At 39.3% G+C, this 72,089-nt stretch overlaps 1 protein-coding gene across 1 annotated transcript; it reads right to left on the bottom strand.

The window, feature by feature from the left end:
• Positions 1–20,356: 20,356 nt before the first annotated feature.
• Positions 20,357–55,895, bottom strand: LOC148999050 (telomerase reverse transcriptase-like). The gene is made up of 4 exons (XM_089141508.1): positions 55,430–55,895; positions 52,017–52,094; positions 22,108–22,173; positions 20,357–21,686 (listed from the first exon to the last, which is right to left on the bottom strand). Exons 1-4 carry the CDS (start codon positions 55,736–55,738, stop codon positions 21,495–21,497), a joined length of 645 nt encoding a protein of 214 aa, XP_088997634.1. The 5' UTR covers positions 55,739–55,895; the 3' UTR covers positions 20,357–21,494.
• Between the last annotated feature and the right edge of the window lie 16,194 nt (positions 55,896–72,089).

Genomic DNA, 72,089 nt, shown 5'->3' with positions numbered 1-72,089 from the left:
TGATGTAGCCCAATTGTTATCGGGAATTCATTACTTTGTCCCCTCACTATTCTAATACTAGTCAGTGAACCATCATACATATCCTTAACTATATCTACTATTTACTTGCAACAATTCTTTTCTCTAGTACTGGCCAAATTAACGCTCGAGGGACTCTATCATAAGCTTTTTCTAGGTCAATAAATACCATATGAAGGTCTTTCCTACATTCTCTATACCTTTCCATAAGTCTCCTAACTAGGTAAATAGCCTCCGTTGTAGATCTTCCTGGCAAAAACCCAAATTGGTTCTTCATAACTGTAGTTAAGTGTCTCAAACGGGTTTCAATTATTCTCTCCCATAATTTCATCGTATGGCTCATCAATTTAATGCCCCTATAGTTATTACAACTTTGAATATCTCCTTTATTTTTGTAAATTGGAACCACAACGCTTCTCCTCCATTCATCTGGCATTTTCCCTGTGCTCATAATCTTATTAAACAACTTAGTCAACCAAACTAGTCCATAGGTTCCTAAGCTCTTCCATACTTCAACTGGGATTTCATTAGGACCTTGTGTCTTGCCAAGTTTCATCCTCCTTAAAGCTTCTTTTACTTCGGACATCGAAATTCTACGAATATAAGTTCAGACATTGGTGCCTTGGTGAAAGGTGTAATCATCCGAATCATAAGTGCTTGAAGAATGCTCATTTAGTAAACTAGAGAAATAGGTTTCCCATCTTTTCTTAATGTCCTCCTCACAAACTAAAACCTTACCATCTCCATTTTTAATACATCTAACATGGTCAAGATCTCTACTCTTCCTATCCCTCATCTTAGCTATCTTATAAATAGATTTTTCCCCTTCCTTCGTGCCCAACTTATTGTATAACTCCTCATACTTCTTTTCCTTTGCTTTTCCCGCAATTTTTTTAGCTTCATTCTATCCAACCTATACCTTTGAAGATCCTCAACATCCTTAGTTCTTTGCCATGTCTTAAAACTAGCTTTTTTATTCTTAATGGTAGCTTGAACCTCACAATCCCACCACCACGTCTCTCTATAAGAATAGAGCTTTCCTTTTGATTCACCTAGGACATCTTTAGCCGCCTTCTTAATACACATAGCCATCTCATTCTACATTGCATTGGTATCCCCTTTAAAATCCCATTTTTCTTGTTTGACTACTTCATTATTGAAGGATTTCAAGCACTCTCCTTTCAAATTCCACCATCTTATTATGGGATAGTTTACCTTGGACCTTTTATGTGTTCTTGGGACTAAGCACATATCCAAGACCACAAGTCTATGTTGTGCAGTTAAGCTTTCCCTCAATATCACCTTGCAATCCTTGCACAACAATCTATCAGTCCTTCTAGTTAGGAAGAAATCTATTTGGCTTCTATGCTGTCCACTTTTGAAGGTAATTAGATGCTCATCTCTCTTTTTAAAGTAAGTATTTATAAGAGATAGATCAAACGCAGTAGCAAAATCTAAAATTGAAATCCCCTCCTCATTCCTTTCTCCAAAACCATATCCTCCATGTACACTCTCATATCCTCTTTGATCTTTTCTAATACGTCCATTTAAATCACCTCCTATGATAATCTTTTCTCCTTGACGAATTCCTTGCATTAATCCATCCATATTTTCCCAAAATTCTAGCTTTAAACTTTCATCTAATCCTACTTGAGGTGCATATGCACAAATTATATTTACGAACTCTTTCTCCATTACAAGCTTGCTAGCAATAATCCTATCACCCGCTCTTTTAACATCCACCACATCATTTTTTAAATCTTTATCCACTATTATACCCCCTCCATTTTTATTTGTTTTGTCCCCAGTATACCAAAGTTTAAAGTCATCCAACTCTTTGGCTTTTTTACCCTTCCATCTAGTCTCTTGAATGCAACCTACATTAATCCTTCTTCTCCTCATAACATCTATCAATTCTAAGCTCTTACCAGTTAAAGATCCTATGTTCCAAGATGCCAATCTAATTCTACGTTTATGGACTAGCTTCTTTACCCGCACTCATCCACGGTGCGGGAACCCTTGCCTACTTATCACCGCATCCGGGGGCCGATGTGACGCGTCGCTTACAGGTGACGCCCTAGCTAACCCTTGCCCACTTATCACTACACCCAGGACATAGTGTAGCGCGTCGCTTCTTTTGTCGGGGAACGCCCTAGCATAGCTTCCATCATATAAGGTCGAATCCATGGAAAAAAGGTTTGGCTAGATTTTTTCCGGTGCCGGCTACCGACCTGATGCACCAACCCTCCTCCTTTACCTTAATCCATAAAAATAATACTCTTAAAAAAATTTCTTGGAATTTTGTCGTGGAATTTTTTCATGCATTTTAATGTATGGGATGATGAGATCCGTAATCCAGTTCTGTGTGGACTTTTTTTTATTCATTTCAGAGTGGACGGAAGTTTTTTCCATCCAGACGGAGTGCCATCTCGTATGAGACAGACATTTGTCTGGTCATAGAGATCAGACGAAAATTTCCGTCTAGTGAAACGGATGTCTGTTTGGGCAGACAGATCCCAGACAGCAATTAGTCTTAAAATCCGTCTGGTGCAGAAGGTGATCCATTTCTCTGGACACCTAGAACCTGACACTCTAAGTGATGTCTACGCATTAAAAGCCTAATAGACTAAGTGGGAGCTATAAGGGTAGAAGTATTCTGTGTGAGCCACCATATAAGCTCTAGCACGAGCATGACTTTGTGTTTTTCTTTTCTGTAAGTTGTAAAGTAGTTTTATTTGGGTCATTTAGTTATTAAATCATGCTTCTAGCACAGAATGACTAGTATAGAAATTCTATGTAGATTTGCACGAGAATTTGATTAGGTGTTTGTTAGCATTTCTTTTGGTTCAAGTGCTTATTTAATAGGTTGATCATATTAGTATGAATTTGTTGTTGCTTGTGTTTTTATGCTAAAAAATTGTGTACTCATCCTTGCTTGCATTGTCTCTAGTTGATATAGTTACAACTAAGAGCATTGTCACTGACCTCACCAAGGGAGATAAGTTGAATGAGAGGAACTGACTTCTGGCACCGAAAGGTGCAATATCTCCTTGAAGAGTAGGATATGTTGGAAACCATAAACCAAGCCATGATCCCACTTGAGGAAGGTACTACTGTACATCATCGTAGGGACCTTGAGACCTAAAATGCTTTAAAGAGGAAAGATAGGGTCCGCTCGAATTACCATCTTGAGCTCTATGAGGGATAACCTGATGCTTCAATTTGAGAAGCACCCCCGACTGCAAAGTCTTTTTGGGAGGCAGCGAAGTTCCAGTTTGGAGGGACTTCCACCAATAGAGGCTACCAGCTCGGATTAACCTTTGATGGTTATTAGATGCACCAGGATCATACCATGAGGCAGCACATAATCACCATGTCCAACATGATAAGCGAGTTGAACGCATATGGGCACCAAAAGACTAATGAGGAGCAAGTCTCCGTAGTTATCAGGTCACTGCCCAAGTCTTAGGAGCACAATAAGATCTTCTTGACTCATGCTAACGATGTCAATACATTAAATCAAGATGCCAAGCCCCTTGAGCTGAAGGAGGACCGGATGATGGATGATGCCCCTCCTACTGAGGTATTTGCTGCTAAGGCAGCACCAGTAATGGTGCAAGCATTAAGTGCAAGAAGGATAAAGCTCAACCTCAACGTTCCAAGCAACGTAATAAGGGTAAGAAGAAACAAGAACGGCCCCAAGCAGATATTTGTGGACCCATGAATGTGCATACTAGGACAGGACAAACATATTTCATCACATTTATAGATGATTATACGCGGTATGGTCATATTTATCTAATTTCTCACAACTCAGAAAAGCTCTAAAATGCTTTAAAAAATTCATGAGCTTAGTTGAGAATCAGTTGGATAAGAGAATTAAAATCTTAGAACAAATAGAAGTTGAGAGTACTCTCCGATATGTTCAAAGAGTTATATGATTAAAAGGGGATATCTAGCCAACTTACTACTCCAGGGACTCCATAGCAAAATAGGGTTGCTGAGAGAAGGAATAGAACAATGCTAGACATAGTGAGATCCATGATGGCGTAAGAAAATCTACCCATCTCTTTTTGGGGAGATGCACTGCTGACTGCAGCCTATACCCTCAATAGAGTTCCAACTAAATCGGTTTCTTCCACACCATATGAGTCGTGGACCAAAAAAAAGCCGGATTTGAGTCACATGCGCACATGGGATTGTGCACCATATGTTCACTCTACCTCTCACCAATATGGGAAGCTTGGACCCAGAGGGAAAAAGTGCATCTTTGTGAGATATTTTGAACACTTAAAGGGTTGTCTTTATTGGGTTAGATGAGTGTGACACGAGAATGGAACTCGAGTCTAAGGACGCGACATTCTTGGAAAATGATTCTCCATCTCTTGTAGGAGTTAACAAATAATAATTGGAATTTTTTGACATACAAGATATTGATATTGTCACTCTAGGGACATAGATTCTGGACAATGAACTTGGGGTTCATCCAGAAGATCCTAGTGCGAGTGGGAGTGCAAATGTGATAGGTCCCTCAAAGAGTGAGCAATCTAACATTCACTTGCTCAGTAGTGAGCGCAGGCTAGTTCCCCGTTCACGTTTCAACATAGAGGATGAAGCCTACACAATAGCTCCTGAAGAGACTAACTGTGAGGCAACTAAGATGACTCTAGTCGATAAGCAAAACCGAAGTGCGAACAAGAAGCTCTTGCAAGAACGAGCTCAAAAGAAATGGCTAAAAGCTATAGAGGAAGAGGTAGAGTCAATGAGAATAAGGACTTGGTTGTATGGTGGGAGATGTTGCGAGATATCTCACTTTTTCAAAGCAAGACGAGATGGAGATAGAAAGTAGAGAGTTGGGATATCTCGCTCGAGATCTCGTTATATCTCGCCATATCTCGCTGCAACTCTCAATTTTCATCCTTTTTTTACGGATTTTGGCTGGATTTTCACTTGTAAGTCCTCTTAGCACATCTACAACATCGAAGGAAGATCAATCATTCTCTACTTGTCTTGAACTTATGATTTAATGACTTATATAGAAATTCTAATGGTTGTATAATTTTATTATTTTATTCTTGAAAATTAAGATTGTGATACTCATATGGATGGAATTTTGATAACATTTAGGTTATTTGATGCATTTGATACACTTGTTTTTCATTTATATACTCAAAGGTTTTATATTACATGTTGTATAACCTTGCATTCCCTAATCCTACAACATTTTGGTTTCACACTATGGGTAGACTTAAAAATCATACTTAAGGTTGTTTTTTGACAAATCCAAGGCCACCAATATGTTCAAAAGGCCTTAAATAGGCAAAATACCAAGTTTCAGCTCAATTAGGATCCTAAAACCCACCGAGATGGGCCACCAAGTTGACGCAAAAAAAATAGCATATTGAGATCTCGTCAAGATGGTCGAGATCTTGGTTTTTTAAGTTAGCAAGATCGAGAGAGAGAGCGAGATCTTCAACCATACTTGGTTGACTTACCATTAGGCCAAAAGGCAATTGGGATCAAATGGGTTCTCAAGATCAAGAGAAAGGCGGATGGATCTATTTAAAGATTCAAGGCACGTTTGGTAGCTAAGGGCTACACCAAAAGAGAGGGCGTTGATTATGATTAAACCTTTTCCCCCTGTGGTTAGGTTTGCCTCCATCCGCCTCATATTAGCCATTGTTGCACAGATGGACTTAGAGCTTTACTAGATGAAAGTAAAAACTGCTTTTCTCAATGGAGAACTTAAGGAAGAGATATATATAGATCAACCTTAAGGCTTTGAAACTAAGGGACTAGAGCACAGAGTGTGCAGGCTCAAAAAGTCGATATATGGCTTAAAGCAAGTATCTAGACAGTGGAATGTGCGCTTCCACCAAACTGTGATGAAAAATGGTTTTTCCATGCTTGAGGAAAACCACTGTGTTTACACCAACAGATCTGATGGTAATTTTGTCATTCTGACATTGTATGTAAATGACATACTCATGGCTAGCAATAGCAAAAAGCTATTGGAAACTCGTTCATCTTTGATATGAAGGACATGGGTGAAGCAAGCCTACGTGCTTAGTGTCAAGATTGTCAAAAATTGGCAAAAGAGATTATTAGGTTTATCTTAAGAGACCAATATTGAGAATGCCTTAAAGAGATACCAAATGCACGACTGCAAACAAATAGATACTCTAGTGGAAAAGGCTCCAGAAGAGAAAACCAAAATGGAAAGAGTTCCATATTCCAGTGTTGTGAGTAGCTTTATGTATGCTATAACGTGTACTAGGCCAGATATTTGTTATACAATGGCTTTGATTAGTCGGTATTAATCAAACCCAAGCATAGAGCACAAGAAAGTAGTGGAGAGGATATTGAGATATCTCGGAGGAACGAATAACTACATGTTGTGTTACCAATGATTAGATTTGCAATTGGTTGGCTATAGCGATGCCGATTAGGTTGGAGACATTGATGAGAGAAAATCAACATCTGGACATATTTTCTTGCAGAATGGCAGGGCCATTTTGTGGTGTAGCAAGAAGCAAACTTGTATAGCACTCTAGACCATGGAAGCAAAGTATGTGGCATGCTCAGTTGTGGTGCAGGAGGCTGTTTGGTTGAGGAGGATCCTACGACATACTGGGTTTGTGTTAACATCCAAAGAGCCTACCTTTATCTTTTGTGATAGTCCAACAGCTCTTAGTTATGTAAGGACCCCAAGTATCATAGGAAGACCAAACATAGACAAGTGAGATATCATTTTGTTAGAGACACTATAGCAAGGAAGAAAGTTATACTTAAGCACATATCTACAAGTCAGATGATAGCTGACCCTTTTACCAAACCTATAGCTAAGGATTTTTTTACTTCTCATGTAAAGTCCTTGGGCTTGCGTAGATTATGACTTATTTATGTACTGAAGTTTTCTTATTACTAAGTAATATGAGTTCATTCCAGCCTTTTTTGCCACTTTCTTTGTGATTTGTGTTCTTCTAAAATAAAACGTAATATGCCAATAGGCATAAGAATGGCTCACTCCCACAAGCATTTGCCTCTAGCACTTTGGTAGCAAGCAGAGATAAGACAGATTGTGACTGATATTATGTAGGTTGATTCATAATCATGTTCTCGCCTTGATTTTGGAATCAAGATGAGATTCTCTATAATGAGAGAGAACCGACATAAATGTTCCCACCATTCATGTTGCCTATAGAAGCCAAGTGTAAGTACTTTATGTGGCGCTGGGGTAGCGACAATAAAGAAACTCTAGTTAGGTACAAGTGGTGTGACTAGACTAAAACCTGTATGGTGTTCGGAGAGACATACGTTCTATTTTGTATAGAATTCTACACCATAGCATGTATATCATACTATGTGTGCTTAGCGACTCACCGGAAATGAGAGGATGGATCCCTACTCCTGTCATTGTGTGAATCCTAGGCATTATGGTCCATTAGTGTCTTTAGTGACTCTTGACAACATCATGAAATGAGGGGTTGATGTTGCTACTTTGGGATGTTACCTATGGTTATGATTGATTCGATCTAACGGGGCATTATCGGGAAAGGAGTCAATCCCAAGTGAAGTGGTGATCCCGAGGCAAAAGGAAGGTTTGATTCAATCGCACCTAAAAGTGTTTGTTGGCACTATCTATATTAGCTATAGTAACAAACATTTAAGGATAAGAAGGTGATCTTGATCATTTTGATCCCAGATACCTTTTGTCTGGTGAGTTTGAATAAACCTAGGACACTATGGTATACTGATGTTTATTTTGATGTGTTTCTTTGAGTGATGCTGCTATCCCGGCCTTCTTGGAAGGTTTCTAGTTTGGGGCTCACGAGTGCAAGTATATCACCGATCACACGACCCATTTACCAAGTATGATTTGTGGATGTTGGTGTCTGGGACGTAAGTGGTCTATGTATCTAGGATACATAATGGAGAGATCGAAATGTGTATATCTAGGATATAAATATGTGTCTGAGACATACTGTGATGGAGAGATCAATACTTGCCCTTGTGCAAGTGGGAGCTGTTGGGAATTTTGAATATGCCTAAAGGCAATTATGGAAGTTCACGTATTAGGTAGTTACAATGTATGAGAATATATTGGTAACCACCATACCACTCTCATATTGAACACTATATTTGTTGGACTCTCTCTCTTTCTTCAAGAAGTGCAAGAACGGAAGAACGAACAAAAGTTTTTTTCTGCTCTCACTCAATCTTGTTTTTTGACCATTGATCCACAACGGTATTTGGGTTGTGGATTGTATTCTCTATCCTCTAGATTAAGAATTTTTCAGTGACGAATTGTGTGGAGGAACACCTACATGGATCCATTTTCTATTTCTGCTGCATTACTATTTGGGATTAGCATATTCAGGTAAGATTCTATTATTTCTCCTTGTAGAATGATGAATCTGAATATCATGCTATCTCCCATGTAGTGAACCAACATATCCTATTGAGGGTACATCAGTTATGAACTTATGACCAACTAAATGATTGCAAAATCACTCACTGCAACTTAACAGTCAAATGCATATTAAGGGTGAGGAAAGCTCATATCTGGCAGCAATTCTCTAGGCATGAAATACACAAACAATGACAGAAAATAGCAATCTTATTATTGACTTCTTGTAGATGAAACCTGAAGTGCATCTAGATCCTCCAGCTCTTGAGATGAAGCCACCTTTTCAGTTTGATGACTAGAACTGGCGTAAGAGCTCTGTGGAAGAATCTCAAAGAGGCAGTCTCTCTCATGATGAATGATCAATTCAGAAGTCAACATATTGTCCTTTGGAGAAGTAAATTGCTTGTGATTTCTACGACGCTGCCAACTAAATGGCCTTGAACGTTTCCTTATCTTTGCAGTAACGCTCTTTGATACATTAAGTTCCTTGTTTGACTTCACAATATCATTTTCCAAAGCTTTACTGTTCATCCCATGTGATTCAGGGTAATTCAGAGAGCTCTGCTTTCTCCAACATCTTCTTCCAAAAGATTTAAAACAGTTCCTATGATTACAAAAATTAGTAAAAGGTAGCTGAACCCAAGCAGCAAGTAACAGTGGAACTATTGGAATGCTAGAAAGAATTAATGCTATCAGATTCCTACGTGTTTTCATCTTGAACTCTCTCAAACTTCTCTGTACGATGTCGCCAAAGAAACAACCTTAAATGCTCTCTCTTCATTGTTTTAATATTCTTGTCGCATGCTTGATATTCTACATTTGATTCAATGGGTTGCTCCGAATGCTTAATGTCATCAGACATACAATTGTCCTCATCATTGACTCTCTTTCGCTTCTTACAGGACCCTGGCGAAATGTAGCAATTCAGTCAGAACTATCAAATTTTCTCAGTTAAAGTGTACAAATTATAGTGTTCTAAGTAAATTGTGAACAATTGCATGTAGGATTCCACCAGAAAATGAGATAGGAATGAGGGTAACAGAGCTGCAATATGCTTCAGTTTTGGGCTTTCATGGAAATACTGCTATATTTGAGTGATCTCTCACTTGGACTGCTTATCCAGAGTGAAAAGTAGGATCATCTGGCCAAATATGGGATGTAGTAGAGGAATCAACTCGTTGCTGTGGCTAAAAAACAATTGCATCTTTTCTCACAGCATTGGTCAGGGAAGCCCCAAAATTCCTTTCTTCTTTTGACACAGCAAATATAACTAACAACAAGACTAGAGAATAAAAATGCTTATTAATGTTTTTATATGGAATAGCTTTAAAACATAAAAGTGAACTGCTCACAAACATAGGCTTGCAAATCAGATTATACAGTGAAGAATACATTCTAATATAGTAAAGAAAATTAGAATAAATAGGATAAAGAAATGCAAAAGACTTAAAAGAAAAAACATGTAACGGATAACTACATCCACAATCCACATATCTTCTTAGATAGTGGAATGCACCAAATTTGCGAACAGAATCATCAATATATCTTCGTGAACTAAAATTATGACAACCAGACTTTCATTTCACAAGCATTGGCTTCTGAAATTTGAGGCATATGGTTTTATGCTCGCTAGAGCACATTAGTTGGCTAGAGCATATCTTTGTTATCCATCAACTAAATCATTAAATCCAAACAATTTACTTCATGCATCTGCCTTACAAACAATATTTTTCTCTTTAAACATAGAAACTTTAAGTAGATTTGGAAAAACAGAACCAGTGACAAATCTACATTAATGCCCTCCAGAACTTGGTAGATTTTCATCTATTTAACGATCCTCTTCAAGAAATTTTACATTTTACACCACAGCATGTGAAGTCAAAGGTTAAAAAAAACTCCTCAATGCTGCAGAACCTTTCCACCTTCACCAATCCTGTTCCACCATTCAATTTTACTGAAGGTCAAGGATCACAATCTTAGTTTCAGGGCCAGTTTTGACTAGCCAAGAAACCAAGATAGGGTCAAACCCTAGAACTTGTCCCCAAAGTTTCAACAAGTTTTGACAAAAGATTTATTGATTTAGGGGGAACCAACGGCTGAAATCACAAAATCCAGCAAAAAATTGGTTTGGGGTCGAAAGACTCGAAACTAAAGGGCAACCCCAAAAACCAAAATTTTGGTGGTTTCGACCGAAACTTGTACCGTGCTCATAAGATAAGGCTCAAATCCCACGATCTTTTTTAGAATCGAAAAGTTATTATAAAACTATTCGAGTTTCAGAATCAATGAGGAAAAACAGAGCTTTAACACCCACACTGCCCACCCAAGAATAAGAGTGGGGAGTCACACTCAATCTTGCTGTCTACTTACTAACAGGCATTGGTTTTGTTAGTTGGGAGTTGGGACTGCATGAGTCCCAGTATAGACGAGAGTAGTTTAGGCTCAATGCTTTTTGAATTTTTTTTCCCTACTATCCCCACTTTAGGTAAGTACATATTAGATGAAGTGGGAGCTCCAATATAATCTCATGCTAAATCAAATCTCCAGAATCTGTAAAGTTGTGTGATGGAAAAACCCGATTTTAGGGTTACGGTTTCTAGAATGATTTCCCTAAAAGAGACGTTTGCCCAGAATCTTCCAAGTTACAGCAAATAAGCCTAAATATTATGGGAAGGTTTGGATGTAGGTGGATTTCTAAGGAATCTATGGAAAGATCCTAGAGATAAATTAGGATTGATATGGGTTGTTTACAAGCTCCCAAGGGATGGTCTGAGATATCTAAAATTAATATGGAAGAAAAGGATCAATAATGAATCTAGAATTATATGGGGAGGCTCCCTTTCCACAATTCAAATGGAATGGGATAATTTTTGGGGAAAGGGAAGAATTAGGGTTTCAAAATAGAATTGAGTTTGAGAAGGGATCTTATTATGGATATGGGTTGGATCTAAGGGAAAAGATCACCTCTATTTCTTTCTTCTTCTTTTTTTTGGGTTTGACTGCAAGGAAGAAGAGAAAGAGAAGGATGGCTGAGAGGGTTAGAGAGGGGAGGGAAGTGCTGTAGGGTAGAAGAAGGGTGAACGAGGGGCTGGGGAAGTCATACGGGGTAGGGGAAGGGATTAGGGGTGTTGTGGGGGCTTGGAAGGCTGCTGCCAAGGTGCGGCAGCAAGGGGAACGGACTGAGGTTCTTCTGCAGAACAGGGGAGGGAGGGGAAGGGCCTTGTGGGGGCTGGGGAAGGTGAGGGACTGGGTGGGGGTTGCTGTGATTGAAGGAAAAGAGGTGGGGAGAGCCTGTGATGGTAGGGGAGTAGGGGAAGGGGCTAGGGTTGCTTTTACTAGGAAAATTCTCAGAGACTTGCTGGAATTTCTGGAAGAAGACAGAGTACTCGAAGAAGAGTGCTAAACAGAGTGCTTTGCTGATCCTTGAAGAAGAAGCTCGCTGTAAATCCGCCATCGCCCCCTCAAACATGAGCCACAGTCCTCAATATTCTTATTCAAATAATCAAACTTAAGAATTACAAAGAAAGAATAGACTATTTATAGGCCACTAAAATACTCTAAACCTAATCAGGGTTCCTTTATAGATTAGGATTCACTTACAATTAATCTCAACCATCAAATTAAATAATAAAAGATCTAACAGAATCTCTCGAGAATAGATTCCCTCTAAGACTTAAATACTAAAGGAAATCTTCTTGTAAATAAAGACTGATAAGAGTCTTATCTTAAAGAAGCTTCCCACGGACTTAAGAACACTCATCTTTGACTTAAATTGGACTCCTAACTGACTAAGACTCTTATGAAAAATAAAAATAAAATTCTGAAAATTAGAAACAGCACCAAAATACCCCTCCAAGAGGGTTAGGCTAGCCCTAGGAGCACCACTTTGGAGTGGCCTTGGGGGTTTTCAGCCCGGGGCAGAATTTTGGTTCACAAGATTGTGATTCCAGACTGTATTTCTCATATAAATTTTCTTTTAACTCCCGGTTTTAATTTATACTTTTCTGGATGGTAGACCTGCCATAGGGAAGTTTCTGTATGAATTTTGGGAAGCATTTAACTTACAGATTTAAGCTGATCCTGGATTTACTAGCATATGAGAATTCTTTCCCGAAACTGAATTGTTCAATGTGCTTCTAGACTCAACTGATTTTCTTCATCAGGGTCGGTAATGGTCAAGAAGGATTGATTCCTAGAAATTCACCTCCATTAAAAAAGGTTGAGTTTGTTGACTTTTCAGAGAAAAGAACTAGACTATAGTGTTTGACTAGGTGGTTAACAAGGGAAGTATTGTTGCAGGTTGTGAGTATATTTTGGTGCTTGCAGGAATATTTTGCAGATCGAAGTGGAGTATAATGGGTATATGACAGATTATGTGGAATTGTTGTTTCAAGCTCTACTCGCTTTGCTTCTTGTCGTTGAAGTATGCCAGTATATGGTGATTTGAAATCATGAACATGGCTGATATGTGATTATGTGGGTCATAGTTATAAGGCAGCAAAGCAACCATGGAATTTGAGGGCTCTCATAAGTGCCATGGTGATTAGGCAACTGCATGGCTTCGCCTTGGACAACAAAGCAGTGTAGTGTACATTTTTTTTTATGTGACACTACAGCACATAAAAATTACATAATTGTATTTCTAAGCTAAACAGGTATAAATGGACCATATTTACGCAAGAAAAAGCAAACACAAGTTCATCTCACCATAATGCAATAGCATTATAGCATAATACCATACTGATTATGATTTATATAAATAGGAAAGTAATAATTGTACCTCTGCGCCATGTCAAATAAGTGCCTTGTGCCTAGGCCCTACAGTCATTCTACAAATGGCCTCAGCCTTCAATTGACTATGTTTTTTTAATCATAAAAAAGTTTTTCACTTGCCGTCCACTTAAGTTGGGGGTGAAACTCTTGATGAGTCCGGATCCTCCACCCACATGGAGAGGAATTAATTCCAATCCACATGGGTGGATGCTTGACAAAGTGTTTTCTTTTCTTTTTTTTTTTTTAAATATGATCCTATTTTGTAGGAAATTAACAAAAATGAATTGTAACCTCATTAACCAACGTAGTCAAGCATCCATTTTTGTTAATGGGGTTTTAATCCATTTTTGTTAATTTCCTAAAAAAGTGGATCCTAATTTTAAAAAAAGACACTAGTCATGCATCCACCCACATGGATTGGAATTAATTCCTCTCCATGTGGGTGGAGATCTAGACTAAATCTTGACTGCCCACTTAAGTGGGAAAAATTATTGGTTGCCTACTTTTAACAAAGGCTAAAATTACCCATTACCCACAGTCAGTTTTAAAGCCAGTTTCTGTTAAGTTTGAATCTGAAATGACGGATTTGCCCTTATGTGTGGTAAATTGACATTATTTGCCCTTCCCTCTCGCTCACAGTGACTCTCTCCGACCCAACCATTAAGTGGGTGAACGGATTCTCCCTACCCATCTTCTTCTTATATCTTGCCAAAAACTGCCCACCCCCTCCCCACCCAGGACCACCACCCCCAACTTCCCCCCTGCCGGAAATCACCCACCTAAAAGAAGAAATAGCTAACATTGATTGCAATCCTCTGCGGGGAAGGAACAATTAGAGGCTGAAATATCAAAGGTAACTCAACAGCCACAAATCCCATAATTCCCTACTAGTGCCCCAATTCCTGAGAGCCACTTCAGAAGGCCACTCAAGAATTCGCAGAGATTAAACTGTTCCGAGATGGAAACCCTAAGTGCTACAAAAGCTTTGGGCGTATCTATCGTCTCCTTTTCTCTTAATCACATTTTCTTCATCTCTCTTCTTCTAAGAAGAGTGAAATTATTATTTGATATCGGAAATCCTTAGATCGAATCAAAGGATTTCTATCATTTAAGGTAAGCCTTCTAAGATCTATGCTTTTTCTTCTGTTCCAGTTCATGGTTTTTGCATTCCTTAGACATTGATCCCCCCCCCCCCGGGGAATGATTTAGATTCTATTTGTTGGGAGAGGGATTTTTAAATCATCAAAATTCAATCACCTATTGATTGGGTGGGAGAGGGACAGTGTGAGGGATGGAAAAATAATGTCAATTTATCACACATAAGGGTAAATCTATCATTTTGGATTCAAACTTAACAAAAAATGACTTTAAAACTAAATGTGGGTAACAGGAAATTTTAGCTTTTGTAAAAAGTGAGCAACCAGTAATTTTTCCCACTTAAGTGGGCAGTCAAGAGTTTCACTTTCACCCCCACCTAAGTGGGAGACAAAGAAAAAACTCATCTTAGAATGATCTCATGCTTCTCTTTTATGATAACAAGGTGAACTGCCAATAAAAAGTCTTCTTGTGGAATTAATTTTGATCATTAAAAAAGAAAAGAAAATCCAAATGCAAAATGTCAAAAAAAGTGAGCCATAAGGCATCAAATAGTGCACATGGCATTGCCTTGACATCCTCTAGACATGCAAAGCATACATTCTTTTTCATACACAAGAGCAAGCCATTGCCTTGGGCACCCTAAATATTAAATCTTGTTTTATGCGAGGAATAATTGTGGAGGGGCTTCTGATCATTGTTTGGATGCTTTGGCTAGAACAGTAATACGCTATGGTTGAAACATGTGTTGTTTGAAGAGTAAAATTGAAGAGTGTTGGAGGAATAGTAACCAAGGGGTTTATGGAGGAATTTCAGGTGATGGAGGGGAGAAGAATGGACAGCTATATCAGTAGCTTAGGAGTGAAATAACCTAAGCTTGACAGTCTCGGCAGCAGCAGCAGCAACATAGGAACAATAAAAGCAGATTTTGAACAAGAGAAAAGGAGCCAATGATAAATGGATTGAGCTTCACAGCAAAGCACCTTCAGCACTAGGGTTTAACAGTCAAACAACAAGGTTATAGACCATAGGTTTTTAGCACACATGGCAAGGACCTAGCCCTTCTTATCATTCACATAAGACAAGAAAACAGTAGCGACAAAGCAAAGCTTCTCGTCAGTGTACCTTTTAGTTTCCTTATTTGAATTAGAATCCTAGTTAGCCACGATCCGAGTCCGAGCTGTTGGAATTGGAATAAGCATTATTCTTTTTATAAACAGAACTGTTTTTAATCCACGGGGGCCAATTTGTCCTATTCATGACCAAGAGGGACTAGATTCGCTTTCGGATAGGCCCTGAAAGGAGAAGGCTGGAATGCAGAGTTAGCCTCATTTTAGAAGTCTTTTAATTTCCTTTATACATGAAGTCATCCTCATAAAGATAAATTGGAAAATATAAATGAGTATATGTTTGTCAAAGAGTGTGTGGCTGGGGTGTGAATGTGAACACTCTTGTTCCCCCAACCCCACAACCACCTCTTACAATTCTTCTTTTCCCTGCATTTCCGAAAATATCCCTCTCAATTTGAATCTCATTAGTGCTAGCACTAGATCGAGAGGTTTCTTAATTGAAGTAGGACTACTCTTAAAACTCCAAGTTTAATTATGGTTTTGTTTTCTTACCTTTTCTATTGTTTGCTTCTATTCTATGTTAGACTAGTTTTGAAATCAATCTAGGATTAGTATTTCTATTCCTACTTGTTTTTGTTTTTCTTTTCCTACTTGTTTTTGTTTTTCTTTTCCTACTCAGAGTAGGACTTAATTAGATTGTAAACCATAAATACCCCATTGGGGCCTATGGATGAAACACAATTCTGTGAATAATGAACTCTCCATAGTTACAACATGGTATCAAAGCTTAAAGCTCAAAAATTCTGCTCAATTCACACCCGAAGGAGTTCTACAAATCTGAATCGCAGCAAGTTTTTGCTCCAAAATCTTCATTGTAAGTCTGGATCTATTCTCCTTACAGCTGCTGCCACCATTCTCAAAGAGCAGAAATTCCTATGCTAGTCGGTTAACCAAGTAAGTAAATTAGATTTTTTTTTTCTTTTTTTTTTTGGGTGGGGGGTGTTGGTTGGATATAGAACCCTAGCCACTGCCTTCATTTGCCTAACTTTGAGGAGAGCAGCAAAGGAATTCGATGAACCTAACTGCTGCTCTCTCTCTCTCTCTCTATCTATCTTCCTTCTTTCCATAACCTTAAAGAACCTAAATTAGTTCTCTGTGAAGTCTGAACCTGTTCTCTCTTATAGCTGAAATTTTTTATTGCAAAATCTTCCTTTTTGGAGGTCTAAAGTTGTGGCAGTTATGAATTTTTTTTTTTTTTCCTGCTGTTTATTTAGCAGTTTTATCCCCTCTTTACAATCTATTGTTAGGACTGTAAGTATCAGTTCAGAATTTTCTTGGATTGTAATTTTCACTTTTTAACAATCTGTTTTGGGCAGTACCTGGACTGCCATTATTAAAAACAGTTCAGATTTTCAAGGGTTGTAATTTTTCCTTTTCGTTGACCTGGTAGGTACCCTAAAAAACTGGTTGTAATTTTTTCCTAATTGTTACCCATATACCATTGGTCTGATTCTGAAACCCTAAAACTAGAAGATGTCTACACCAATCTACTACAATAGCAGAACCTATAACTTCTGTGGCAGAAAATCTTGACAATAATGACTACCAGACCTTTAGTTCTCCTCTTACAATCCAAAATGGATCAAACTACCTGATGTGGTCAAGATCTGCCTACATCACTATCACTGGCCAAGCTTCCAAGGACTTCTAGGACATACTACTGACACTGCTATATGACCAAAAAACCCTGAAACAGCACATGATCGATGGCTTGCACATGACTCTCTGGTAACAGAATTCCTAATTAGATCTAAGAAACCAGAATTAACACTAGAATTTTTTACTGTTGGACACTGCTGCTCAGAAGTCAGAAGACCTATGCTAAAGTTAGATAGGGCCCAAGTCTATAAACTCTATAAACAAGTTCATGAGATAAACAAAAGGAGATGTCACTCTCGCAAAACTAGAACACCCTTAGTGCACTGTGGTGGAAGATTGACCATTATAACACCTTCCAGCTGAACTATGCTGATGATATTATAGTCTACCAAAAACACCATGATTAGACCCGGGTATATGATTTCCTAACTGGACTTAATGTTGGGTATGATCCTATTCGGCTTCAATTCTCAGCCTAGATCCCTTTCCCATTTTAGAGGAATCAAACACCTTTGTAAACACAGAAGATTGTCATTAAGTTGCAATGCTTCCTTCCTCTACACCTAACAGGTCAGTCGTCCAAACTCAGACTGGAAACAGTACATAAGTACCAAAAGAAGATATCAAATGTGACAGTACGATAAACCATAGCATAAAAAAGAAAAATGTCAGAAACTGCACAGGAAGCCCACATACATTGAAGCTAAGAGAAAGGCTGGTCATTAAAAGAATCAGGGGAAGACTCAAGCTAACCAAACTAAAGCTGATTTTGCACCTTCTACTGACACAGACTCCAAGCTCTCGATCAGTTACTACAAGCTGCCCCCACTACCACTACTACTTCTACAACTGCCTTTGCTACTTCAAGTAATCATAAGGACCACTCAGGTACTTCTGTCGTATCCTTTTGTGCTTCGACTGTGTCCAAACCTGTATTATTATTGAGGCTACAGGTCACATGACTGATCCATCCATGTATAAATGCCTCATTGGGGCCTATGAATAAAAGTAATAAACTTACAACAAAAGCCTATCAATCCTAGCACAAATATGATCAGTTTGAAGGTTGGAGCATGAGAATCTGGCATATTTCAAAGGAAGATCAATCAATTCCATCTTCGATATGAACTCCTCAAAAATACTTGAGCTTCTCGTCGTTCTTCACCCAGTTATTTCCATATGAGATCAATAAATTGCAGTGAACCCACTAACTAGGCACCAAAGAAATCCAACGTAAGTCCTTTCTAAAGTACAGTCTACAGTCAACACCACACTTTGAGAAAGGATATTAACCTTCCAAAATTTTGAGACACATCATGCCCCTTATTTCCCAACGAATTTCTTTGAAATTCTTCCAAATGTAAAAAACATTGACTAAGTAATTTTCCTTAGCTAAGAAGGAACAATAATTGTTAAGACCTCTCTAATTAAATATGAGAAACTTAAGATTCAATTCTGGAATAATAAACAAGAATAATAAGCACGATAAATATGGTTACAATGGTGCCAGTCACACCCACAAAATAGGCTGACCAAACCACTCACAAAATATTCAATGTCCTTCCCTCACAATTCCCCCCTATTTATCACCCGACAACCAGTAGTTGGTTACAGCAACTCCTCTCTCCTCGATGTGTTGTGATCCCACCAGGGTCCTAACACTACCAGCCCCTTGACATTCACCCTGTCCTCAAGGAGAAGGAAGATTAGAAACTTAGGCTCTCTTGGTATAGTTTAAATTTATGATTATTTTGACATATAAACATAATTAGATGGATGTTTCTTATTAAACATAAATTCATAAATAGATCAATGGGTTGTTTATGATTTATCACCAAAACTGTTAGTTTTTATTTATGTGGGTACCATTAATGAACATTTGCAGAGTTACTACTTAAGTAGGGGTAAGAAGGTAAAATTTCAAAAAATTAGAATAAAACCTTGTTTTTCTCACTATCTACTCCACATTACTCCCATCTCCACTTTAACAACATTTTTGGAATACCAAAACTAGCCGAAACCAATAGAAGTGAGCCAAAACAAAAACTAAAGTTAGAATATAATTATATATATTTTACAAGATAAACCGAAAATATAACAGATGATACATAATATATTATTCAACCATTGGTATCAAACCTATTTCTTGTTATATAATGTATTATGTCTAGTAGTAACCAAAGGAAAATTGTTTATCATTCATAACCTATTAACATAATTGATTATTCACAAATAGGTCATAAACATACATATAAACTATGCCAAAGACAGCCTTAGTCTTCTTCACATGCTTGTCACCAAGGTTTGAAGTTTCGTTTTTCGACCAACTCGGTGGAAACCTCGGAATTTTCCCACTTCTAGTTTTAGAAATCCAGTGCCTCTTCCAACTATCTTCCCCTCACCAAAGTCAAGTTGCAGAGCCTCCTTGAAGCTTATTGATGAAGACATCAGTGAGCAGTTCCGAGTTTACCAACGACGCTGACGTAGAGATCATCCCATGACAGCATCTATGTGGATGGATGATGAGTTCGGAGGTTATTGGATTGCTAAGATCCTATGGTTCGATGAGAAACACTGCTCATAGGCAGTTATTCATGTTATTTTCCTTAGTCTTAGTGGGTTGGGTAGTAGTTTACTATTGAAATATTTTAATTTCATGTTTAAGTCTTTATGGGCTGGGCCTAGAGTCTATTTTGGCCCAATTTTGAATTATTTTGAGTTTGGGTTATATGTACAACTTAAGTTGGGGTTATTTTGGGAATTAAACATGTAGGGTTGTGAGGGATCAATTTTTTTATTTAAACCTTGTATGGAATTCGTTTTTGGCAATGACTGAATGAATGAATGAATGAATGAAAGAATTAGAAAAGAAGTTCACGCTGCTCCCTGGCGGAACTAGCTCTTCCCCCTCTCTCCAGGTTACCTCTCTTTCCTCCTTTCACCCTTGTTTCCCATTAGAAAAATTCCCCTTGCTCTCCTCTACAAAGACCTACTGTTTTTTTCCTTGAAAAAGAACTAGTTTCTTTCCTGGAAATCTTTTTTCTTCTTCCCCAAACCAAACCCCACGGTTATTCTGTTTTTCTTGCAGAAAAAAATTTTTGTTCTTTTTTTCTTCCCTTTTTCCCTTATTTCCTTTTATTTTCCTACCCTACAGCAGTCTAGGGTTTTTCTTTTGTTAGTCTCCCTTCCCTTCTGTTATTTCGTTTCTTTCTTTCCTTCTCTTTTATCACCTCTAGTACAGCAGTTTTTCTGTGGCTCTCCATTCTAACCCTACTCTCCTTCCTAGGATACAGCATTACTTCAAAATATTTTTTCTCCTTTCCTAGGATTCACCACTACTTCAAAATATTTTTTCTTCCTCTAATTTCTGTTCCTAAATGCTTTCTAACCCCTGTTTTGCAGCCAGGATCAGCAGGTAACATTATCTCTCCCTAAATATTTCTCATTTATTCTTTGGCAGTAGTTTTGTTTTAAAACAAAAATTTCCTAAGACTCCCTTTACATTGTTAATTGTTGAATTCCTTGTTAGAAATCTGATATTGATTAGGACAGCTCTATTTTCTTTAAGTTTCTTAATACCCTTGCATTGAATTTAGTGTTATGGTGCCAAGATCCCCATCCCCTTGTTTCCCTATTGATTTTTGTTTAGTTGTGCTTATCAATAGGACTTATTGTGTTTATTTCTTACTTTAGCTGTCTTACATGCATGATTAATTAGAATTCAACTGCTGCAAATTCCTTTCTTTACTATCCGTCATGAATAGGTGTTTAATTCTAAGAGTCTAGTAGCCCACTTTGTAGGTCCCCTAGTTTCTAGGTTTCTCCTACATCACTTATCAATCGAACTCCAGCCAACTTCTCCGGTAAACCTAATCCAATGTGTCTCCTTCCAAGTTTTGGAGAGTGACACAAAATCAATCATCATACTTGATCTGCTCTGCCCAACTGAAGAATATGTCTCCTATAACCCATTCATGTGCTCTCCCATTACCAGAAAGCGTGGATAATTCAGTCTCCACGTCTCTTCCTTTGGAGCAAGACACACTTTGATGCCAATTTATTAAGACCCCGCTCATCGAATACGAGAAATACTAACATTCAATTATTGGAATAATAAACAAGAATAATAAGCAAGATGAATCTGATTGCAAATGGTGCTAGTCACCCCACAGCATATGGTGCCCTCAGCCAATGGCTGCCCTAAACCACTCACAAAATATTCAATGTCCTTTCCTCATAATTCTTCTCTATTTATAACCCACCAACCAATAGCTGGTCAGGCAAGTCCTTCTCCATCCTCTATGTGTCATGATCCCAAGGCCCTAACAACAATACTTTCTCCAACAAAACACAGAAAAAATTAGTAAGCAACTTATTTTTTTTTGGTAATCAACCATATACCACCATAGAAAGAATTATGTGCATATAACCATATACCACCAATCCAAGAGAAGGCATGAAAAATAATTTCATCCGACATAATTAAGTATGCCAAAGAGATCAGATGATGAATGTTTGATAACTAAACCTGATTTATGTTTTGACGTCTTCATTACAAAATCAATGATTGGAGTACCCGCCACCTGGCAGTAATTGGCACGAGATTGTGGCAAGAATATAGATGCATACTTCAAAATGCGAAACATTATATCATCCCCTATCTGCAAGTTTTACAATTTCAGCTTCAATAACTAACTTGTTTTAGAGAGAGACAGAGAGAGAGAGAGAACAGTGGAACACGGAAGATATAAAAATAAGCACATGAAGGAGAAGCACAACAGATAAGACTGGAATTTTGTATTCTGTTCACATGTCAAATTTCAACCCAAGCAAAAGCTTTGAACTCCAAATGTGGGGAGTGGGCATCTGAACATCCACTAGAGGATACAATCAGCAGGGAGGTTTCATATGATTGAAGGGAGTCTGAAATTTGACGTGTGGCCAATTCACACCATTTACTGGTTACACATGTTGTCAGACCTCTCCAGCAGCAAATATCTCAATGTAAGAGTAAAGATACCATCTATGCCTGCTGGTTTAGAGAAATTTTCAAGCAAATGAATTATAGAACCTGGCAAGTACCCTTTTTTGTAGAAGACACCAGGATGAAGTAGTAAGAAGATCCAGAACAGAGCTTGCACGCTTCCACTGCCAGAAACAGATGAGCATTTTCATTATGCCAGTAGGATACAGTAAAAACAATCAGAACATGCTTTTAATGATGATGGAAAAGTATATTGTAAAGGAAAAAGAAATTACAAACTTGATAGCTACATGGTTAAACCAAAGATCCAAATGCACCACGATACAAAGTGCAACTGTGGACTAATAGCACGTCAGCAGCCTTAAGAGGTCAGAAATTCAGAGATAACAAGAAAGATCGTATTAAGAGCATGAGAAAAACACTGAGGGAAAGGCATAGGCCTTAAGGATATCAATCTAAGCAAAACACAGATATTAATGACCATTTTGTCTTCTTTTTTCTCTTTTTTTTTTTTTTTTGTGTGTGTGTGTGTGTGTGTGTGTGTGTGTGTGTGTGTGTGGGGTAGGGTATTCACATTTCTTTCAACAGGGTTTAAGTGTAACTGGAACAAATTTAGAGTCCAATGATGGTTCTATAACTCCACATGGAGTAAAGAAAACTTATTTTGTTAAAACTTAAAGTCATTAACTTTATCAGCCTACTTGTTTGTTTCCTAGCCTCTAAGATGATCTTGGATGAACAATAGGTCTCCAGTCTTGTTGTCTCCCAAGATCAGTATGTATAAACATTTTCTAATCTAATGTAATTTACTCCTTCTGTTCATAAAAATGAAACAAAAAATTTGTCAGCCCACTATGGGTGAAGCAATGAAGGCAGCTTTGTTTTTTAAAGTTTTTGTTTGTCTTATCAGGTTTGAGAAAGTATAGTTCTAGAACTTCAGATTTCTTTTTTAATTTAGAGGCACATAAATATGTGTCCCCCTGCTCAAATACATGAAGATAAATATCCTCAAAAGGGATATATCCACTCAGTTGGGCTTTGACCCTCTCCTAAGATCTGGTTTGTAGGATTCCAGAAATCTACTTATAGGAACCCTAGTTGAAAATTTGACATTTCTCAGGACTAAGCCATCAGATTGGCCTCAGAGTTTGAAGGCTGTTCAATCCCCAAGGCTGTCCTTCAATAGCAATACCATTATCAACTTCCTCTACATGTCACTGTTGAAGTGTTTCTTGAAGTGCAGTTCATCCTCAATCTTTTTTAACCCCAAACCTGTCTTGTGACAGGCTTATTTGTTGCTTCTTCTTTTTTGTTTCCTTTGGGCTGGGGAAATCAACTTCTTTGCTAGGTGCTGCTAAGGATTGTAATGATTACTTTTAACTATTGCTATCCACTGTGATATATTATTCCTATATTGCTATTAAGTCTGCAAACAGTGGCTGTTTGTAGTGGTGTTCATGATCATATTATGGTTTGAAAACCTGGGTGAGAATCGTGAGATTTTGGGAGGTACCTCGATTTTCATCTAAGTGAATGAGACAAGTGGTGAGAAACAATTAACAAATCTCACTGAGATCTTGGTCATATCTCACATACCTCAGTCATTGCTAGTACTTTTAAGGATTATCTAACAACTAAAACCTTATTGGAAAACGTTAGTACTGGCTTCATTCTCTCAACCACATGTATGTCATTCTTTTTTTCAGGGCTCAAATGATGTCATGACCTATTACATTAATCCAACGTGTCCCATACCACGTGCACTTTACTTAATAAGTGAAGCAGCGAATCAATATATCACATTCCCACAACTGTTCACGATATCTCATGATCATCGTTATCCACATCTACGAATACCCAATGCAATATGATCATAAAAGAAGAATAATGATGTATGATGCATAAACAGCAAACCCCAAAAACCTTAACTACAGCGACACACTTGTAGTGATGATTAAAGTAATTAAGAATTAAAATCCATGGTATATTCTCATAAACATCTTTTGACCTAAACAATCATATAATAAGCTAACCTACCTACATAACATCAAAATAAAGTCTTACAGGGTCAGGTCAAGTCAAGCCACACCCACACATGGTGCCAAATCTGCCACTAACAAGGCTTTGTCCACGGGGGGATGGTCTAGGGAACTGACCCTATCTGGGGTTAAGCGATAAAAACCATGACTAATATGATGGATCCAAACCATTATTTACTCCAAGAGGAGATGGAAAAAAGATAGGTTAGGTCAGGTTAAATCCAATAAGTTTTATCCCCACAACAAGATCCACATATCATGATAAATTTAAAGTGATTGAAAGGAAAGAAACATATACTTAATGGAAACAAGAGGTCTGATGCAATTCCTAGTGTATAAGGCTCCATCTCATAGCTTCTTCTCCTTCTACTTCTTCTCGAAGATTTTTCTCTCTTCCCAAGCCAAAACAATCAAACAAAGGGTTTCAAGCAGAGTTTAAACTATTTATAACCAATAAGGAAGATGTGAAACAAGCTTAAATCCTCATACTTCACATTTCCCAAGTCCATAACAACTTTAAAGACATTGTAAAAGCCAGAGCCTACACTTCCAGTAAATCTAGACCATTTTTACCCAACAAGATGACTAGGACCAAACAATCAGTCCTCTAGTGACCCGCCACGGTCTAGATAGCCCAGAAAATGGTTGGGACAGAAGGGAAAGTGCTGTAGTAATGGGAAATGGGCCCCGTAAGTGGGAGATGTGAAGGAACAAAGTCCAAGAACTAGGGTTTACACTTCAAAGACAACCAAGTTACTACCCATCATCTTCATTGGCTCAACGACGGTCAAGGATAGCTATCCCGATAAACGAATAACAAACCCTAAATTATCTCTAAAATTCCCATGCAGAACAGCTTCTCTTATTTTATCTTCTTGCAAGCTGGACTAGGGGCTCACCAAATATGAAAAATTATCTGCCAAATTACTGTTCACATTACTGTCGTGTGATCGGTAACTTCTGGTTGTGCAGCACCTGCATCCAAGGATCGGAATCTCGGTTTTGAGGTCGGTTTCGACCAGGTCCAAAACCTCAATTCATAAATCTTGGTAGGTGCTTCCCATTCTTCAATGGCTCATACCTTCCTCTTGTCTATCCTTAGTGTTCCACCCCCTACTTTGTGACGCAGAAATATCACCTCTTCTTGAGAAAACGAGCACTTCTCCTTCTTGACATAGTGTTGGTTGTTGTTCTCTAGTGTTTGAAGAACACCCCTTAAATGTTCAGCATGCTACTCTACAGTATTACCATAGATGACAATGTCATCTAAGTATACAACCATCAACTTGTCAAAGCAGGGATGGAAGATCTTGTTCATCAAGGTACTCATGGTTACCTTGTTCAACGCCCTGTAGTCGATGCATAGCCATAGTGGCCCATCATGCTTCCTTTGGAACTAGACTGATGAAGCATGTGGAACCTTAGAAGTTCGTATAAAGCCATCATCAAATAGATCTCTGAGTTGTTTTCTTCACTCCTCCAAATCCTATGGGGACAACCGATAAGGTGCCATAGCAGGTGGTTTGGCACCAAGCTCCAGCTCAAACTCATTGTCCACTTCCCTCTTAGGTGGAAGGCTCTTGGGAAGTTCCAATGGCATAATGTCCTTGGATTCTTCAAGAGACTTCTAATTTGCTTAGGCAACACCTTCGTAGGAGCATCTTCCTTGTCCTCCTGTAGTGCCACCAAATAGATCTCCCCATTCTTTACTCCTTTCTCCACCTACATAGCGGAAAGAAGTTTAGGACTTCCTTAGTTCATTGAACCATGTCATGCATGGTGGGCTTTCCTACATGATGCATACCGTACTAATGAAGGGCATTGGTATCGCCTTGACTTGCCTTGGAACTCCATAGCCAACACCAATTGAAAATCGTCCATAGGAACCATTGACAAGTCTACAATGCCCATCTATGCTCCAATGGTCAGCTTAACTACTTGAGCAACTCCATTAATGGGTCAAGCTTGTGAGTTAACCACCTTAAGCCGTCCTCCTACTTTGGACGCTATTAGTCCAAGTCTCTTTGCCCCCCTATCAAGAAAAAGTTGTGTACCACTTCTATCAACCATAGCCCAGTTGTCTTGCCCAAGGAACGAATTTCGACACAGGGAAAATGCGAGATCTCCAAGTTTCAAACAAAATTTTCGGTCGAAACCAATTACTTATTTTTGAAATTCCAACCCTAGGTTTTGGGCCTTATATGACCTCTATTTCATCTAATTTCTTGCCTCCTACCTATTTAAAGCATAATAAACACAATGGAACTAGTATTTTATTAAAAAAACCATTGAAAATTTATCATTCAAGTATACTAACACATGACTAATTCCAACAAGTACAAACCTGATTGCATGTAGGCAGATAATTATCAGCATACATGAATTGTTTGATAGAATAGTTACATATACAACAAGTCAACAAAATGAGATGACCAACTAGATCAAGTGATGGTGTCTCACATATATTAAGTTGAAGCTTATATATCATATATACATAAATATTTTTTCAAAATATATAATTTAAAAAATAGTTATTAAAATCAAAAAATAAAAATAAAAGTAACAAATAATAAAAATAAAAATAAAAGCTTAAGAACACACAATCAAAGATCATAGTCCTAGACTAAACATATATTAATTTCAAGGCAATATAAGATAATTTAAGGCATAAAGCTATAAACAAAACAAAAATTAAAAAAATGGGAAGTTAAGAGCTATTGGGTATGGCTCATGCTTCACATTCTATTTCTGCCAAAGTTTCCTTTGTAGCTATCGTGGCTTAAGAGATGTTTGGAGGCAAAAGCTGAGCAAAAGAAGTTTTTGACAGCAAAGAAGTCGTGGAAATTAAATGAAAATGGGATAGAAATCAACAAAAACCCAGGAAAAAACAAGTTGGATGTCGAACCTTGCAAAATTGCGGTTGAAACCTATGAAATGGTTTAAGTCTGCAAATTTTGGTCGAAACGTATGGTTTCAACAAAATATCTCAAGTTTCGTTTCGATGTGAAAAAATGTAGGCACTTCAACCAGAATTTAGTCCATGGTCTTGCCATGGACACACACTTCCGCATACATTAGACTCTTTTGTGAGGTAGCAGCCTTGACCTCCATTGGTATAGCCTTAATGGCACCTAGTTGTTGTAAGGACCCCATGTGCACCTCATCTGCACCCTTTAAGCAATGCATTGAGAGCCCTCCTCTAAGGGCAATCCCTAGCCCAATGTCAACCATCAAAAAGGAAGCACCTGTCCTTGGGTGTGAATTTGTTTTTGTTGTTCTGTTAAGGCTTGCCTTCCTGACTTGAAGAGGCCTTGCTCATGCTCTCCTTGGAGTGATTGGTCTTGGATCCTCCCCCCCCCCCCGCCTTTGCCGACGTGCCCCATTTTGGCCTTCGAGTGCTTTTCTCTTTTAAAATCCACCAATGACTCCTCCACTACTATAGCCAATGCAAGATTATGTATACCCTGGCATTGTAAATCTTGCAAATTTTGGAGACCATACATGAAGTCAAAAAAAAGTTCTTCTTTGATCATATTCGAAAACTCCAGCAAAGTGTAGAGAATTCTTTAACATGTCTTGGATAGACCCCGTGTGGTTCAGCTTTTTAATACTTCTTCTAGCCAAGAAAGCTACATTTTCTGGATAGAATTGCTTCTTAGGTTCTTCCTTAAAATCATCCCATGTCTACGGTGCACATAACTCTTGCCATGTCAGCATAACTCCTTGTCTACCATAGGGTTGTTGTGGCTGGTGAGGTAAAGCACTACCATAGAGTTGTTGTGGTTGGTGAGGTACAGCATAACAGTCCTTACTTTTGTTGGCTCATCCTCGATTGCCATTGCCTTGAAGTATATCCATAGGCCATAGGAAGTTGTCAACTTCCCTTGCATCTCTTTTCCCTCAAAGGCTTGGGGTTTGGCACCTCAGTCTTGGATGACTTCCATCATATGGTGGCTACTTCAGTCATTGTTCTTCTACAAGTTGCCAATTCCTCACTCAACTCCTCGATGTGAGCTTCCAAATAGGCCACACTTTCCAACACTTTAGCTTGGTAAGGCATCAATTTGTTCAAGCCTCTAATCCTTAATTTTTTTAACCTAAATATCTAATATCTAAATAATAAGAAATTAACTCTTGACAGTAATATATGTTGTATATACATTTACGAAAATTCTAGAAGAGAAAATACACGGAATTCACCCATAAAAGGGTATAAGATATAAAAATTGCAGGAAATCAATGTGCGTATGTCGTTGTTTATATGCCATAGCATTATGAGCTCCCAACAAGGATTCCCTAAGTTCATCCACCCATCTATTAAGCTTCTAGCTACTTTGCTCCTCAACATCAAGACGTATCCCTTGTCTCAGAGACTCAGACATTGCCAACTCCACCTAAGCTAGACGTGGCTTTATGGTACTTCCAACATCAACCAACTTGTCCTTGCTCCTACACTTCTCCTTGTGGGTATTGGTCTCCCTTTCACAGACATGCTCGCTTGACAACACATCTTAAACTTAGGATCCGCTAGTCATGATGCTTATCCCCACAAGCTTAACCACGTCACAAACGAAGCTCTAATTCCAAATTGTCACGGCTTCAGTATTCTACTAAGCCAACTGTGCCACCACTTAGCACCTTGCTAGTCTACTAAGTCAACCCACAACACCACTAAGAGAATGAGGAGGAGATAATTAAAGATTATGGAAGAGAGTTTGAGAGAATAGAACTTTTATTACTAGTGAACTCACTTACAAGCTCTTAGATTCAATTGTTTGGTTGGTATCTCTGCACAATGAGAACTCCCCTATTTATAGGCACTCTTATATATAATGTATGGCTAGGATCCATACAAGAGTGCCCTCCATCCAAGGGTGGAGAACGTTCCAATTCTTGGATACTTCTAGGGTAGATTTCTAAAAGCTAGATATTTACAAAAGATCTTTCTAGTCTTGTCTCCTCTAAGTGTAGGGTCTTCTTGACAATGGGCTAATCTTACTCAAATAGGAAATTTCTGGGACTAGGCCATATGGACCTATCAAACTAGGCCCTGGGCCTATATTTGTGCGGGCTGTGATAACACGATACCATCAAAAGACTTCTGACAGTTGAGGATAGTATTGAAGATGATGTACCCATTTTGAAGGTCCTACATTTAGTGGACACCTCTATGAAGGTGCCAACTATGCCCCATCTATACACAGCCATTTTTGCAATGAGGGAGGCCGTATATCAATCAAATCCAAGAGCCTGCAGGAACTTCCTAAAGATCATCAATGATAGATGGATTGCACATCGTATGCACCCACTTCATAAGGCTAATAAGTAGATATGCAAATTCTTGGTAATCAATTCATTTGATGTTAAATTCATAGCCTATATCTAATTTTGAGTTTTTAAATGTACAGCTTACTTTCTTAACCCCAAATACCAATATAGCAAACATTTGGGGTTAGGTAAGAACTTATTGAGGTAGTGATGACCATCATTGCAAAGTTGGAACAGGATCAATACTTCAATCCCTGTGTAACAATGAGGTGAGATAGCAGGGACTTAGGATTTGCATTTGAATTTTCAAAAAAAGTTAGCTACCCATTATTACAAAAAATTGTAAGTCAAGGTTTTCTGGGACGGATTTGGGTCCTTTGGTTCAGATGGTGTTGTGTCGGGACGGGGACACCAAATCCAAATTGAATCAATAACTCCCATAGAATTATAACATTTTACAATGTAAATTACCTATTAAGTAATAATATAATGTTTTTTTGTAATGCAACTGAGTGGTGGGTTTTTATGGCATGTGATATTGACAAGGTCACCCCCACTACTGAAAGCCTAGTTTGGGCCCCAAGGCCCAACCAAGATGGCACACCAAAGGCAGATTGAACCGTTGTCGAGGCAACTTCGTCATTTTCAAGCCCTAATTAGATGATTATTCAGAATTTCTGTTTTTATTTTCTGAGTCCAATTATGTTTTGAATTTTTAGAATGAGTTAGTACTTAGTAGTTGAGTTCTTGTGTCATAGGGAGTTTTTCTTTTAAATAGGAATTTTTATGGATAATTAGGTTTTTTATTTTAAGTCAAGTTCTTTTATTCATGTGCGTGTCATTTACTTGTAAATGGTCTCCTAACTTATAAGGGAAACCCTAGTTGAGTTAGTTTCTAATTCCCTAGTTGAGTCAAGTTAGGTTTCTTTATTAGTCTAAGTCTTTAGTGTAGGCTATAAATAGCCTAGTCTTCAATTGTAAGTTCTAAGTCCAAATATTGAATAAATATTTGAGTTTTGAGTCACAAAGATCATGGCCTTCTTGAGGTCAGTTGAGAGTTTTTCTTCAAATTCCTGCTAGCATCTTCTTCCAGTCTCCAGCATCCACAAGCATTCGAGCACTTTCTTCCAATCAAACAAGTACTGCAGCCCTAAACCCCTTCCCTACCTGGCAACTCCACCAAGAACCCACTCTCACCCATCAACCTTCTTGCGCAAGCCTCCCCAGCCCCCTCCCACCCTTGCGACAGCTCCAAGATTCCCCCTCCCTCTTTCTTGTGGCAGTCACTCCCTCCTCTTTTTTCTGTTTATTTTATTTTTCTGGTTCTTGCGGCAGAATTACAAGAAAAGGAAAGAGAAGATAAGACAGAAAGAAAACAAAAGACAAGGAAACAAAGAAAAGAAAGAATTTCAAAGACTGCCCAAGATCTTAGCAAGAACCAATCTTTCCTCCAAAGATTCATCCCATAACTAATCCAAACTATCTACAACCCTTTTCTTACCTAACATAGGCTTCCCTGAGCCCTTTTTTTTGGAGTTTAGGTGTTGTAAGGCAGATTTAGCAGTTAGTACATTTACTTTTCATATTGGGGTTTCCTTATTGGGGGTATATTTGCAGCCATAGAAGGGAACTTGTTCCCGGAAGTATTTGCTAGGATCTTTTATTTCTCATGTAATATTCCCACACTGGAAGATTTAGATTGTTCTTTCTTTGGCAGGATTTCCAGAAAGTCTCTCTGCAAAAAGCAGGGGTAAGGCTGCCTAGAAAGTCCCTTCCCCAGACCCCATAGTGTGGGAGCTTCGGCACTGGGTACGCCCCTTTTTCTTTGGCAGAATTTCCACAATTCTTTCAACATGATATCAGAGCCACCTCTGATCTGAGAGCCCTTGCACCACCATTGCAGGACAACCAGCAGCCACGGACACCACCTCTTCTTCTCTTCTAGCTGTCGCAAAACCACCCAATCACCACCAACCACCATCGAACCGCACTAAAACTATCGCAGCAACCTTGCTTGGCCTTTTTTCTTCTGTTGCAATAACCATAGCAGGCTTGCGACAGATCCAGAATCACTGCCTGAATTTTTCCATTCTACGATTGGTCCTAAAAGGATTGATTACCTTCTGCAATCCTTCTTGGTCATCCTTAAACCTAGTGCCTCTAGAAGCCATCTTGCAACCTACACAAGCTTCTAGAGGAGTCAACTCTTCCTGCTGATTTTATCTAACCTTCCCAGCAGTGTTGCAACCCCTAGGAGGCATCGCCCACATCTTGTGATCCTCCTAGGATCCATGTACCTTGTTGCAATTGGTCCTAGGACTATCACCATGCCTTGCAATTATTACTAGGGCCATAGCCTCCCTTCCTTGATCCTCTAAAAAATTTATCTCCTAAAAATTCTTTCGTGTCTTGTTTTTGGTGGTGTTTGTCTTACCCAAACAATTTTTCCTTAGTCCCTTAACCTTTCTTTGTTCTTGTGATAGTCAATACAGTCTCTACTGCTTCTTCTGATGTATCTAGCATAAACGATCCTCCCATATCTTCTATTTCTCAGGATCTTGATTTTTCTCCCCTTCAGATGACCATTGTTAAACTTAATGGGAACAATTATCTTTGTTGATCTCCTTTTGTATCTCTTGAGGTTGGTGCTCGTGGTTTGACTGGCATCTTCATGGAACTTCTATTAAGCCCTCTTCTCCTGGTGTGGTTCAAGATAAGTGGGAGACAGATGAATGCTTGGTTATGGGACTTCTCCTTAATTCAGTTAAACCACGTAATGCAGACAGTCAACTTCTCCTTCCTGATGCTGCTACAATATAGAAGGTTGCTAAAGAAACTTATTCCAAGGTTAAGAATGATGCTCAATGCTTTGTAATTAGGAGGAAATTCATTAGTTACAACAAAAAAAGGGCCTTACCATGTCTCAGTCCTACCACACTCTTTGACGCTATTATCAGACTCTTAACTTCTATAGCCGTCTTTTACTCTCCATCTTCTAATGCAAATGTTGCTGCCTGTCAGAATTAGGAAGACAAGCTCAGTGTATCATTTATGGCATGGCTGAATATTGACTATAATCACATTTGTGCACAGATTCTTTTACCAGAACCTTCTCCTTCTCTAGAGCAAGCCTATGCAATGGTTGACACTGAGGATAGTCGTTGGACAGCTATGGTACGTACTCAGAGTCATTGGACAGCTATGGTACGTACTCAGACGTCTGACTAGTCTACATTGGTGACTGGTTTTGGCAATAAGAAGTCTATTACTAGCAATTCTCGCTCCCCAATGAAGTGTGAGAATAGTGGAAAAGAGCGTCAAACAAAGTACAAGTGTTGGAAGTTGGATACACGTTCAACAAATTCTCGTGGAGGAGTTAGGAATGGAAATAGAGGCAATAAGCAAGCATCTGCACATCAAGCAAATTCTGACACCCTGAGTACTCCACCACCTCTTTCCTCTGACAAGCTCGAGCACCTTTGCCAATTGATGTCCAAACTTGACATGTCCTCTTCGGAACCTACTTCCAATACAAGTGTAGCCTCTATTGTTGTTCCCCCTACTAATCTACAATCTTCTATAGGTACTTTCAGTTGTCACAATGTCAATTCGACTTATCCCTCTTGGATAATCAACTCTAGGGCAATCTAGCACATGATTGGTTCATCTTCCTTGTTTCATACTTAGTCCTCTATTTCTTTGACTTAGGTTGTTCGTACAGCTAGTGGATCTGTTAGAAAAAAAGCATTAAATAATCAAAACAGCAGCTGAACTTGAACAAAGAAAAGAGAGAAGAAGAAGAAGAGAAGAGAGATGAGGAAAGAGGCCTGTGATTCTTGCTTAAAAGTCTAGAATCACAGAGCACTTTTATTTATAGCTTCTAATAAATCTAATACAACTTGAGAGACAAGTAATTGTCTTCTAGAAAAAGGAAACAAAATATTACAGCTTTAGTAACTTCCTAACTCCTAAAATAGAAAGTTCTGAAAATAGAAACTACCACCAAAATAGAAACTATACTTTCTAAAAACTCCCAAAACTTATGTAGCAAGACCCCCACATTAGAAATAGAAAATATAATAAAAACAATAGCATAATACAGTTCACGTGAACAGTAACGTGAACAGTAAAACTCCCAAAACTTACATATACTTCAACAATCCCCCTCAAGCTAGAGTGTACACAAAGAAAACTTCAGCTTGCACAATAAGAATAAACTTGAAAAGTAGCACCAATCTTGAATCGTGTAGCAATGGCAGATGTCGATAAACACTGAAAAAACTTCACCCAGGAGATAATCAACACCGACTTAAAAAAAAATTAATTCTTCATTGCAATAGAACCATCCAATATTGAGAACAATCAACAATGTTGAAGACGAACAAAGTCCATAAGTATAGCAGGATCAAAGACACTATCCATATAATGCCGGTAGTAGGGAGAAATATCCACACTAAATCTTCAAAATTGTAACTCCAAAGTCCATATAAATGCTTCACAAGAACGCAAGTAGTAGGTAGGCAAAAGGCATTATCCACGTAATGCCGGTAGCAGGGAGAAATATCCACACTAAATCTTCAAAATTGCAACTCCAATGTCCATATAAATGCTTCACAAGAAGGCAAGTAACAGGTAAAGTATGGGTAGGTAAAAGACAATATTGATTACTGTGGAACCAAGTAGGTAAGGTAAAAAAAATAGTATGGGTTATTACGGACCAAGTAGGTAAGGTAAAAGACAGTATGGGTTACTGCGGACCAAGTAGGTAAGGTAGAAAACAGTATGGGTTACTGCGGACCAAGTAGGTAAGGTAAAGGACAGTATGGGTTACTGTGGACCAAGTAGGTAAGGTAAAAGACAGTATGGGTTACTGTGGACCAAGTAGGTAAGGTAGAAAACAATATGGGTTACTGCGGACCAAGTAGGTAAGGTAAAGGACAGTATTGGTTACTGCGGACCAAGTAGGTAAGGTAGAAAATAGTATGGCTTACTACGGACCAAGTAGGTAAGGTAAAGGACAGTATGGGTTACTGCAGACCAAGTAGGTAAGGTAGTATGGGTAACTACAGATCAAGTAGGTAGGTAAAAGGGCAATATAGGTAAAGATAGGCAATGATATTGTTGTAGAATGCCATAAGTTGAGGGCAAAGATCTTCACTAATAATATCCATCAGCACATCTTGAGTAGATATAGAATAAGGTACCATTCTCCCCCTCACGTGTAGCATTACACGTGGACAATTAATGACCAAAAAACAAATTAAAAAAAAAAAAAAAACCAAAACAAAAATTTAAAAAAATAATTTTAATAGAATATTAAATCCACCCACCAACAACAAACAACAAAAAAAAAAAAAAAAACACACCCCCCCAAAAAAATAAAAAGAAGCCCCCACCCCCAACCCCAGCCGGCGCCCCCCCCCCCACCACAACAAACCCAGAAAAGGGGGGGGGGGGCACCCCACGGGGGGGGGCCCCCCCCCACCCCCCCAGAACCCCCCAGATATCTCGCCTTTTTAGAAAGGCGAGACGAGATCTCTGGCGAGATCTGCGAGATTGCAGATCTCGCTCGAGATCTCGCCCATCTCGCGAGATCTCGCCAATATCTCGGCGAGATCTCGCCAACGGGAATATTTTTGCTGCTTTAGGGGCTTTTTAAAGCCCCTATCTCGCTCGAGAGAGGCATCTCTCGCCTCTCTCTCTCTCTCTCCTCTAACTCGCTGGAAGCCCATATTTGGCCGGAAAACTTCATTTTTGGCCGGAATTTGGCCGGAATTTGTTGGGGATTCAACATAGCAACATCATCAACTCATCTACAACAACAAATTGAAGCATATTTGTAGTGATTCAAGCATATTTCAAGGGATCTTCAAGAAATGTAAGATTTTCCCCCAAATTTGATTTTTTTCAAATACAAGGTTCTACAATGATTGTATGAGTGTGATATAAATATATGTTGATGTTCAAGCTTAGATCTACACTTTCATGGAAAAAATTTTAATTTTCTGTTATTAATTTTTTTTTGAATTTTCGTATTTAAAAAATATATTATCTAAAAAATTAAAATTAAAGATTATAAATAAATACTTATGATATGAATGTGATTATTATTTATGTTAAACTACATTTAGAGGGCTACAATCTCATGTATTAATATTTTGATTATCATGCTTGCTGTATTTTTTTTATTTAAATAATTAAATAAAATAATTATGAAAAATAATATTTTATTAAAAAATTATCTGTTTTTTTTTTTAAATGATGCTTATATTATGTAGTTTATTTTAAAAATACAAACATGTCTTATTGAGCATTGTATATATGTTATCTTAGAACAAAGTGTGTGTTTTGTTGTTTTATAAATTATTTTTACATAAAATAATTATAAAAAATAATATGTTATTAAAAATTTATCTGTTTTTTTTTAAAATGATGCTCATATTATGTAGTTTATTTTAAAAATACTAACATGTTGGTTTGAGCAGTGTATATATGTTATCTTAGAACAAAGTGTGTGTTTTGTTGTTTTATAAATTGTTTTTACATGTTTTTATGTATCTAAAAATTATTCTAATGATTATTTGGGAATATTCATGATTCATGTATGTATTTCAGACTTTCAGTGCTGTACATTTGAATCTTAAATGGCAACTAGTGGGAGTGGCGGCACTGGTAGTGGGACTCAGGACATTGCTTGGCAACATGGAGATCCACTGACTGCTGACAAGAAGAAATCCCGATGCAAGTATTGCCTCAAGACTTTGAATTCTGGTGGTTCAACCAGATTAAAGCAACATTTGGCTGGTGGTTATAAAGATGTTGCCAAGTGTCCCAGGGTTCCTTATGAAGTCCAAAAAACAATTGCAGCAACTTTAAGAGGAGGGAAACAAAAAAAGGAAGAGATGGCACAAAAGCAAAGGGAATTTGAGGATATAGTGCTATCTAGACCTACTCTTGATGTTGATGAGGAATCAAGCGATGATGAAGAGGAGGAGGGTCATGGGTGTTGAGTCACGAGCCGAATGGAGACAGATGAAGGCTGCAATGGAAGCTAGCAGACAGTCCTTACATGCTGATAGTGTGAGGCAATATGAACAAACAAGGGGAGCAGGTGGTTCGGGGTTAGGGGCATCCATGCCACCTAGACATAGTTTTCGGGGGAACCGAGGCTCGAGAGGACCGAAAGGAGGGAGGAGGAAGACTACACATTATGATTCCACATTTGACCAAGACCCCTCCCTCTTCAACCAACAAGACATCTATCAAAGAAGCATTCCCTATATGTTTGCTGGAGGTAGAGAAGGCAGTAGGGAGGAGGAAGCTAGGTTAACAATCAGCAAATTCATGCTCTATAACAACATTGCACCCAATGTAGCCAAAACACCATACTATCAGGGGATGATCAATGCAGTTGCTAGGGCAGGTGTAGGGGTTAAAGGCCCAACAGCTTGGGAAGTAATGAATAAATATTTACCCAAGGTAAAGCAGGAGGTGGATGAATACATTGAATCATTAAAAGAACAATGGAGTACATATGGTGTTACTGTGATGGCTGATGGATGGACTGGTCCTACTAGACAGTCCATCATTAATTTCATGGTGAGCTGCAATGGAAAGACATCCTTCCTCAAGTCAGTGGATGCCTCAGATAAGATCAAAGATGCTGACTACCTTTACAAGCTTCTTAAGGAGGTGGTACTCGAGGTAGGGCCAAAGAATGTGGTCCAAATTGTCACAGATAATGGTGCAAACTTCAAAAAAGCTGGTGAAATGTTGATGAGGAAGAAGAGCAGCAGGATCCACCTCTTTTGGACACCATGTGCTGCTCATTCGATTGATCTTATGTTGAAAGACTTGGGGAAAAGAAAGTCAATCAGTACTGTGGTTGAGAGGGCTAGAAGGGTAAGTAATTTTATTTATAACCATGGTTATGTGCTGAAGATGATGAGGAACCATCAGTAAGGGTGATCTAGTCAGACCTGGATTGACTAGATTCGCCACCAACTATGTAGCTCTGAAAAGCTTCCAGAAGAAAGTGGTGGGTCTTCGGCACATGTTTGCAAGTGAGGAGTGGTTTGGTTGGCGTGGATCTAGCCATCCTGATGCAGTACTAGCCCAACAAACCATTGCTGATGATTCCTTTTGGAGGCAGCTGAATAGGACACTGGGCATTATAGAGCCTATTGTGTTTGTTTTAAGGATGGTGGATTCGGAGAAGAAGCCCACAATGCCCCACATATATGCTGCCCTCCAGCAAATGAAAGAGTTGGTTAGAGCTGCTGCCCCTAGCACCTTCAAATCCTACGAGAGGATCATCGATAATAGATGGGAGATGCACTTGATGCATCCTTTGCACTTGGCTGGTGAGTCACTTTTAAGTCTTTAAGTTTTTGTTGTATACTTTAATTTAAATTCTTTATTTGTTATAACTTATAACTTATAATTTATAAACAAGTAAGTTAGTAAACAACCAAATCACTAAGTCATTAACCAAATTTTTTATTTCCACAATGCAAGCTTACTACCTCAACCCAAAGTACCATTACAAGAATGATCTGGGGCTTGATGTAAAGTTGATGACTGCGGTGCAAGAGGTGGTGGAGAAGCTTATGTCAAATCCCATCATGCAAGGGACAATTAATGGAGAGGTGAGAACTTATTCAATTGTTTCTTCAACTTCTTGCATTAGTGCATTAGCCATTAAGCATATACATGATAATAGTATAATACAATAATTGAAGAATTGGTGAATTGGTGTACAGATCAGGGAGTTCAGGGATGCCTCTGGGAGTTTTGGAAAGCCTTCTGCAGTTGCAACTAGGAAAAAAACTGATCCTGGTAAATAGTTTACTACTCTATAAGTCATTAAGTCTATAACTTTATAAATGATAACTGATAAGTTATATAAATATAAAGATTTGCTTGCCTAATGCATTCTTATTTTTGGTTATGCAGCTGACTGGTGGTTTCTATATGGAATTAGTGCGCCAAATCTCAGGGACATAGCAATTAAAGTACTCTCACAGACTTGCTCATCCTCTGGCTGCGAGAGGAACTGGAGCACCTTCTCGCTCATCCATAGTAAGGTACGGAACAGATTGGGGAGTAAGAGGCTCGAGAACTTGGTGTATGTGCATTACAACATGAGATTGAGAGTAGGGCACATACAAGATAATATAGATGACGACAACCGTGAACCGATTGAGTTGACTGATATATTCCACGAGCCCCCCGCAGAAGATGAGGAAGATGATGTCATATATCAGTGGGTTAGGGATCGAGGTGGCCCAATGCTGGATGGGCCAGAAGGGCAGCCTGATCCTACCATTGCTGCTGCTGTGGGCCCAGATGCTGTGGCTGAGCACCTATCTTCTGATGAGGGTCAGGCTGCTGTAGCGGCATCAGAAGGATCAACTGTACCATTTGTGGAGCCACCTGGTCGACTTCAAACAACTGAGGTGACAACTAGTAGTGGGGATTCAGATGATGATGCCGATGATACCACTCATACCAGACGGCCAAGTGGCCCAAATCAGACATCGAGTTCGAGTCATGGAGGCAGTCAGGCTGGTCGTGTTTCTGGTGGAAGTCAGCGTCAACAAAGGGAGTCACCTGACTCACCTCCACCAGGTCCGAGTCATCCGACACATGTGAGCCACAGTTCCCCTATCTCTCGGACTTATAGTAGGAGTCGGAAGAGCAGATCAAAGCAAGGGCAGGGGCAACCGAATGATGATGCAAGCATGCATGATCTTGAATTGAACATGGGAAGCATGAGCCTAGATCAGAGTGATTCACAACAGCAGAGCCTGTCATCGGGGTACCAATATGGGGATCACAGCACCGGGTCAGATTACAGTGGGTATTCTTCTTATGGAGGTCATACTATTCCTCAAGACCCTTCACCTGGAGAGTATGCATATGGGAGTGAAGGTGGGTTGTTAAATGAGTGGTTTAGAAACCCGTACCCAAATACTCAACAACTATATGAACAACAACAACAACAATGGCTCTTTCACCCACCCATGATTGACGGTTATCCCGACTGCTATTCCTCCAAAGATTCGACATGCAAACATATAATGATCATATAAACCGATATGTGACATACTTGATGATCAATTGACTTGGGAGTCATATGTGGCCACCGTTCAGAATCAATTGATGCGGAATGTTGAGTGATACTCTTAGTCTTGTAACTTGTAAGTTGTAAGTTGTAAGTTGTAAGTTGTAATCTTCTTAATTCTTATGGAGTTATGGTTGTAAAATTTTGAAGACATTTAAGTGTTTAACAATTTATTACTTTGAATCTTTGATAGTTTGAAGTTTGAACTTTGATCACTTGTTGACTTGATTCTTGAATACTTGATGTGTAATGTTAATATGTTATTATATATTTGTATTTGATACTTGATGGTTGATAAATGATAACTCATTAACTTGAAGTCTTGAATTACTTGATATCTTTACATAATTACATTACATGTTGTCTATTCTCTAAGACTATAACTTTGCATTACACAGAATTTCGGTTTTACACATAGGGTCGACGCAGGAGACATAGTTAGGGTTATTTTCTCACAAATCTAAGGCCACCAATGTGTTCAAAAGGCCTTAAATAGGCTAAGTACCAAGTTTCAGCCCAACCAGAGCCCTAAAACTCACCGAGATGGGCTACCGAGACTACCGCCAATTTTCTGGCATATCTCGACCGAGATCTCGCCATCTCGGTCGAGATCTCGGTATTTCTGGGTGGCGAGATCTCGCTCGCGAGAGCGAGATCTCCCACCATGCAGATGACGATGGCAGGTTACGAAGGTTCAACAACTGTTTTCTCAGTTGCAGAAACAGAAAATTAAGGAAGTGAATTCCAAATGCAGCAAAAACATATAGGAATCGGAAACAGAGAACTTAGCCACAAGAGACCTAGAACCAGATGAAGAACTCAGTCTGAGAAGAAAAGCAATGCAGATTTAGGTAGGGAAATCAAGATGTGGTCAACATATCAGGAGATGCCTTAGAATCAGCTGTGACAACCAAATTATAGGGGTAGATAACTGAATGGGGGAAAGGAAAAAAAACTGTAAACAGCCAAGCAACACAGTAGCAGAGAGTAACAAACTCTAAATAACTAAGGTAGAGTAGCTTAGAACAGTGACACCTCATCAGCAGAATTTGGAGGAGGGGAAAAAAACTTCAACTAGTGGTGTCATCAGCCATATCAGAGAGCACTTATCAACATAAATCAGAGACATCATCACAGGTATAAGTAGGCTTCAAGGCCTTCAATCAGGTAGCAAATTCCAGTACAAACAGTAGGCTTGAAACAGCAGTATTCCATGCATGAAAGCCCAGACCTTGAAGCCATAAATAGTTGGAATTAGACCTCTTGAAGATGAACTATTTCACTTTATTGTCCATCTGGTTCTGCAGCAAGCACAGAGCAGCAAGAGCTGTGGTAGGTAAGAAGGGCTTAAAGAGGACTCTCAAACTCAAATTGCAGTCGAATATAGGCTCAGATATTTATTGCTCTGATACCATGTTAGAAAACAAGCATTAAATAATCAAAACAGCAGCTGAACTTGAACAAAGAAAAGAGAGAAGAAGAAGAAGAAGAGAAGAGAGATGAGGAAAGAGGCCTGTGATTCTTGCTTAAAAGTCTAGAATCACAGAGCACTTTTATTTATAGCTTCTAATAAATCTAATACAACTTGAGAGACAAGTAATTGTCTTTTAGAAAAAGGAAACAAAATATTACAGCTTTAGTAACTTCCTAACTCCTAAAATAGAAAGTTCTGAAAATAGAAACTACCACCAAAATAGAAACTATACTTTCTAAAAACTCCCAAAACTTATGTAGCAAGACTCCCACATTAGAAATAGAAAATATAATAAAAACAATAGCATAATATTGTTCACGTGAACAGTAACGTGAACAGTAAAACTCCCAAAACTTACATATGCTTCAACAGTATCTATTTCTTTGACTTAGGTTGTTCAAATAGCCGATGGATCTATTTCTCCTATCTCTAGAAAGGGATTTATTATTTGTTCGTCTTTCCTTACTCTATCATCCGTTTTGCATGTTCCTAAGTTTTTGGCTCATCTTTTATCTATTAGTAGCCTCAATTGTGACATGAACTGCAAAATAACTGTTTTTCTCTTCTTATTATGTGTTTCAGGACCTAGAAATGGGGTGGACAATTAGGACAGGTAGACAGAAAGAGCAACTCTACTTGTTAGATGAGTCTCCATCAGCTTTTTCTATGGCCTCTAGTTCCACTTCTCCTGCATTTTTTTACCTTATTACAACGATAACGTCTCGGCCACATTCCTCTACCTATTTTGTCTAAGTTGTCTCCTAATTTAGTTAAAAGATGTAATTTGAATGATTTTCATTGGGAGGCTTGCATCTTAGACAAACAAACTAGACATGTTTATCCAATTTCTAATCATCGTAGTATTGTTCCCTTTTTTGTTATTCACTCTAATGTGTGGGGTTCTTCTCTGACCATGTCTCTTTCTGGTCATAAATGGTTTGTCACATTCATTATTGTTGCAATACGACTACATGGGTCTACTTACTTCACCAAAAAAGTGATATTTTTTTATATTTCCAAAATTTTCAAAAGATGGTTAGGACACAGTTTGCCACAATCAAAATCCTTCATACGGGTGGTGCATTCCCATCTTATTTGGCTAACCATGGCATCATCCACTAAACCAGTTGCATCGACACTCCACCTCACAATGGGGTTTCCGAATTTAAGAGTAAACATCTTTTTTAGGTAACACGTTCCCTAATTTAACTACACATGTGCCTCCTAGGTTTTGGTTTGATGCAGTCCTTACTACAACTTATTTGATTAACCAAATGCCTTCCCAAGTCTTGGACCAGCACCGCTCCTTTGAAATTATTTTAGGGACAACAGCCTTTAACTGTACCAGCTAAGATTTTTGGTTGTGTTGCCTTTGCCTGAAACCACCACATTCTTGATTAGTTGGATCCACGTAGGTTACAGTAAATCTTCTTGTGTTATCTTCCTACACAGAAGGGTTATAAGTTTTATCATCCTAGTTCTCGTCATTCCTATGGATGTTCCAGGAAAAAGTTCCCTTCTTTTTCCCCTAGACCTCTTCAAGGGAGAGTCTTAGCGAAGAGGCTCTGGTCTTGATCCCTCCTTTAAATATTTCTCCTAGGATTTCTGTTGATGATCCTTCTTTGGAAGATGGAGTGACTAGATAGGAGCAGCTAGTGGATGATGTGAAGGGGGGAGGAAAGACCTCCGAAGACTCGTCAAAGAAAGCAGCAAGAACCACGTAGAGTGCCAAGCCAGTTGGAAGCTTCAGCTCCTAGTCCTAAAGAACCAGTTCCTCCAAGTGAGCCTTATATCTAACCTTTGTTTTTATCCTACTTTAGACTTACCAACTGCTAAAGGAAAGCAGCCATGAACCTGCACCAAACATCCTATTTCCAATTATGTTTCATATTAGCCCCTATCCCCAAAATTTCAAAGTTATGTTTCCTCTTTGTCCTCCAATTCTATTCCTAAAACTTGGCAAGAAGCATTATCTCAATCAAACTGGAAGGAAATAACAGATGGTGTCTTTGCCTCTAGGAAAGAGGAATGTTGGGTGCAAATTGGTGTTTGTTATCAAGCACAAGGCAAATGGGACCGTGGAGAGGTACAAAGCAAGATTGGTGGCCAAGGGCTTCACTCAGACTTATGGCATTGACTACCAAGAGACATTTGCCTCTATTGCCAAAATGAACATACAACGGGCTGTCCTTTCATGTGCATTGAATAAGGGGTGGAACCTACAGCAATTAGATGTCAAGAATGCTTTTCCACATGGAGAACTCCAACAGTAGGTGTATATGGATGTGCCCCCTAAATATTCTACTACTAAGACTCATGGGAAAGTGTGCAAGTTGAAGAGGGCATTATATGGGCCGAATCAATCTCCGAGAGCATGGTTTGGACTTTGGAAGGTTTCATAAAGCCATGATCTCTAATGGCTACAAGCAAAGTATGTAAACCAGACCTTGTTCATTAAAAGAGACGGTTCCCACACTACTGTACTTCTAGTGTATGTGGATGATATTGTGATCAACTTCCAATGGTGTGTCTCTCTCTGAGAGAAAGTATACTTTCAATCTACTAAAAGAAACTAGGACGTTAGGATGTAAGCCAGTTAAGACACCTATTAAGCCTAATTTACACTTGAAGGCAAAAGAAGGCGAACTAGCTGATAAGACAACCTATCAGAAGTTGGTCAGCAAGTTGATTTATTTGACACATACTAGACCAAATATCACATTTGCAGTTAGTCTTGTCAACCAATATATGCTTGATCCCTAGTCCTCACATCTGAAGGTAGTATACCAAATCTTGCGACATTTGAAGGCTACTCTAGGGAAAGGTATTCAAATTTCAGCTCATGGACATCTTAGAGTTGAGACATACACAGATGCGGACTAGGCAGGATGTCCAACTGATAGGATGTCTTCCAAGGGCTACTGTACATATGTAGGAGGCAACTTGGTGGGTTAAAGGAGAAAAAAGCAGGCAATAGTTGCAAGGTCCAGTGCAGAAGCAGAGTTTTGGGCATTAGCTCAAGGTACTTGTGAAGTACTGCGGTTGAAGGGACTGCTTCAAGAGCTTGGGACAGACTTAAAGACACCTATAAAACAGCTGTACTTGGACAGAAAATCAGCAATCAGATCATAAACCAATACAAACAAGACCAAACATGCGGAGATCGAGAAGCACTTCATTGAAGAAAAGATTGAAGATGGACTAATTCATATCACCTTTTGTTATCTCAGATAATCAATGGGCTGATGTGCTTACAAAGAGCTTAAAAGTCAGGATGTTAAGTCATATCATTGGCAAGTGGGCTGTGGGCATACTAAATAATAAATATCTATGCTCCAACTTAAGGGGGAGTGTTGTAAAGCAAATTTAGTAGTTAGTAGATTTATTTTCCATATTAAAAGTGGGTTCCTGATTGGGGGTAGATTTGCTAAGATCTTCGTTAATTCTTTTGGAATCTTATATTTTTTCTTGTGATATTCCCACACTAGGAAGATTTTATTTGTTCTATTATTTTTTTTAAGGTTATTAGTGTAAATAAAGCTCTTGTTGTGTTCTTCAAACACAAAAGTCAGAATTTCACAATTCTTTCAACATTAGGTTTCCCATAATCATTCCATGCCACTTTGTTAAAACCGTAAAGCCATCCAACATTTCTCAATTAACCAAATTCTACAACCCACCATGCCACTTTGTTAAAACCCTAAAGCCATCCAACATTTCTCAATTAAACAAATTCTACAACCCACTTAGTTTTATTGAACCAAATCTTATCCAAGACCAAACCAACCTTCCATACCCAGCCACAGACTTCCCTTCCCTTCCTAATTAATTTTAGGTAAAGACTGATCCCCCAACCACTTTGCAAATGATTTTATTAATACCCTAACCCTTTCCAAGACCCCCCCCCCAACAAAAATTAATTCTTGAGAGATCCACAAACATCCCAATCCTTCCCTTAGCCATCGAGAACTGAATTCTAATGTCTAGTAATTTTTAGGTATCTCAAGTTACACCCATTAGAGCCTTAAAACACATTTATCATAAATCATTCCCAAGAAACCTCCCTAAATTCCCTATTCTTTCCCACTGAATCTATTATTTTCTGGTTCAGAAAAAGATTATCCTAGGTAAACCCTTAATTTTAGGAAATCTATTCAACAAATCCTAACCCTAAAATCTGTTTCACATCATTTGGTATTAGAGCTATAGAACCAGGACACTCTTGAAACAATAGTAGCCAAACCCATGGAGGGACCAACAAGAAACTACCTAAATCATATGCGTAGAGGGATAAGGCAACCACAAAGGCCTCCAGAGATTCACGAGATAGAGACTTATGCTGGTGTCAGTGACCTTCAAATTTTTTATGAGTGCCTATATAATCTTGACAATTATTTTGACGGGCACTATTTATTAGAGTTTGGTAAGATAAGGCTAGTGTAGAGGGACCACACAAGGAGACGAATGAGGTATTAAGGTAATGAACCCAACATGTGGGAAGAGATGTCAAAAGCTTTGAGCAAACTATTTTTCCCACCCAGGAACATCAAGCTAGACAACACCAACAGACCTACTCTCCCCAAAAATGGTACCACCAAAAGTTCACAAAATCTGATGGAAGTAACCAGGAGGACTGGTGCAGAGGAAAAAGAAACAAGGATGATCATATCAGAAAACTCACGTATGAGAGAACCCCTTGTTTGAAGATATTGAAAGGTCCCATCATGACTCCCCATCCACTTTGGAAGAGCTCATTAGGTCTTACTACTTTTATGATTATGATCAAGAGTTACACCACCATCAGACTACCGTCCATAGGAGGGATCCACCATTCACCAATACTTCCATAGCTTTTCCATACCCTCTTATGACAGACCACAAGGGAACATGCTACAGCAACCCTAGCTATTACAACAAGGACCACCTAGCCAGTGAGTGCCCTCAAAGAAGGGGAGATGCAGTCTCTAAAATCCAGCCACTAGTTCTTGAAGAAAAAATCCTTTCCACCTCTAGAGGCAGCCCTAGAAGATCCCATTGGCTAGGTAGCACATTTGGACCAATGCCAAGACCTTAGTGAGATGACAATAGGAACAAAGCCGCTATTCATACCAAGTTACCAACTACAGCCATGCTAGAAGTGCTTGATAGTGATCCTAAGGCTGAACAACAGTAGAAGACAAGAAGGAGACTCAAGTCCTTGATGACAAGGAGATAACAGCTGACAAAAATGCCCCCACAAAGCATAAAGACATGGCCAAATCAGCAACACCAAGCGAAGAGGTGATGGATGGGGTACACACTCCACCAGAGGTTCCCTCTCTCCTGACATTAAGGGTAGAGTGTTGCTGCCAACAGACATCAAGAACACACCAGCCTCTGCTCCATGCAAAAAAGAACCTCATGGTCTCAAAATTCTTGTTGTAGTACCAACAAGTAAGGACGAAACACCCTCCAAGGTGATGACAAGCAAAGATTCCAGGAGCAGGCCCATTAACTTCAAGTCCAAGCCTACTGGCTTCATCTTTCTCCTTGGGCTTTTGACAAGCAAGCCCCTATGATTGAAGACTTCATCACCACCAATCCTACTATACCAGAGTTCTGTCTTGGAGCAGTACTAGCAGCAATACACCTACTACTTCCTCCCCATTGCAAGATGCGAGGACGAGTTCACATTGAACATCTCTAGAGAATCAAACCAGGATCATTTGATCAGCTCATTCATGAGGAGATGAATGCTTTCAAGAGGGGGAGTATTGTTGTGAAAAAGGGTCACCCCCCCCTCCCTGCCAAAAGCCTGGTTTGGGCCCCAAGGCCCAACCATGATGGCGAACCTAAGGCTGGTCAAACCATTGACAGGGAGGGCACTTTGGCCCTTTTCCAGCCCTAAGTAGATTATTTTAGTTTCAGAATTTTTGTTTTTATTTTCTGAGTCCAATTATGTTTTAGATTCTTAGATTAAGTTAGTAGTGGAGTTCTTGTGTCATAAGGAGTATTTCTTTTAAGTAGGACTCTTTATGGATAATTAGGTCTTTTATCCATTTTAACCAGACATTATACATACAGACAGAAGGACAGGTGGCCAACTTTTGTTGGACAGCAGCCACTACCCTGTTGTTAGCAGAGAAGCAGAGATGATGGTCCACTTGGCAAGAGGGGATTGGGTGAGGGGTAAGAGGTTAGGAATGTTCTGTTATGTAAGAGGGGGATGAGTGAGGTGAGGGGTATGCATGAAATCAGGAAGTGGAGAACAAGCTGAGCTTTCTAGGAGAGAGGAGTTCTCTTGGTTAGGGTTTTGACATTGTGAATGTTGCTATGTTTATTCGGGTGATTGTTAGTGAATGAATCACTAGAGGAGTTGGGAGTTTTCTATTCTGTTTATAGTTCAGCATTTAATGAAAACAGTCATTGCTGTTGCTTTAATATTCTGAGCCTGTATTTTCGGGTGGGAATTGCATCTGGAGGGTTCGGGGAGAAGCTAATGAGGGTCCTAACATTAGCATTCTTCTTCCAAACTCCAGCATCTACAAGCATTCACAGCACTTTCTTCCAATCAAACAAGCACAGCAGCCCTAAACCCCTTCCTCACCCTGCAACTCCATCAAGAACCCACCCCCACCCAGCAACCTTATTGTACAAGCTCCCACCCCTGCAACGGTTCCAAGATCCCCCCCCCCTCTCCTTGCAGCACCCTCCCCCTTTTTTCTGTTTCTTTTATTTTTCTGGTTCTTGCAGCAGAATTACAAGAAAAGAAAAACAGAAAAGAAAGACTTTCAAAGATTGCCCAGAATCTTGTCAAGATATTGCCCAACATCTTCTCAAGACCAATCTTTCCTCCAAAATTCATCCCATAACTAACCCAAACCATTTCCAACCCTTTTCTTATCTAATCGTGCCTCCCTAGGCACTTTTTCTTGAGTCTAGCTTTCCCCTAATCATCGCATGCCACTTTGTTAACACCCTAAACCCATCCACATTTCTCTGTTAACCAAATTCCACAACCCATTTAGTTTTGTAAAACCAAATCTTATCCATGACCAACCCAAACCTTCTCATACCCAATCACAGACTTCCCTTCCCTTCCCAATTAATTTTAGGTAAAGACTGATCACGCAACCACTTCCCAAATAATTTTATTAAAACCCTAACCCTTTCCAAGACCCCCCCCCCAAATTAATTCTTTAGAGATCCACAAATATCCCAATACTTCTCTTTGCCATCCAGAACCCAATTCTAGCTTCCTAGTAATTTTTAGGTATCTCAAGCATCCTTTGGAGCCTTAGATTACATCTATCATAAATCATTCCCAAGAACCTCCCTAAATCCCCTATTCTTTCCCATTTATTATTTGCTGGTTCAAAAGAAGATTATCCTGAGTGAACCCCTAATTTTAGGGAATCTACTCAAGAAACCCTACCCCGAAAATCGGGTTCACATCAGCAAGAGTGTAGAGAACCTCAGGAAGGTGGCAATCAAATTCTTTGCACATGCTTACTCCGCTTCTAGATGTGATAAGAACTAGAGCACCTTTTCCGGATCCAATCAAACAGGCAGAACAGATTGGGCTCTAAGCACCTAAATGACCTTGTATTCGTCCATTACAACATGAGGTTGAAGCTCCAGTACATACAGACACAGTAGAGGGTAATAGGCAACAAGATATAATCAATCTAGCCGATATGTTTAGGGGGGGAATCAGATGATGACCCCATCATCGATTGGGTGAGGGATAGGGGTGAGCCATTATTGGCCAGCCTATTGGTTGGCCTGACCGACATATTGCTCGGCAGGCAGGCGTTGATGTCAATGAGTTCATGGCTGGCAATGGTCGGGTACATGCTCAGCAGGCAGCTGCTGCTACTGTTGCAGATGATTATTGATCTATGCACTCGAGCAACGATGAGATCGTGCCTTCCACATATGTGTAGGATCGACGAGACCCAGCCTTATAGTAAGACTGAATCCAAGGATGATGTTGGTGATGGTCGTGATGCTAGTGATGATGATGACAATGGTGGTTATGACGATGATGACGGTGGTGGTGGTGGTGGTGGAATTCCAAAATATTATGTGGTTCCACTACCGAAGACAGCAGCAAGCCCCATCAAATTCATTGAGGAGTCAAAGTTCACGCATGCAATCCAGGATGAGCACCATGGTGGCATACTTGTCAGACTACCAGGGCCTCTACAACTAAGGGGTTACTATAGAGGGCCTCACAGCCAATTCCACTCACCAAGGCAAACAGACGTGGATGTGGCTAGCTTGGCAAACTCAATAGGATCAATAAGCTTGAATGGTAAGAATGTGGGGTCACCATATGGGGTTTATGGGCTTGGCTATGGATATGGATATGGGACATATAGTAGGGTATATGGTGCCTCATCTACTGATTCGGGTGGGGTGTCTGGATATTGATCAACAATAAATCTAGGAGACGGTGACCCCTCTAAGTTTAGGGCCTAAACTTCTAACTTCTGTCTTTTGCTTCTAGTTCCTGACAGTGGATTATTTGTGCTAAGTTGTTACTAATCCTACCCCTACTTTATGATGTAGGCAAGAAAGTATCTAGTACTCTTCCTTTCAGTGGGATGTATAATCAATACATCTTACTGAAAGTAAATGGCTGCTGAGCACTCCAATCAAACAGGTGGCTGCTAAACTCTTGATGTTACCGGGATTGGCAAGTATAGGGCCACTCATAATTTGGCCCAAAACAGCCCACAAATCATGTGGCCCCAAGAGATTGCCAAATTTCCTAAGGGGTATTTTGGTAATTTTCCACCCCCCTTGAGGCAAGAGTGGATTAGTTACCTTCCCCGAGTTAGGAGTTAGAATCTATTCTTCTTTTCTCAATTGAGTTAGTGGTTAGAGTCATGCTGTATTTAAGAGTCCTAGTTGGAATCCAATTTCAAGTTGGGTTCCTTTTAAAAGTTAAATCTCTTAGCTTGCAACTTGTCATTGTTCAGAAACTTTTACTCAAAGAGTCCTTTTCCTAGTTTAGAAGTTGAGTCTAATTGTACTAGGGAATTCTAATCCAAATAAGGTTCCTAAGTTCAGTCCAAGTAGGTTTCTTGTGTTGAGTCCTAGTTAGTTTCCTTAAACGTAAGGCTATAAATAGCCCCCCCCCCTCACACACTGTAACAAGGCAGCCATGATTAACTGAATAAAAATACAGATTTGAAGGAAAAGTGGAGTCATGTGCTCCTAAGAAGAATACCACCAGTCTGAGCTAAATTTCTGCAGTTTCTTCATCATTCCCCTACCTTCAAGCCTGTGACAGCATTCATTTTTCAAGTGATCTGTAATTCAAGTCTTCTTCATCAAGTGAAACCTCAGCCCCTTCTCCTACCCCATCACCTTTCCTAACCCTTGCATTAAAACACCCCCCACAACCTCTTTCTTCCTTGCGGCAGCAGCCCCCTCGCCACATGAAGCCCTAGAATTCCCTACCGTATCACCTTTCCCCTCGACTAACAGTATCGCACCCCTCCCCTGTCCTAACCCTACTTCTATCTTCATTAATAGACCATCATTACACTAGTTTAGAATTTTCTGCAGTTCATCTTCTTCCTCTAGAAACCTAAACCCTAATTCAATCAAAACCTTATACTCTAACCTTTTACCCAAAGTCTAAACCTTTTTAGGACCACCACCTCCCACACTCTCTCTCTACCTTCGGGTGAACTATTAGCTGTTTGTCCACTGAGATTTTAACTCAAACAGCAAGGTATTGAACAATGAACCATAGGTTGCATGCGGCTTCTTAGGAAAGACCCTACTACTGGCCTATCAATAAGTATACTGCAAAGCAAGCTAACGGTTTTTGGGCAAATTCCTTAACTTATAATCTATGAGAGAATCTACCAAACTGCTTTGGATATGTTCATTTCCTATTTTATAAAATTCCTTGAACGAGTTCATGTATTGTTTACATATTTTAGTTTTACCACTCAAATCCAAGTTTCTGATGGTGGAGTTACTTTAAAAGGACAACACTATCTTCTTATGTTTAAACTGGAAATTAACTGCACATGTTTTCCGTCAAACTTTTGCATTCTATGTTCTTGTCTATTAAAAGAGCAATCAATTGTCTGTGTTTCTTCAATTTTTCTAGGAAGCAAATGGGATGTTATGCTAAACATCACAAGGGCCAACTAACTCTGGCTTCCATTAGTTCTTTCCATGCAGTAAAATTGAAGACTCCAAGTGATAGAGGACCCCAGACCCATCTCCTTGAGAATTTTCACCTCAAACAAGTACAGGAAATGGCTTAAAGCTGAGACCATAACGAGACTAACAAAAATGCCACCAGAACCCTCTCTGACTAATGGCTATCTGATAAACTTTTGAAACTTTGAGCTCAATTTAGCCATTTTACTTTTCTTTTTTTCGGGTAAACTTAACAAATGAGATGGTTTTAGTGTCCCCAATAAAATGGTAGTCACTCTCATCAAGCCATGCCTAAAATATGGCAAGAGAGTTGCACTGAAGAAGCACATATCCTCATAACATATACCTAATAATTGACCTTTTCTGGGTTTTGAACTTTCTGTTACCCTTTAAGAGAAATACTAGTGAGGGACCAGACTACATATATCAAGCATCCATATGGCTTATCTAAGGGAGAGGTAATACTCATGTCAAAATTATGATGAAACGAATATGTAAGACTAATAAAATAAGTAGGGACACATTAGAAGATCACATCAATTTTCATTTATGCTTTGGCAGAGCTATTAACTTCACACCTTCAATAATGCATGTAGATTTTCTCAGAAAAAAATAATGGAAGATCCTTTCTCTCTGCTGATACTTTTACCACTTTCAAAATCTTTGGTGAGGAAAATCTTATGATTCAATCCTACTGAATGAAGCTTCACAATATGCAAATGCAAATTTATTTTCTAAGCATTACTGTCCCTAATAAGTTTCAGATTGACAAAAATGAACCAAAATAATAATCAATGGAGACTATAAATAATATACAACATGCCTGCCATGATTTTCCAGTCTTTTCTTTTTTTCCTTCTTTTTCCTATAGAGTATGAACTATGAAGCTTTGTTCTCATCATAAGAATTACATCTGAATGATGTACTCACCTTATTATACCCATTGCATATCACATTTGAAGACCCGTGCGACTCACACATTATCATCTCAATAGTTCTTCTAACCATCTAAGAACAACAACAATGAGAAGGATTAACATTTGTGCCCCCAAAAATAAAATAATGACTAACATAATAGTTGAGCAACTGGAAAACCATATACAATAAATTTTGGGGAAATTACTGTTTCTCCCTTAAATATTACAATTACAGGCTTACCCCTGCACTCTCTAAATTTACTAAGTGATTCTTGTAGTTTGCATTAGGTTTACTATTAACCCCTAACGCTAATAGGCATTTGTTAACTGCTGACAAAGCATCTGGGCATTTTTGTAAATGCCCAACTAGCCTTGAGTATGACCCAAAATTCATTATTTGATCAAAGTAGTAAGAATTTAACCCCAAAAAAATCCTGCAGAAACTGAGGCCAAAATGACAGAAACATAAGTTATATCAGAATTCAATTACAAAAAAAAAAGAGTAAACACCACAATGGGCTTTGAAGAGAATAACACCAACCTGAAATCAGAAAACAGAAAAGGAAAGAATAAATGGGTTCTGTAACTTAAGTAACCTCAATGGAAGGTCACCATAGAAACCAATCTATGATACATAAATTGTGATAAACAGAGGAAATATTATCATTTGAGCACCCAGATCACGGTAGAGAGTACAAAACTTAAATGGTCTCTGGAAAGGAAATGATAGTCCTTGAAACAAAACAAGGAAATAGATTTCCTATCAAAATTACTCCAATTGGGTATCACTAAATCAGAAGCACGACACCATCAGTCAGATTTTCAATTTGGGAAAAGGACCTATCTTTTGAAACAGACTCAAATGTTTCCAAACAAGTGGGTTACCAATACTGAAGTTAATTCAACGGCAAACCAACATTAAAAAAATAATAATAAATAAATAAATAAAAATTCACGCCTCCACTACAAAGGAAGAAATTTGAGGGTTTACAACTGTTGGGCATTTTTACTTGTGAAGGAAACAAAAGTTGAGAGGCTCTTCACATGGCCATCCGCAGATCACCCAAATTCACAAGGCCATGGCATTGATTGGAGACACGTGGAATACACCAACAAGCAATCTGCAAAGCAGATATGGGTGAAGAGTTTGCAAATTCATTCCAGCATGTTCTAAAGCAAGCATTGAAGAAAATCTCTTCCCAGCACCCAGCCCCTGATGACAGTCCCGCAAGCACTGCTCTAACGAAGGCAATTGGAAGAGCCTAGTAACCAGTGAAGTCTCATGGTGATTCCCACCTCTGCAGTCAACTAACTAATCCTTTCCTATGTTTCTTGATCACTTTTTGATCTCTGGCCATTAGATATGTTGGTCATGAAGAAAGTGGGCAGCTAACTGAGGCTATTTGATAAGGTGAAGGCACATACTTCAGTTTTCATCACACTCCTTCAGGTTCTTGATGATGGTATATCGACCGATGGTCAAGGACACACTGTGGACTTCATCAATACAGTGATCATCATGAATTCAGGCCTTGGAGCACAGCATCTTTGCTTGCCTTGTGGGCAAGCAGTCAACACCGGAATGACGAATGCTTCCATAGAGTTCCAGCCTGACCTATGAAGGCTATAATGGACTTTCTATTCTTCTTTTTCTTTTTCTTTTCTTCCTTTTTCCGGTAATCAACAAACCAGTCACAAGGGCTGGTGCCCCATAGGACCAATGGATGGAAAGGAGGGACGGTGTGGAGGGACAGATGTTCAAAAACAAGACTTCCTTGATCTTACTGACTCTAAATTGGAGGCTGCCAACACTGTGCCAGAAGCACATCCACTATAATGGACTTTTCACTAACACTTAGTAGGCACCTTTACATGCTAGGAAGGGTACAATTATTATTTTAAGCAGTGCAGAGTTGTGAAATAATTCAAAACAGAAATTTTAGAATTAAAATTTACACTCATGAGGACAAACACAAGCCATGCTACCAGAAATGAAAAACTAATATAAACACCTCCACCACCAAAGAAATCCCTTTATTTTCTTCAGTATATGTAAAGGAGAAGGGGTGGCATTGGCCCAATGGTAGGTGGACCACAGTTGTAACCTAAGGTCAAGGCATCAAAGCACCTGTCAGTAAAAATTACCAGGCTAACGCTGCTTAGGAAAATTACCACCCCCCCCCCCCCCAACAAAAAAAAAAAAAAAACTCTACTTGTGGGTAAGCCTTTAGGCACCAAGCGGGAAGAAATTGGTCATTTCGGACTGGTAGCCCAATCCCGAGTTCACTCAGCGGTCCCCAAATATCTGAGTAACAAATGAGATTCACATCCTCTACAATTCTATGCAATTAGGGTCTAGGATTGTGACATGTGGCATCAAAGAATCCAACTACCATATTTAAAACCTAATATTAAGACAACATTGATCTTCTCTTACAATTTCTCCCCCATTTTCTCTCCTAATTAGAAACGAAATCTAAGAAATTCCCCAAATTCAAAATTCTTTTAGGCTGTGTTTGTTTGCAAAGATGGGGTGGGAAAAAAAGGGTGGGAAAAAAATATGTGGGTCCCATGTGTAGTGGGGTGAGGGAGAAGAGAAGGAAAGGAAAGGAAAGGGTTGGGTTTTGTGGAAAAGTGATAGGGGTGGGTCCCACTTTTTACTTTTCCCAACTTTCCCCTAAAGTACCACCAAATATGTGGGGTTTTAAAATGGCATGGGGTGGGAAAGTTGTGGCAACTTGACTTCCACTTTCCCACCCCAAGCAACCAAACAATCTACTATTTTGGGATTTAAAGGGATTTAAAGGAAAAGTAAGAAATCTACACTTTTTTCAAGAATTTTCCACCCCTTTTTTCCCACCCCACACCTTTATTCCAGCAAACAAACGCAGCCATACTTTTTTTCTTCACAGGTAAACACACTGAGAGAGGAGAATCCATCGTGAAACCTTTGTTCTTACTGGACTCCAACTGTACAGGTTACGACAATATCATTCACATTATTAATGACAAACTCCAATTTTACAGGGTAACACAAGGTCATTTACATTATTAACGGCTGAATTGAAAAAGGAGAATGAAAGAAATCGAAGAACATGTATAAGAATATCATCAATTGAAGAAAGAGGAAAAAAGAGATCGTGGAAATAGCAACGGTGGAAATGAGGAGAGAAAATGGGGGAGAAATTGTAAGAAGATCACTGTTTTCCTAAACTAGGTTGTAATTTATTTATTTTTTTGGTCGAATAAACTGGGTTATAATTATGGCTCATTGGATAATTACATGCCACATGTAACAATTCTAGCCACTATGTAGAGTCAGTAAGAGTAAGGAGGTCTTGTTTTCGATTCATCGATTCTCTCCCCATAAAAAAAAACAATGAATCGATTTTAACAAAATGTGAGTGAAATGAGGATCTAGGATACCGTTTGTTGGGACCATCGGCATTCGGGGTAGAAGGCTGTGCGTCGCTGCGGCTGATCGTCTGGCATGACGACAAAGCATCTGTTCAACAGCTTGTGGTAGTCGGGTGGGTCTTCAGGTCTAAGAAGGACGGACATGGGACCATCGCCGCCGCAAACGAGGCAGCCACAGCCCTTACACCAGCAACCGGCTACTGAAGGTGGGGTTTGAGGCAGCAAAGATAAGATTGTGTCTGCTAAAGTGCGAGCACGATTTCGATACAACCTCCACAGGACTTCGGGAACTCTTCTTTTTTTCTTCATTTTCTTCATTGCAACTGCAAGAGAAGCGATTTGCTCAATGCGATTTGCTCAATGCCCAAACTAGAGACTCTTGGGGCGTTCATTTGGCGCGAATTTCGAAGAGAATTTACAAACAATGTTATTTTTTAGACATTTTCCCGTCAAATTTCTAGGTAAATTTGAGAAATTTGAGGGACGCCTCAAAGATAAATTTTCCAATAAAATGTCTCTTAAATTTACAAAATATTAGACTAGTGCAACAAATTCTCAACATTATGCAAAATTAGTAACGATTCCCTTCAAAATGTGATGCGGATCAATTATGCTTCTGGATCCAACTGAGCCTCCTCTCGTATCCGGGACGATGAGTCCTGCAAGAAAGGTTAGGTGCGAGCCGGCTTGTGTGCCGGGCAGCCGCCTCCGATGGCAAAGTTAGATGATGAACCGAATGAGGTCTCGTGCAAAAGTTACACAAGATTATGCTCAAAGTGTATTGGTTACCTACCAGAGGGGTGGATCTGTGTAGTTATAGGGTGGGTGTTACCTTTTATGTGTTTGGTAAGTTGACTCGTCAAGAGCCATTATCTGTCCGGTGATCTCGCCTTTCGGTTATTAGTTCCGACGAGGTAGCCGTTTGAGTTGACTTTCCCAAAAGAGAGTGATTGCCTTATTTGTGTAGCGTGATGTACGTACTAATCGACGGGGTCGGTCAAGTCCCGATAAGATGTCGAGCCCCAAGCTACACCCCTGCCCGCGAAAGCCCCGAACCGTCGGTGAATTGACCCGATTCCGGGTCAATACTTAAAAAAAAGACTATTACCCGACCAATATGGTAATATGCAGTATTCGGGTTATACCCGTTTGGTGCTCTTCTTCCCGTATCAAAATGTTTCTTAAATTTACACACTAGTACACTATTGCAACAAATTCAATTTCATAATTACATAATTTAATGACTCCTGCACAGTCTGACTTTATAATCATGCCTTGAGGGTTTAAAATATTATGATATCTACAATATCAATATGGTATAGAAACTTGGTACCTAAAACCAAAATTGTATAGTAGTACTTCCATGTCCACATTTGCATACCAAGTCAGTTTAGGTATGTAAACATAAAGGGAAAATTGTACAAATATGGTATTAAACAATACCGTATAAGGAAAGAATAAATAAACTTAAACCAGTTCGGTTTAAGCTCAGTCCGATCAGATCGGAATCAAACCAATTCGGTTTGAGCCTAGTTCGACCAGCTCGGATCACGTTAGACCGACCAAGTCAAGGTCGGTCGAATAAGTACAAAGGCTGAATAACAAGGTAAATCTGAATAAGATTCTAGCCAAAGAAACAGTATTCAGTCACGACTCAACTACTCATGTTTGAGTAGGACTCAATGACTAAGAGTCAGATCACAACCTAACTAAGGTTTGAGTCTCACTCAAACTCATACATAGAAAATCTATAAAAAGGTAAGGGAGCACAAGAGAAAGGTACGCTAAATAGAACTATCACTATTCGAATTCTTATTGTTCATTATTTTCTTGTCTTCCTTAGCCGGATTCCTAACTAGATTGTCGGAGGTGAAAACTCGACCTCCACGGTCGAGCTCACATTATTGCAGGTTGAACCGGCTGAAGGGACGAACAGGATGGTGCAGCAACAGTTTTCAATGTGTAAATGGTATGAATACGGTACAAAATTAAACGAATAGTACGGCTTCAATCAAAATTGTTATGTTTCGATACAATAACGTTTTATGATACACTTAAGTATATACTGTCAGTATGGCACCCAAAACTAGTACCATGCAGAACCGTAGCAAATCAAAAACTGTTTTTAAAGCTATGTATTATACCATTTTTTGAAATAGTTCAGTATGGTAAAATTTTATACAATCGATATTGGTTCTAGCATATAATTTTGGTACTAGATGGACACCGTTATACTGCCTTTGGTAGAATCCTAATTTCATCTTTTTTCTTCCTCAATGATCAGTATACAACTTCAACTCCAGATGTGCACCTTATATTGTCTTAGTAAGATGGAATCATAAATTATACTTCTTTCTTCCTCAATGAATTCACTTCTTCTTCATCTTTTCGTCATTTTATATTAAAAGATATGGATAATTATTGTTGCATCTCTGTATTATAGCGTAATTACTACCTTATTCTCGATACTTTTTTAAATTACTAATTGAACCTTAGAGTTTGCCTATAAGTACTGAAGCCACCAACCGTTAAGCCTTTTTTTTTCTTTTTTCGAACGAACAAAAACTTATACTAGGAGAGGAAGAGAAATAGCAGAGAATACAAAGTCAGATTTACAAAGCAAGCCGAAGGGGAGTGCCTCCAAACTTGATTAAGCCGAAACTTCTTTGCACCTCGAGTTAAGAAGTCAGCATGACTAATACAATCCCTATTAACGTAACTAAAAAGATACATAAAAACGAGAGCTAGACAACCTCAAAATTCGTGAACTAAGCCATGAGTTGACCAATCGAGATTGAGGGTCAAACCATTTAAGCCCTTGATAGTAGAGAGGCAATCGAAAAGAAAACAACCTAATTTTTTGCGAAGGTGAAAAACGGTCAACAAGTTTTTCTGGATCGCTTCAAGCTCCATCATAAGAGCTGACAAGCCAAAACCAAAACAAGACTTCGCCAACACAAATCAACCTATAGGGCTCCATATCACACAGCTACAACCTGCATATTTTGAGGAGGGATCCCAAGCTGCATTAGAATAGACTCTGAAGCTAGTGCGAAGAGGAACGAACCCATCAGTACCAACACTCTGCAAAAGGGAATATGTCATGGAAGCCTCCAAATGATGAACACCGAATAAAAGTTATTTGTGCTCCAATGGAGCTCATATTGCAACCTGTGCAACCAAGACATAGCATTATAAAGAGAAAGCTGCTGACCAACAAAGATAAAATTATTCCTAGAAACCCAAATTATCCAACATAGAAGACTAGAAAATGAATATACATGATCAAGCATACTTGATGAACTTAACTTTGCATCTGAAAAAAAAATTAGTAAATCATGAAAGGTGTTTCCCAGAAAATTAGAAGTCTCAAGTCTTAAAGGCGAGGCGCACCAACACAGTACTTTAGCAAATTTACAATGAAATAAAACATGGGAAACATCTTCAACTTGTCAAGCACATATTAAGCAAAAAGAGACGGGCTACTATCTATCAAAAAGAGATTTTTAAGTTGGGATACTGTCATGGGTCTTAAGTTCCGTTAGTTAAGTGATGATGTGCCATCTTTGATTTATTCAAACCCCCATCCCCTAGAGATAACCCTAGGTTTCTATACTTATTTACACTTGATATTTAATTACACTACTACCCCTGATAACTAAGAAAAAAATAACCTCAAACCTATAGTGCTAAACCATCTTCTTCTCTTATTTAAAAAGAAAAAAAAAAATCTTCTTCTTTTACTCCATCTATTAAAGAAAATACTTTCTTCTTCTTCTTCGTCCTCTCAATGGTTTAACCCAACTCTTTCTTTTCTCTCCAAAACTAAAAACTGAGATCCAAATGTAAACCAATAGAAAAATAGTTACTCTTCATTTGCATTTTACCTTTATTTATTTACTTTTGAATTTTATTAATACTGTTCCTTGTTCTACCACCTCCAGTTAACTCATGAATCAATGCCTCTCCAAGAGGTTGGACCAGCGAGTCGACTCTGTGGTCAGCAAGCCGTCTCTAAAGGTCAAATCAAAAAAAGGAAAACGCAAATCCTCACTGGGAGGGGTAGATGCCAGAATAGAAAGACTATTAGGTACATAAGTTTAGTTGATGAGTGTTGCCAGATTCTTAGTAATTAGGGGCATTTATATCCTTGCCTGGCACGTGTAGATCATAGGATGCATGAAAACCACCCTCGTCTTTCAGTGATGTTGGCACAAAGAACAAGCTACAATGCTTAAGATTGAGATATTGTTGACGGTGGTTCTCTGCTTTTAAAGTTTCAAGCGCAAAGAACTCTCATCTCTATTCGCTTGCTGTAAGCATTCCCTTGTTCTGTCTTCCCTTCGTGTTTCATCAAATCCCCTTCGGTTCCAGTGTCATATACCATGGGAAGAAAGTTGATTAAGAAATATGACAACCCAACAACCTATGTCATGTTCTTGAGCCTTGGGAGGAGTTTGAGATCTCCACAAATCCCTTAGACCCAAATGATGAGGCTACTGTGAAATCCCACCTAACCCTAACCCGAAAATCCATAGCGTAGATCTGAAGACCTAAAGTGAAGGAAGAAGACAGTTGTGGGCCATCCAAATTTGAATTCAGTAGGTCTGACCTAGAACCCTTGGAAGTTGATGATGAAGGTCTTAGTATGGAAACCCCGAGTGAATGTTGATGATGTGATTAGAATGAAGTTTGTCTTGAAAGGCGGACCAAGATACAGTGTTGACACCTTTGGAAGGTCTTATAAAGTCAGGTAAGACCCTTTCTTAAGTTGGTGTGGGTCCCATTGGAGTTTGTGGCTTTGAAGAATCAAAGACATGTTTTCTACTTTAATGGCAAGCTTGGTTGCTCAGCCTTGGTCACTCCAAGCGACCAAAGGTGACAGGGGCAGTTTGGTCAATTCCTTGGAAAATAGGTTTTTGAAGCCCTATTTAAGTTCTTTTCATTCTAATTCGTCCCATACTGTTCTAAAGCCTCTGGAGAATGTAGGAAGAACCTTAAAACCTCCTCTTCGAAGCCAAGGAAGATCCCCAAGCATCCGTAAGAGTTTCTCCGTCGAATCTTCTTCTACAAGGTTATTAATTGATTTGTTTCTCTCTAGATTTATCTCTCATTGTTTTCTATCTAGCTCTGTGATTATGAGGAAGGTCTCATACCATTACCTTGACCTTCCCTTATATCTCCATAATTTTAGGGTGAATCCCTTTCCCTCTATCACTTTGTGAGTCTACTATGGATTGATTTTGAGGGGAAATTCTAGGGTAACCTTCAAGAATGGGTATCCATTCGAAGACCTTGATTACTATTTGATGTTAGACCCTTCCCAATGCCAATTATTGATTTTGAACTACTGTTCTTTCTTTCCTAGAGTGAAACCTCTTTCTCTCTAGTCTTCCTGTGAGATACACGAACTGATTTCGGTAAAAACCCTATTTTATGATTCGATTGAATTTCTAGTCCATTGACCATGTTTGATGCTTAGATCATCATAGATAGTCTTAGTATGTTTTTTTGGAACTCTGCTTTGAATTTTGGAGTAATCGGACTTCAAACGAAGAAGTTATGGCCATTTTAGTGTTTTCTATTCGTACTGCAGCGCGTTGGTCGGTCACCGTTGGTCTCTTGGAGAGACCAACCCCTGAGCGAACAACAAAGTTAGTGACAAAAAATTTGCTCTGTTTTGCTTCCGCTTCGTCTCCGATCGTTAGGGTTTGTTCTTTATGTTCATGTTTAGGGTTATTTTGGTGATTTTGGACTTGCCCTTTGATCTCTTTCTCAAGGATAACGAATCGAATTCAAGGTGAGTACGTTCACTCACAATTGACATATTGCATTCTATATGTTGTTTGATTCGGCTTGCATATGACAGCTATTGTTTTAGATTCTTCTTAATAGTGTTTTAATTCTGTAATTACAGTATGCTATCCATGATGTGTTTTACATATTTATTAAATGAAGAATGATTGGATTTGTAAATGAATCTTGTTTGGATATATGTATGGATTCACGATGCAATTGCCTAGGTTGTGATTGGGGAATGGGGAATGCCCTTTTGGCATTTTTGTCATTGGACACCAGTGGAGGTGGTATGGGACGCATTCCTATGGTGCCCCTTGGCGCTTTCCCTGATTACTGGTTGACATACCTAGAGCATGTCTAGAAGTGATTGGCTAGGAATACCCTGTTATATCAGACTCAATTCGAAAGGGAATTGAAACCGAGTGACCCGTGGAAACAATGGGGATTTTTGGGCGCTCAATACTGGCAACCAACCCGTGAGAGGACATGAATCACATTGAGAGGGGCCATTCATTGGTAGGGTTCCATTTAATAAACTTGGGCTTATGGGAGCTCAAGACCGGTAACCAACTTGTGAGAGGACATGAGAGCTTCTCGTTTATTATTTTTTGTGCATGACCAATAGGGTTAATGAGTCCGTAGTCCGAGTTGGTCGGAGCCATATGATACAATGACTCTAGGGGGGAGGATACCGGAAAGGATGGCAAGAGGCGGGGAATGGAAGTATCCGACCCTAAGTTGATATAACTAAGTAGAAGACTTGCATTGGGTTAAGGTTAAACCTGGCATGTGCCAATACTCAGACCAATGGTGGTGAGCGAGAGTGTTGACCTAAACCCCAACCATGGAATGTTCGAGAGGGATACAGGACCCAATTACCACCTGAGAACCCAAGATACCGAGATGGTTGAGGGAAAGTGGTTTGAGACCTACCCAGAGGAGTATGGTGTTCTATCTTAAAGCATGTCTGCCAATAGAGACCAGCCTATATAGAGTTAGAAGCATACTTGCATACTATTTTATATCATTTGCATTCATGCTTTGTTCTTGATCTTAAGATTGTGATTGTTTAAATTTATTAATTGTGTTTGAACTGCTTGCTGAGTTCTTTTGAGCTCACCCTTCAGGGGATACATTTTTAGATGATTTTGCAGGTTTGGAAAGGATCCCGTGCACCAGTATGGAGGACACTTCCTTATATAATATTGTTGTGGGCACAGTGGGAGAAGGTAGTGACCAGTGGTACGACACGTACACCAGTATGGACAACTTTGATGGCTCCTGTTGATAGTAGTAGACACCGTCTTGCTCACCATTGGGATCGAGAGTTAGATGAAGATCCAAAGTTGTAAGTGCATAAGCCCAACATGAAGAAGACGAAGATCAAAGAAGAAGAACCGATGGAAGACTTGATTTGACTCTTAGACTTCTTTGTTTCTTTACTTTCCGTAGTTTATTTACTTGTATTACTTTAGATTTGATCTACCTTCCACATTGATCTGTAGATTTATTTTTCACTATACTCTATAGTTATCTCTTTGATTGGTATCTTTTATTCCACGCTCTGATATTCTTTTGTAATCCTTCTGAGATCCAATACTTGATTGTTTCTTAATTTACTTTAAGACAATGATTTGTTCTTGCTCTTGATTATATTATTGTGCTATATGGGATATGATCGCCCAAAACTTGATCTTCAGGGTTGTGGATCACACCTCCGGGTATGCCAGATAGGGTACAGGCTGGAGGGATGTGACCAGCTACTATGGAGGTAACGCAATCCACAGAAACCTCCGTGAGGGATGAGGGTGGATACCTCACCGTCAACACTGGGGACCCTTGCACTCTGGTTATTAATGTTGAGGATAGACAAACAGGGGAAGCTTTTGTCTCGTCGGAAGAAGAAGAATAACCTCTTATCCCCGTAGACAAGAGACCCTTCGCCCTTCTCAACAATTCGAGCCCTGAATTGTTCCTTTGCCTCTCTGCCTTAAACATTTACAACTGACGAGGCAGGCCTTTTCTATCCCTCCCGAATCTGTCACTCATCTCCTGGTCCCAATGAGAGAGCCGGTGGCCTAGGTGCCAACAAGTTCCCTTTATATTTTGATTCAATGCTAGGTGGTCTGAGAGTTCTGCTCCACCCTTTCATAATGCAAGTGTTGTATAAGTTCAAACTAAACCCTAGTATGGTTGCTCCAAATGGGTGGAGGATCCACATTGGTTTCATGGGGTATTGCAAGAATTTAGAGGTCGAACCTGCCTTGGTCCTATTCTAGTGGATCTTTTCTTTGAGGGACCTCCCTCAAGAGGGTGGCATTACTTCAACAAAGGAGGAACGATCACCACCAAATTCACGGTCTTTGTGGACGAAACTCTCCACATATGGGTTGGAGGGATCGTTACATTGCCTGCCGACCTCCCCAAGAGTGTGCAACCACTAACTGACCGTTCATTTTCAAGGAAAGGTGTGAAATCCCCCAAAATCTTAACCCAAAAATCCATATTATAGGTCCAAAAACCCAGAGTGTGGGTAGAAGGCAATTGTGGGCCATCCAGGTCTCTTCTTTGGGAGATTGGTGCATTTCTTTCTACTGCTCCTCTCATTTGGTGTGACAATATTAGTGCAACCTACATGACCGCCAACCCTATCTTTCATGCTCGCACCAAGCATGTTGAGATTGATTTTCATTTTGTTAGAGATTTAGTGGCTTCTCGACAATTTTCGGTTCGCTTTGTTTCTTCTATCGATCAGCTTGCTGACACTCTTACTAAAGGATTGCCTCGTACACGTTTCTTAGCTGTTAGAGACAAGCTCACGGTCTTTGATCCGTTACTCTTGCGGGGGTGTGTTAGATAGAGTATATAGTCAGCATAGTATATTGTATTCTCAAACCAAGAGTGTGCAACCAATGGATTGAATTCCAAACCAATGGAATTAGATGGAGAGGATGCTGAGTTGGGAGTTCTATCAATGTTTGGAAGGATATCTAACTTGGACGTTGACGGACTGGGTAGATGGATCAAGTATACTATGATGACACGTGTAGAAGGTCCCGAAAAATCAGGTAGGACTTTTCTATAGTATGGAATAGGAACTAGGGAAGAGCTTGGGCATTCCGAGCCTTGGCTTTGGTCCTGAAACAAAAGTTCCTGGGGCCGGTTGCCTGCCCTAGTCTCCCCAGGCAACCGACCTAGTTCCAGGAGAAAAGGGCAATTTTGAAAATGTGATTTTGAAGCCCTATTTAATGTATTTTCATTCTAAAATGTGTCATTACGATCTAAAGCCATCAAAGAACATTAGAGCACACCAAATAACACTCCTCAAGGTAAAAGACAGGGTGGAGAGCATTTGTTAAGGTTTCCGAATGGCAAATTTCTTTCTTAAAGGTAAGTATTCATCTTCTTTGTTCTAGTTCTCTTCTTTAATTGATTCCTCCTACTGCCAAGACCTAGTTGAAGGCTTCTAGTTACTGTATCAACCTACTTCTTCTACCCTTTTTACTCTAGAGTGAATCCCCATTCACTCTGGCTCATTCGTGAATCTTTCAGATATATTTCGGAGAAGACCTAATATAGGATTCTTTAGGTTTTCATTCTTGTTGCTTTGTTTAATAAACTATGAATTAATAATATTTCATAATTTTCCAAGTATTTTTGGAGTAGTTTAGAACCCAATCGGGAAGCTTTTTGACGATCTGAGTCAAATTTGTCCATACTCAAAGGTTGGTTGATTGGCCTGGTCGCCCCGGGTGATCAACAAAGCTCTAGTCCCCGACTCTGGTTGGTTGCCCTGGTAGATTGCAGCCAGACCAACCACACCCTACAATGTTGGTCATTTGTTTCTCTTTTCAATGTCAAATCTCTAGAGTTATTTCTAACTTTGAACCATGTTAATAGTACTTTTTGGGAACTGTGAACATACTCTTTGACTTATTTTACAAGGTTGCAAATCAATAGCAAGGTGAGGACGTTCACTTGCACGTAACCATTGTTACTTTCTTGGATGTTATGAAACTTGCTTATATGTTTACATAGGGGTGTCAATTTATAGCCCGAATCGTTAAAACCAAACCGCACCGGCCCGTTATAGCCCGAACCGAACCTTAATGGGCCGTAATTGGGCTAAGGGTTGTGGAGCCCACACCAACTTGAAACCGAACCGCAACCCGTTATACCCCTTTTTGCAACCCGTTTTGTAATTTTACGTTAAATAGTATTTGAATCATTATATTACCGTTAGGTAGTTGGTATAGACAATTAAAAAAATTAAGCATGAATTCAAAGATCAAATAGTCATTTTCCTACTTAATATCTAGGTTCTTGATTTCTATAGAAGGGGTGGGTTTTTTTTTAATGGAAATTGACCAATAGCAACTTTGTTTTCCATATAATTTTTGTTTTTGTTGTAGGATGCTCAATTGTTTCTTCTTGTTTTTAGTCAACCCGAATCTAAACCGTTAGTTAGCTCGAACCCAAACCGAAACCGGCCCGAAACTGTTATTTTGCTAATGGGCCGTGTTTGGGCTAGGTGTTTTTCAGCCCAAAACCACCCCAAACTGCATCGCTGACACCCCTATGTTTACATGTTGTTGTTTTAGGGTTTAAGAATGACTATTATAACTCTGAAATTACAATATACAAGTGATTAATGATGCTCTTGAGATATGGATCAACATGTGACTTTATGGACTTAGATTGATTTATGAATTGAGCATGTGATTGAACCTTCTTGCCATGTGAATGTAAGTTGTGATTGCAAATTGAGGAATACCTATTTGGGTGCTTTTGTCTTAGGACATCAGTGGAGGTGGTATGTGATGCAATCCTATGATGCCCCTTGGTGCTTTTCATAATTACTGGGATGCCATGACTAGGAAGTCTAGTGGAGTTTGGTTAGAAACCCCGTCATGTGACACTTATCTACATGGGTATTGATGCCGAGTGACCTGTGGCAGTAGTGTGGGGTGGTGGATGCTTAAGACCCATAACCAACTCATGAGAGGACACAACCACATTGTGGGGGCCATTCATTGGTAGGGTTGCATATTGTCACATCCACCCAGCCGGTATCCATTTACCCAAATACTCTGGGGTGTGATCCACAGCCCCACAGATCAGGTCTCAGACAATCACCAACCATTCCACACAATAGTACAATCATGAGCAAAAATAAATCAATGTTATAATATTAATAAAGAATTAAATCAAGTATTAAGGATCTCAAAAGGATCTCTAATCAGAATTAGAGTACGGAAGTGATATCAAATCTAACGTAATCAACTAGAAAGAATAAAGAAAAGTCAAAATATCCTAATTGTTCTAGTGTTTCGCCTTCTTCTCCCATTGCTTGTACACTTGCAACTTAGGAACAATTTCCAGCTCGTAGTCCTACTGGCGAATGAGGTGTCTCCTATCATTGTTGATCGGGGCCATAATAGTGCTCCATACCGGTATAGGGATCGTACCATGAGCTACAGTCAGCTCCCATTGTTTCCTCAACTGAATAATACAAGGGAAGTGTCTCAAACTGGAGCTCGGGATTTATTCTTCACCTGCATAATCATCTAAAACAAAAAATTTCCCTCAAAGATAAGCTCAAAAGAACTTAGCAAGTAGTTCACATAATCAATATCACAATCCCAATCAATACATCACATGGTGCAATACGACATGAGGCAAAATGCAAGTATGCAACTATACTCTAACGAATGTTAGTCTCTAATGGCAAACACGCATTAAGATATAACACCAGCCTCCTCTGGGTAGGTCTTGTCACTCTGATCTCAAGTAAGAGGTCAAGGAGGCAATCCTCTCGGACTATCACCATGGTTGGGGTTTAGGTCACCGCTCTCTCACCACCATTGGTATGAGTATTGGTGTGTGTCAAGGTTATACCTAGCCCAATGCAAGTCAACTACTCAGTCACATCAACCTAGGTTCAAATACCTCCCCTCATGCATCTCACAATCTTGGTTTAGTATCCTCCCCTACTAAAGTCAACATATCCTATGGCACCAACCTGCTCGAACTATGCCTTTTCTTAACCCTATTGGTCATCCACATATAATGGACGAGAAGCTCTCATGTCCTCTCATGGGTTGGCTATCGATCTTGAGCTCCCATGAGCCCAAGTCTTATATACAACCCTACCAATGAATGGCCTCTACAATGTGGTTGTATCCTCTCATGGGTTGGTTACATGTCTTGAGTGCCCACCACCCCATGCTGCTGCCACGGATCACTCGGCATCAATACCTATGCCAATAGGGTGTGATATGGGGTTTCTAACAAAACTCCACTAGACTTCCTAGTTATGACATCCATTAATTGTGAAAAGCGTCAAGGGGCATCATAGGATTGTGTCCCATACCACCTTCATAGATGTCCCTAGACAAAAACACCCGAATGGTATTCCCCAGTTCACAATCACAACTTACATTCACATTACAAGATGGATTCTGTAATACCCCCCGTATTTCTAACCCGAGATCCTTATTCCAGGTCCGAGAACCCGAAGGTCTAGTCGGGTGAACTTGTGGAGTATCCGGGATTGAAGCCCATGATCCATACCCAGGACCCATGGATATTAATCCTTTATCTGAAGAGCCTGCCTTGGCTGGAGCTGGGAATTTCGGAAGTCGGTGTTGTTCCAGAGATGTCCGGAATGAAGGTAAGATCTCCCCCATCTCTTATTTAGGGCTAGGTTGGCCTTGGGTATCAGCCCCTAGTAAATGCACCCTTGTATGGCAAATTACATGGGGGCGGTTACTAGTGGCGGTCGCTCAACCTAAGCGACCGGGCCCAAGCGACCGCCGGGTCTGTTTTCGGGGATTTTGCCCTACTTTGCCCCCAGACTTCTATAAAAGGCAACCTCCATCTAATTAACGATTACTTTATTCGTGGTTGCTTATTTGGGAGTTTAGACGGCTGCGAGGAAGATCCGAAAGAGTCTCTGGAGTACTGACAGTGAATTGGAAGATCAGTTCTCTTCTTCTCTGGCTTTCTGGTGTGAGGTATTGAACTAACCCTTCGTTCTTTACTCTCTTTTCTCCGTTAGATTGGTTTTACCCTTTTTCCCTCGTCTCTGTGATTACCCCTTGGATAATTTTACCCTCTTTTTTAATCTACTTGAGATGGAATAACCGTAAACGGAACCCTACTTCCGTGAGATGGTTAATCCAATCAAGGAGAGGGTTATGGGTAATCTATTGATGGTAGTGGATTATTTTCTCTCACCCTTTTGGCTTAGGGAGTGTTTAATTCGAGACTTAGGATGAGATTACTCGAAAACCGGATTGAAATCGAGTAATCAGAAGCCTGAGTTTCGGATTGAAACTCACTGTTTTTGGGGCGGTCACTAGTGGCGGTCGCTTAACCTAAGCGACCGGCACAAGCGACCGGCTGGTAAACAGTGACCAATTGGATTTCGGTTCTGATTCAAATTGATTTATGTGACTTATATATTCTAATAAACCTGTGTTTAGGTGATTACTGTTTAAAAGAAAAGTCTACTAATAGTTACTGGATTCCATTTCACGGACGTTTCAGTTATATGCAAGTAAGGACAGTGTATCTTATCTATCTACATATACTTGAACATGTTAATCTGATAGTTGTTAGTCTTGATTTCTATTGTTATATGTTGTTGTAGTTGTATTTATTTCTAATATACTACTGCTGTTTGCTTTGATTTCATAATTACCTGGTGAATTGTGAATGTTATATGATTATGGTAATTGGTATATGGTTATGATAGTTGGGGTGTTCCTTTTGGGATATCTTGGCTGATGATATCGAAGGTCATGGAATGGGACACATGCCTCGCTGATACCTTCAGCACTATCATGATTAATTGATGACATTGTTAGGATGAGTCTAGATTGCATGGCTAGGTACCCCACATGCTACTACCCTTTCGGTAGGGGATTTGAAACCGAGTAACCCGTGATGACAGTGATGTGACTTGGTGGTCCACTGTTAGTCATATAAATGGTAGGGTTGCATATGTTAGGGTTGGGCTCATGGATGTCCAAGGACCGGACCAGGTGTCGTGAGGAATCATGAGAGCATCCGCCCCAATAATATGTGGATGACCATAGGGTTAAGGAGTAGAGTCCAACAGAGGTAGCCAGTCCGTGAGGATTCTTACTCCTAGGATGCGAAGGATACTGAACCGAGTTGGTTGGTGCCATAGGGGATGTATCTGGACTTCATGTAGACATGTAACCATTATGACCTTGCATTGGATTAAAAACCCCGACATGCGCCAGTACTCATTACCAATGGTCGTGGTGAGAGAGTGTGGACTTAACCCCTAACCATGGTTTGTGAGCCAGGTGTGGACTTTCCCTTTTACCTTGGATCCCTACAGAGGTAACCAGTCCTTGCCGGATCAGAGTGATGAGACTTACCCAGAGGAGGGCTGGTGTTTATTTAAAGCATGTCAGCTATTAGAGACTTGCATAGTTAGAAATCATAGCATCATTCATGTTTTGCATTCATTCATATTACTGTTGTATCATGGCATTGTTGGATGATGGATGAGATATATGATTGTTTCTTACTGAGTTCTTTAGAACTCATTCCTTTATTCTTTGTATGTTTTTAGCCTATACAGAAGAAGGATTTGTATTTGAAGATGGGCTGGTTTCCTATGAAGGAACCATCCCGTTTGAAGAAGATGTGGCACCGCCAGTGGGAGATGGAAATAGCATGTGCGGGAGTTCCTGCAGGTGCATGGAGTGCGCTTATCGCACCGGTTGATGGTCAGAGGCGAAAGGTGGTCAGGCAGTTCGCACAGAGACTGGAGAAGAATTGGAGAACCCCTCACCTTATTAAACTGGAGTCTAAGTTCATTGACTTAGAGAAGCAAACTGGAAAGAAACTGATATAAATACTTTTGAATTATTCCGCTGCCCTCATTTTTGTTTTATCCTTTGTTCTTTATTTTTTTCCTTTGATATTGGAGCATTTTGGGCTCCTGTAGTTCATTTAATTCAGTTATTGAATATTCTTTGCTCATGATTATCTGTATTTGTCTTAAATATTGTTGATAGACTAAAACCTTGGATCTTGTGACGGATCGCACCCACGGGTTGTCGGGCGGGTAACCGAGACCGACGGGTGAGGTGTGACAGATTCAATCACATTCTTAATTCACAAGTCAATCTAAGTCCATATAATCACATGTTGATCCATATATCATGAACATTATTAATCACATGTATACTGAAAATTTCAAAGTTATAATAATCATTCCTAAACCCTAAAACAATCATATAGGCAAGTTTCATAGCAATCAAGAATGTAACATTGGTTATGTGCAAGCAAATGTCCTCACCTTGCTATCGATTTGTAACCTTGTCAAAATAGGTCAAAGAGTTATGTTCATGCTTCCTAAAAAGTCCTATTGACATGTTGGTTCAAAATTAGAAACAACCCTATAGGTATGACATTGAAAAGAGAAACAAAGAACCAACACAACAGGTGTGGTTGCTTGGGACAACCAGGGCAATCAACCTAGACATGCAATCTGCCAAAGAATGGGCTGCTTGATGGGAGAGAGTTCCTTAGTGGAAAACTGGACTTCTTTTTGGCTCAGTAAATACTCCAACATTCTTTCTTTTCTTTTCTTTTTTTTCTTTCTTTTTTCTCCTTTTCCCCAGCAATTTTGTGCTAACAGTCCTTGTATCTTGTTCCCTAGGAGTTCTATTCATTTTGCAGGTGCCATCTATGAATGTCGTCATTGGCTAAGGCTGTCACATTCCCCAGCTAGTATCCAATCCACCCAAATACCCGAGGTGATCCACTGTCAAAAGATCAGTTTCACATTCAATCACATACCATTCCACATGATAACATAATCATGAGCAATAAACAATAAAAGAGTCCAATAATTAAATAATAATAAGTATCAAGAATAATCAAAGGATCTCAAATGGATCTCAAACATGTGGAAGCAAAGTCAACACTGGTAGAAACATCTATTCGAAAATATAAAGTAAACTTAGAAATTAAAGAGTAGTTTAATTTTTCTAACGTTTACATCTTATACGTATTCTTAAGTAAATGATAAACATGGTCTTCAAAAGTCTTAGTCTCTCAAAAAGTCTCCGTCTTCCTAAGCATGACACTAATCTCTTTATGCATAATCCAGACATGTACACATGGCACCGTGCAAATCGTCACTCCATTAATCTGGTATGTCATATGCATCAATCGTTGGCGTCTCGTGATCTTGATACGTCGAGGCATCGTGATCTGCAGTAAAGTCTAAACAACAATTCCATGAGGGATGAGTTCTAAACAATTCATATATATATATACACACACACACTAGTAAGAGAATGTACGCGCAAATGCACATCGCTCTGTGTGCTCTTTTAAATGGTTATTGGTCAATTGATCTATAGATGGGGTTAATCATATGTGCAGTTCTGGTTGTTGGTTATGAGTTGTCTTTGTTAGTTGTCTTATTTGTTTTTTTTTTTTTTTTTGTCTCTAATGGTTCACAATTTGGAATTTATGGCAGGTGGAGACCGTGAGGTTGCATTAATATTTCATTCACCATATATTAACTATAGAATTTGATGAGATTAGGAATTTTGTCTTGCAAATTGCACATTCTTCCAACTTTTATTGTTTATTTTTAAATTATTTAATATTATATAAGCTTCTTTCTAATTCATGAGATTTTATTATTTTTTATATTTCTTATGTGTAGGCTGACTAAATGCAATTTCAAGCACATGACCATTAGAAGCAATACCAAGAGCAAGCCAAAAACAGTGTCAAGTGCATGCTTATTAGAAACAATAGTACATTTATGCCCAGTAAAAAGATTCTTTTGTGTAGGCGCATGAAAATC

This window comes from Hakea prostrata, unplaced genomic scaffold (assembly GCF_041222555.1).
Source record: "Hakea prostrata isolate BN-2017 unplaced genomic scaffold, UWA_Hpros_2 contig_59, whole genome shotgun sequence".
Taxonomy (NCBI): Eukaryota; Viridiplantae; Streptophyta; class Magnoliopsida; order Proteales; family Proteaceae; genus Hakea; species Hakea prostrata.
Note: the sequence above shows the minus strand (reverse complement) of the source record. Positions and strands in the feature narration are given on the sequence as shown.

What these genes read in the sequence shown, in the direction of transcription:
- LOC148999050 (XM_089141508.1), bottom strand. Translation starts at nt 55,738, where the DNA reads ATGAAGAAAATGAAGAAAAAAAGAAGAGTTCCCGAAGTCCTGTGGAGG. An exon ending in TATGCAATGGGTATAATAAG is followed by an intron (nt 22,174 to 52,016) that starts GTGAGTACATCA and finishes TGTTTCTGGCAG; the next exon opens with TGGAAGCGTGCAAGCTCTGT. An exon ending in GGTGTCTTCTACAAAAAAGG is followed by an intron (nt 21,687 to 22,107) that starts GTACTTGCCAGG and finishes TAAAACTTGCAG; the next exon opens with ATAGGGGATGATATAATGTT.